At 39.3% G+C, this 72,089-nt stretch overlaps 3 protein-coding genes across 3 annotated transcripts in view; all 3 read left to right on the forward strand.

The window, feature by feature from the left end:
* LOC128474027 (aquaporin-2-like) overlaps window positions 1-130 on the forward strand; it is a 3,954-nt gene extending 3,824 nt beyond the window's left edge. Inside the window, exon 4 of the mRNA XM_053456269.1 lies at window positions 1-130. This exon is cut by the window's left edge and continues 152 nt beyond it. Coding sequence (XP_053312244.1) covers window positions 1-70 — 70 coding nt within the window. The 3' untranslated portion in view covers window positions 71-130.
* A 12,331-nt stretch (window positions 131-12,461) lies between these two features.
* Window positions 12,462-31,196, forward strand: LOC128474028 (aquaporin-2-like). Its single transcript, XM_053456270.1, has 4 exons — window positions 12,462-12,821; window positions 20,253-20,417; window positions 29,358-29,438; window positions 30,996-31,196. The coding sequence occupies exons 1-4, from the start codon at window positions 12,462-12,464 to the stop codon at window positions 31,194-31,196; spliced, it is 807 nt and encodes a 268-aa protein (XP_053312245.1).
* Window positions 31,197-50,887: 19,691 nt separating this feature from the next.
* AQP5 (aquaporin 5) lies at window positions 50,888-54,516 on the forward strand. The gene is made up of 4 exons (XM_053457747.1): window positions 50,888-51,322; window positions 53,218-53,382; window positions 53,600-53,680; window positions 54,072-54,516. The coding sequence occupies exons 1-4, from the start codon at window positions 50,960-50,962 to the stop codon at window positions 54,282-54,284; spliced, it is 822 nt and encodes a 273-aa protein (XP_053313722.1). The 5' UTR covers window positions 50,888-50,959; the 3' UTR covers window positions 54,285-54,516.
* Window positions 54,517-72,089: the final 17,573 nt, after the last annotated feature.

Below are 72,089 nucleotides of genomic sequence, written 5' to 3' on the forward strand. Positions count from 1 at the left end.
AAGGAGGCAGTCAGTAGAGTTGCATTCCTCTCAAACAATGCCCAGAAGTGGCATGACTGAAAAAGTCTGACTCAACCTATCAAATCAGCACATACAATTTTCAGCACATAATATATTTTGATCCAAAACCAGCAAGTATGTATTTCTTTTTGTCCCCACTAGATGGTAACTTAACATTGATGAAGGGGGGGGTGTTTCCAGCCTATCCATTTTCACCATATTGCCCCCTATTTTTTATTTGTTTTTTTTTTTTATTGACAAGGTATATTATTATTTTTTATTATTATTTGTATAAAATACTCTAAAGACTTGTCAAAGTCCTGCTCTCATGGAACTTAAATAGAACCCCAAACATAGCAGCACAACTTATGGGCTGATTATGGACAGCTTGAAACCCCTTCCCCAGTGGCTGTGACTCTTTTAATCTTGGTTCAAGATACTTAAAATCGTCAATTGTGCTCCGGAAACGTTACTCTGCAGTGTGTACCTCTGCATCAATTTATTATTTTCTATCATGAGGATTTTTAAGCATAAACTGCACATTCATACGTTGTTTTTTTGTTGGTAAATACACTTTTGTAGACATTTCTGAAACAAAAAAACACAATAATAACAATGTGCTGTCAAAATCTCATTTTGCATATTATCAAGCAGATCTTTATTAAACAATATGATTTAAATACATATAAAAAAATATATATAATAAAAAAGCATCTCGGCACCAAAACACATATAGGAAGGTACCTATGAACAAGGGCACAGGACTACAGGAACTAGGATGGAAATACGTATTTATATAAAGGCACAAATAGAAAACACAAGGATGACCACAGCAATAAAGTAAAAAGGAACAAATAAAATAACATACAGCAATGGAACATCAGTGCTCAAAAGTAAATAACCAAACCTAGAAACAAGGCTGAAAACAGCAAAAAAGCCTGGTGATAAATGGTGCCAAGTCCAAACGTACCAACCCCAACATACGTTTCGCTGCAATGAGCTTCGTCAGGGGGCGTGGCTAACAGTGTAACTGGTATACCTATTTATACATCTGAGCAGCCAATAAAAGTGACACATGTCAGGTCGACACATGCCTCATCAAATCACACGTACCTCAGCCATAGGGTTGGATATATACACACCTGATGAATGATGGCGGTGATAACAAACATCGCCTGATCACATGTTGTGGTCATATGACGCTAGTGTGAGATCATAGGCACCAATGGAGGAGGTAACATGAACCCCCAACCGATCACCTCTATCGGTGATAAACATATCACCTGATCTCACACTGAGGTCATATGACCACTTGTGTGAGAGTATAGCTGCGCATGCGCAGTTGAGAGAACATCCGGATTTAACCCCTTAGTTCCCCTATAGACGTACCTGGACGTCCAAAAAACGCCCACAAAGAAACCCCTATGGACGTCCCGGTACGTCCAGCCTTTCGTGCAGCGTCAGGGACACATCCCTGCCGCTGCACGGGAGACCAGGCTGTCGTTTGACAGCCTGGACTCCCCACTGACAGCAGAAGCCGGCTTTGCCGGCTTTCTGCAGCCCGATCTCCCGTAACAGCTTCCGGCATGAAAGCCGGTAAGCTGTTACGGTTTAAAGTGCCCGATCGCGCGATCGCACAGTTGCAAACGCGCGATCGGGCATTCCCTTCCAGGTTACGTCACTGCTGATGTAACCTGGAAGGTCATCGGAGGACAGGATATCCCCTGCGGGGATATCCTGCCCTCCGATGAGGCACAGAGACGCTGCGATCTCTATGCAGGTCTGTGAGGACCTGCATAGAGATCACAGTGTGATCGGTGCAGGGGGATCGCGGGGAGGGGAGTGAGAAATCATCTCTCTCACTCCCCCTCCCGTCCTGTAAGAGAAAAGCAGAAAAAAATAAACGGTTAGTCATTTAAAAATAATATTAAATAAATCATTAAAATATTAATATAAATAATACAAAAAAAATTATAATGTGGGCTGTGATGTCATTGTGACATCACTGGCATGTTCAGGAGGTCCCTAGGAGGACCTCTAACCATTACTGTGTAAAAATAATATATAAAAAATAAAAAAAATGTAAAAAAATTAAAATTAAAAAAAAAATAAAAAAAATATATAAAAAAGATAATAAAAAAATTCTTAAAAAACCTTACTTCCCATTGCCCTAGCATAACATCTAGCCAGTATAACCCTTCTGCCCCCGTTCACAACCCCCAAACCCGTTAAGCCATAGGCATAAAAATTATACAAAATTGTACACCTAATAGAACGCTCCCTGGTGCTGGGAAAGTCTGGAAAATCTATATAAATTAGGTATTTCTGAAATCAGGACACCTGAATTGATAAACTTGGAGGGGATTTTCCATCACTTTACCTAATTTTGTGAGGATTCAGAGGGAAAATGTAAAAAAAAAATAGTTTAATTTTCTAATCTTCGCTAGTTTTTACTAAATTTCTCATTCTAAATTTCCAGCTAATCATCCAACTATGGTATCAAACGAAAGCTCTATCTCTCCTTGAAAAAACGATATATAGTTTATATGGGTACACTATTCACAGGAAAAGAGAATCATCGCTAAACCGACATACCCCAAAAATGGCAAAATTGCTCTGGGCTTTGAGGTACCAAAAACCCCTGGGATTGAAGGGGTTAATACTGACAAAAACAAACAGTGCACATCACATGATCCACAAAGACACAAAACGGGATCACTGGACACTGTGAAGACATGAAAGAGCAAATGCACAGTGATGTAATGTGACAGTGCTGATACAAAAGTGAGAACAAATAGAGCATGTGCAAAACCCACATAAAGGAAATAGTAACAGAGTTGAAAAGGTGTAACTGATATATTAAGCACATTAATATATATATATATGCATACACACACACATATATAAAAAATAATCAATAATATATGGTGCATAATAACTAAATATAAATATATATAGTAGACCATCACAAGATGGGCAATGGGACTAGTGAGAATGCAGAATAATATTAAAAACACTTAAAGTGACATGTGCACTCATTGAGTAAAGTATGGGAGGCCAACATGGGCCAACACGTGAAGGATAAAGTGTAAAAAAAAAAAAAGCGGAAACAGCATGTTAAAGTGACATGTGCATAAGCGCCCCTCAGTGGGCCTTAAGTCCAGATGAGGGACAACGCAAACATAAAGATATAAATAATAATACCCAAATGACAAACATAGGTATGAGTGATTGCCAGGATAGAAAGTGTCGGCACATATGGTGCATGTGCAAAACACTCCAAAACTGGAGTGATAAGTTAAAGTGAGTGTATATAAAAAAAAAAGGGGGGGCGTGCCCAAAATATGGCACACCAAAATTAGAAATACATAAAAATGGATGCTTAACAGACATGATAAAAATGATAATACAAAATAGACTTGGCACCAGACACCAATAAGAGATAGCAGACAAACATATAATATATAAAAGCCGGAGGTTCTGCACAGTTAGTCGATGAGATGTATGAACAGCGATTCTGGAGGCAGCAAATACGTGAGGATGATGGTGGAAATGAGAATAGGCTGCAAAGAATGAATTAACAGAAATTAAAAAGACTAAAAAGACATAAAATAAAAACAAAACATAAATAAAGTAAATTAAAAAGTAAGAAACCAGACGGTTAGACACTCAGGATAGACCAGAAATAAAGGGCTAGAGTATGAAAAATATATGTACGCATATCAAAAACATACATATACATATTGTCAAACGAACAGTATACTGAAATGACAACAATTCAACCAACACAACGCCTCAAATAAAAGGAGCATAATTGAGGTGCTCGTTTAGGCCCAATGGGTGCATAGTCTTTAATTTGTAAATCCATTTGAATTCCTGTTGGGCCAACAACTTTTTCCAGTTACCACCTCTATGACTTGGGAAGATTCTATCGATGCCTCTCACCTTCAAACCTGTGGGATCGCATGCATGATGGCTCTTAAAGTGTCGTGGGATGGTTGTTAAGCGTGACAGGTCTTCTTCGTCACGGGCAGCTGTTATACCAAGAACATGTTCACGTATTCTCCTCTTGAGTTCCCGTGAAGTAAGGCCTATATAGATCAAACCATATTTGGTGAATATTATCAAGCAGATTGGAAAAGGTTAGACAGTTTCAAAACAATAAATCGCAGATTATGCAATTAATACATTTATTACGGTGTTGAACTTTCAAATACAAAATGTGAAGTTGATTTTACCCTACTGAATAGTGAAAATACTTGTATTTACTATATTGTACCATATTTTTAATCCACGGGTGTCAAGTTTGAAAATTTCTATATCTACTGTGTAATCATTTAAACAATGAAAACTTAGCTGTCACCTGCATAATGGAATTACCACCAAACCACAATTATTCTAGCAGCGCAAAAGATTTAGAGATATTTGTGACTATAAATGGCTATTTTATCTCAGTGAACATGAGATTGGTTGCATAATGTTGTAAACTCAGAACAACAAATAATTTCCATCCTAAATTGTTTTCCTTGACCTTACCCCTTCCATATGAAAGCTGGAAGAACCAACAACCAACATCAAAAGAATAATTATGCAATTCCTGACAACATTGTTAAGATCCAAGTGCTTTTGGTTTATAAAGGTGTGCATTGCTTCTTATTATACCATAGACAACAACCATGGAGGTTGAAGCAACTGGGGGTGCTTTCTTAGGTTGGGCCTAGGGCAGCCCCACAGGCAAATACATTATTGTTAATATAGACATATGGACTTTTTATTTTTATCATTATCACTTACTTTAGGTATGTTGAAATCTAAAATATAGCATTTGAGTCAGAGGCATAGCCACCATAATTATTGCGGCACTCAGCAGCAGAGTGTCATATTGTTCCAGCTACAATATGCAGTATCATAAAATTAGGAACGTCTCATAGAAACCAAGACATTTGGTGCTTCTGAACCATGGCAGTCGGTTCTCCACCAAACTTTACTTAGTCCCTTCTAAGCTTTCTGCTGCAATTCCACTCAAACTCAGCTAACATATTAAGGAATAGAGAGCACATTTCCAGTCATTCTCTAGTGTTCTCAGGTTTATGCACCTACCTGGCTCTCAAAGCATTAAACAACCAATCTATTTAAGGTTCCAAATGAGTTATGGTGGATGGAGGAACATACAGTATTTTGTTGTTTGTACTAATATTATCAGATGTTTTCATAAGCTTCCTATATTAATAATGTTTTCGTCTACTGTCTTAATTATTAAAATTGTTTTGGCTGGAAACAAACAGTTCAAATACAAAATACTGTGTAAGATTGGAAAATTACTCATTTAAGGAAACTCAGTCATTACTCTGTGGCATATATTCATCTTTTTAAAAATGCAACCTATCCAGATGTTCATTTTTATTTGTAAGTTTTATGTTTACTCAAATAAGAGTATATAAACCAGTATACATTGAAAACAATGTAAAACCATTTATAATAATATATCTGTAAAAATAATTGGATGAAAGTATATGCCGGACAATGGGGATTAACCATGTCACTATGTGGCAGTTAAAATGTTAGATACTGTCATCATCACAGCTTTTAACATTAGTAAACAATTTATTAAAACTACCTATAGTCTGCGCCTTTTGTTTGTTTATCTGTGTAACAGTTTGGAGTTTAACCTAATGGAAGATGTGGCGGGGTCAGCATTACCTAGTCAATTTAGAGCTAACTGAAGAGGAATAATTACCGTATTTGCTCGATTATAAGACGACCCTGATTATAAGACGACCCCCCATATCTGAATATTAATTTATGAAAAAAAGAAAAAGCCTGAATATAAGATGACCCTATAGGAAAAAAGTTTTACCAGTAAATGTTAATTCATGTGAACAATTGTTTGTTAATAAAAGCCAATAAAAGCCCCCCAGTTATGCACATCTGCCCCCAGGCTTGCCACACTGCCCCAGAAATGCCTTATACCCTCTAAATGTCACTGTGCCCCATGATATGCCTTTTAACCCTCTATATGCCACTGTGCCCCATGATATGCCTTTTGACCCCCCTATGTGCCACTCTGCCTCCAGAATTGCCTTATACCCCTGTATGCCACAATGGCATTTAGGGGGTTAAAAGGCATATTATGGGGCAGAGTGGCATATAGCGAGGTATAAGGCATTTCAGGAGGCAGAGTGGCGTATAGAGGGTTAAAGGCATTTCTGGAGGCAGAGTGGCATTAAGGGGGTTAAAAGGCATTTCACAGAGCACTCTGCCTCCAGAAATGCCTTATGCCCCCCCATTTAACACTCCCTCCCCCTCCCTCCTCCAAACTTACCGGAGCTTCTGAGTTGCCGGTGCTTAGTCCGGGCAGCATGTAGAGCTCTACTCGCTTGAGCGGAAGTTGTCTACGTGAATCACGTAGAGCTCTACACGCTGCCCGGACTAAGCATAACACAGGAGGATAGCACAGGAGGATCCACGTCCCCTGCATCGCTGCGGGGGATCTGGATCTTAGTCTCATAGTCAGACCTATTTGAGGTCTTTTACGTATAAGCTATACATTTCTATAGCTAAATTTCAGGTATAATATAGGAACATAGCATTTTAATGGAAGATAAGAACTATTAGGCCCATCTGGTCTGTCCATTTTTCCTGATGTAAGTAATTCAAACCTCCTATGAATCCTTGGTCTGGTCCCAGAGTGAGGATAGCCTTATGTCTATCCCATATCTGTTTAAATTCCCTCACTGTATTAGCCTCCACCACTTTTGCTGGGAAACTGTTCAATTTATATACTACCCTCTCAGTAAAGAGGGTTTTTTAAAAAAATAAATATTAATTGTAAATATAAATGTAAACAATTTTATTCATATTTAATAGAAACTATGATTGAGAAAAATGCATTTCTTGTTTTCATTTGCTTTTATTTGCTAACCTGCCCCCAGTAATGCATACCTGCCCCCCAGCTTGCCACTCTGCCCTCCAGATATGGCATTATACCTCCCTATATGCCATTCTGCCTTCCAGATATGCCTTATACCTTCATATGCAACTCTGCCTCCCGGATATGCCTTATACCACCCTATATGCCACTCTGCCCCCCCCGACTTACCAATTTATGCCCAGACTTGTCCCCCGTGCTCCAGACTCCCTGGTGTCTAGTGGAGGCAGCTGGTGGACGTCTGCCGCTGCTGGCTGGAACTTCCCTTGGGGCTTCTATGACTGAGTGCCTGAAGGTCATGTCACACCGTCATAGAAGCCCCAGCGGAAGTGCCGGCCAGCAGCGGCGGAGGTTGTCTGCGCACATCCCGCAGATGTTCACCGGCTACCAGAGAGGAGGATCCAAGTCCCCTGCAGCACTGAATCTTGGTCTTACAGTCAGACCGCTATTTAAGGTCAGAATTATAAGACAACCTTGAATGTAAAACGAGGAGTATTTGCTCTGAAAAAAACCTTGTCTTATATTTGAGCAAATATGTGTCAAAATAGAAATACAATTAATTTTGTTGTTACTAATGTGTATTCCACTATAATTAAGATTTTTTCGAACGCTATACAATTTTGCATACTGATAGACTGTAATTATTTATAGACTAGATTATAAGGAATACAATGTACACTATATGGACAAAGTATTGTGACACACCTCTTAATTATTGGATTCAGATGTTTCCTTCAAACCCATTGCCACAGGTGTGTGAAATCCAACACCCAGCTGTGCAGTCCGCATTAACAATCATTTGTGAAAAAATGGGTCACTCTGAAGAGCTAGTGAATTCAGGGGTGGTACTGTATATAAGCGGTATTATTGGAAAGTGAAAGTGTTTAGGAAAGGCAGCAACTCAGTCACGAAGCAGAAGACAGCGTAAAGTCAGAGAGCTGGGTCACGTAAAAAAGTCGCCAAATCTCTGCTGATTCCATAGCCTAAAAGTTCCAAACTTCTATTGGCATTAATATCAGAACAAGAACTGTGCAACGGGAATGGGTTTCCATGGCCAAGCAGCTGCATGCAGGCCTCACATCACCAAGTACAATGCCAAGCATCGGATCAAGTGGTGGAAAGCACATCATCATTGGACTTTGGAGCAGTGGAAAATCATGCTTCTCTGTTTGGTCTGATTGGCTAGTCTGGATTTGGCAGATGCCAGGAGAACGTTACCTGCCTGACTGCAATGTGACTGTAAAGTTAGGTGGAGGAGGATTAATGGTATTTGGCTGTTTTTTAGGGGCATACCAAGACATTTTGGAGAATGCTATGCTTCCAACTTTGTGGGGAACAGTTTGGGGAAGGCCCTTTTCTATTCCAGCATGACTCTGCCCCAGTACATAAAGCAAGGTCCATAAAGACTTGAATGGCCCTCGCAGAGCCCAGACCTCAACCACATCAAACACCTTTGGAATGAAGTGTAACCAAGATTGCGAGCCAGGCCTTCTCATCTAACATCAATGCCTGACCTCACAAGTGCTCTACTGGATGAATGGGCAAAGATTCCCACAGAAACTCTCTAAAATCTTGTGGAAAGTCTTCTCAGAAGAGTGTAAGCTGTTAGAGCTGCAAAGGGGGACCAATTACCTATTAATGTGTATTTATTAACCCCTTAAGGACAATGGGCGGTCCTTAAACCCATTGATAACAATGCATTTTGAGCCCGTACATGTCCTAATACTTTTGTCCATATAGTGTATGTGCTTATAGGCTATTTATTGATTACTAGTTAAGGGTGATTTCTTGTCTTATGAAATGACAGTAGTTCTATATTTGTTCTGGAGGCTCCAAGTTTGTCAACGTATTGCTGAGTCTACAAGTGGCAGTGCTTTACTTGACTAAGCCTCACATGTTTGTTTGGCACGTGGTGCTCCTTTTAAAGAAAAAGTTGAGACATCAGAGAATGGACACTGGCAAAGTTTCCAGATACGTGAACTTATTGAATAGAGACAGAAAAATGTCAAAACACTCGGAATCTCTTGAATTTAAATTTGTTTTGATATAGCTTCTAAAGGTTTAAGTAGGTGCATCCTGTTTTTGTTTAGGAGAAATGTTCTCCAGATACTATTATTGATGTCATTTTGGTATAGTTCAGTTTTATACTGATTATTAATGCTAATTACTATGCTAATAGGGAATACATAGAGTAGAGTCCCTGGTTCCACATTCCAGAGCTTTTGGATTAAGAAAGCAATAGAAATGATTGATCTAATTAGGTTTACTGAGAGATTGTACTTCTTAATGTGATGATAGGAATTACAATCCATAAAAAAAATTGTTTGGAATGTTCTTGGACAGTATCTAAAATCTTGAAAGGCTAAAGTAAAAAACAAAAGCTTTTGAATCCAATCACATTTCTGGTATTTTATAAGTAACTTTTATTTTACTTTTGTTGACATAGATCAAAAGCATCCATTAAATGCCTTTTCATTTATATTGCCCACCTCAAATAGTCTTATCTTTGCATGGATTACAAATACTTTGCAAAATAGAAGAAACAACTTCACTTCTCAGACTGTGGCTGTGATAAAGTTGATGCGGGTTGTATTTTTATATTATTTTTCTGCCATTGAAGAAAATCATATAAGAATTGAAATTACTTCTGTATAGTTTCCTGAAGAATAAAACATATGCCAGAATTATTCTTTTTAAAACATACTCGTTAATGAAACATTAACAAATAACCAAGAATGTAAATGGCTGAATGGTAAATGTTCCACATACATTTACATAAAATTAAACCACACAGTATATCTTTTGCATTGTTTGTAACATAAAGACACAAAAGGGAACTGATGAACTCAATTAGTAAGATGTCTTTTGTGTACTAATAAAATGGATTTAACAATACATCGAGATGAACTAACATCTGCATAACAACCAAAAACAAAGCATTAAGCTAAATGACTTTTGTAAACTAGCTGTACATATTTAAAAAAAAGACCCTTTAGGGATGGATAATTTCCAATTTGCTCCTATGGTGCGTTTTGATTATTAAACTCAGAAGTGTTAATTTTACTATCTCATCATAAGATTCATGGTACTTTTACTAATTTTGGAATGGCTAACTGAGAGTTTGATAGCGAGCTTTCGAGACCAAGTTGTGGTGTCCCTTCCTCAGGCATTAATGAAGCTAACACAGACTTATCTAAATACAAAAGCACAATTCACACGTTAACAAAGACTTTAGATAAACACAGAGGTATTGGGGAATTTGTTCAGCAGTAAATTAGCTGGACTAGCAGAGATCTAATAGACAGATAAGGTTCAATCAAAGCATCGTTGGTCAGTTCACTCCCTGGTTAGAGGAGCCATAAAACCATTAGACATATGCCAGATCCATGAAGGTGTCAAATGTTCCCAGGAATAAGTTGTTTGTAGTTAATTCGAATTGTGAAGGGATTAATGGTTAGTGATGTTATAATGGGAGATGAATTCTCTGTCTCTGTTGAGGCCAGTAAGTAGGGTATTAAAACGGTATATTAGTTTGATCTCCCATATCTTTCTCTCCCTCTGGGTGCGGAACGATCCCATCAGTACTGACAGCTTCACATCCTGAATGCTTATTAAAGGGATTGCCCAGTTACCTCCAAGACACCACCGATCTTCTCAACAAACTTACCAACATCGGCACAGTTCCTGAGGGCACCATTCTTGCTACCATGGATGTAGAATCCCTCTACACCAACATTCCCCACCGTGACGGTATAGCAGCTTGCCGCAAATACCTAGAACAGGAGAACCTAGGAATGGAACCCATAACACAACTAATACATTTTATCCTCAACCACAACTACTTCACAATTGGACAGGACTTTTATCTCCAAAAAATAGGGACTGCAATGGGCACACGAATGGCACCACAATATGCCAATTTATTCATGGCCAGACTAGAGGAGGACTACATCTCCACCTGCCACAACAAACCGCTGGTATATCTCCGCTACATCGATGATATACTAATCATCTGGACTGGTAGTGAAGAGGAACTCCTCAGATTTCATGAAGGCTATAATGCCTTTCATCCCACTATAAACCTGAAACTGAGCTACTCCCGCACTAACATCCAGTTCCTGGACACTACCATCTACATAAGGAACAAGTCAATTCAGACTTCACTCTACCGCAAACCAACAGATAGACCAACCTATCTGAAACACAACAGCTTCCATCCCAGACATACCAAAAACTCAATCACATACAGTCAAGCTATTCGATATAACCGCATCTGTTCGGATCCTATGGACAGAGATAAAAACCTCCAGAATCTCAGGGAGGAATTCATAAACCATGGGTACAGTATAAAAATCACAGACTCCCAAATACAGAAAGCCATCAATATCCCCAGAGAAAACCTTCTGAGATACCAGCAGCCACAAAAAAGAGATCGAGTACCATTAGTGGTCACCTATAATCCACAAATGGAAGCCCTGCGCAAGATCTCAAAGGAACTACAAGAAATCTTGCACACTGATGAAAGACTTTGGACGATATTCCCACATCCCCCACTGCTCTCATTCAAACAGCCTCCCAATCTCAAACAATGTATAGTGAGGAGCACCCTTCACAGGCGAACAGCAAATGGTACCTCTCCCTGCCAACAAAAGAGATAAAAGATGAGAGTTGGTACCGTGTTAGCCATATAATTACAGGAGACAAGTGGAGTTTGAATGATACCTTTATTGGCTAACTGAGTAAATATAGATTGCAAGCTTTCAAGACCTCTCAGGTCCCTTCATCAGGCATGTTATACAATAATGTGAAAAACCTCTCTTTGAGTTTGAAGGCAAACTTGAAGGTGTGTGCTGTGTGCTGCCATGTGGAAGACAGAGTAGCTAGGAAGGCACTTTGTGGGAATATATTGTAACACTAGATGTGGTTGAATGCAAAGCTCTGCAAAGTTTTAGATCAATGGTCTCAGGTGGTAAAATGTAATAGGCCATCTTGTGATAATTTTACATCAGACATTAGGACATAATTTTAAATTAATTTCATTGAGCATGAAAGATCACAAGTGTTAATTTTGGCTATTTTGAGCTATTTTAAGCAAGCACTAATTACTTCTGCTTCCAGTGTTGGCTGTAATTATTTGTTATCAAGCATGTGCAAGGCATTTACTATGATGAAAATGGCTTATTTCCATGCACATACGTGAGTACAGAACAAGATGTATACATAGTAAAATAGTCTATTCGTGTCACCTTTTCTTTAGTAAAATATCAGAAGGTTAATGAGGAGAAGTGGGTGATTTATGTCTAATGTATTAAGTTAGGCGGAGTCAGCAGCAGCCTGGAGCTGGAAAGTTTTTTGTCTGCTATGGATAGGAGCTATTATTTTCTGAGACGTAGTTGCCACCCCTATTAAAATTGGAATCTCGTATATAACATGTTGCAATACTCTGGCATAGTCATTAAGACAAGGAAGAGAGGAACATTACTCAATATAGGGCACTAGTTATTTTCTCTCATTTATACATTAACAGTTAACAATGAAGGAGATATGTACTGGGCCCTTTACTAGGGCATTTGCAGCAGAACTTCTGGGCACTTTGATATTCGTCTTTTTTGGCATTGGCTCTGCTTTGAGGTGGCCTTCAGCACTTCCAAGTGTCCTGCAGATCTCTGTCACATTCGGCCTGGGTATAGGTACTCTTGTCCAAGCAGTAGGGCACGTCAGCGGTGCCCATCTCAACCCAGCTGTGACGGTCGCGTTCCTGGTGGCATCTCAAATCTCCGTGTTCCGAGCAATCAGCTATATATGTGCCCAGCTCTTAGGGGCAGTGGCTGGAGCAGCCTTGCTGTATGAGTTTACTCCGGAAAGTGTTCATGGTAGCTTTGGTGTTAATTCGGTAAGTAGTCATGTGACATACTTTTTTTTTGTACCCAGAGATGATTATAAGACACACCAAACAGTTAAAAAATATAATTTTTATTTTTTTTTTTAAAAAAAGGAAATTGAAAAGAAGAAAAAGCAAACTATTTTGCAGCTTATAAATACGCCCCAATATAGGTGTGAAACGCATTAAATTTCTGTCAGCTTGATCTTTTCCTCCCCACTGATGTGCCTGTGTGCACACTTTATTTATGATAAATCTTTGGAGCAAGTAAGTGCAGAGTTTTTGGGGGGGTTTTTTCGCCTTTGGTTGATGCTATCTTGGAAGCACAATGTTTTCTCCCAGAATCTTGTTTTATCATTTGTCAACATTGACTGGTACTTCCAACCAGATTTGCACCCAGGTTATTCTGTTTTATGGGTTATAGTTTAGAATTTAAAGATCTGTATTGTTGAGTCTGTATTGTTGGTTAACTTTCATAGATCTATTACCTGTCATCATTTTACCACATTTGTACATCCATATTTGCATTAAGTGAAATTTGGGTATACATAAACATTGCTAGCAAATACATAGAAAATGATAATGAAAGGGTTAATTTTGTCATAAGTAGATCAATCTCCATTCCTAGTTTGAGCAAAAGGAGCAGTGTGCAATAAAATAGGAGAAATAAATACTTGCCAAGAGCAGAATCTGATGTTATCACTGAGTTTTGTAAGTTTATTATATTTAAATTCATAGTTGGCATGTCAGGCAGAATACTGTACTTGGGAATAAGATATTATCTTTGTTAAACTTTTCAAGAGAAGTTATCAACACGTTAATTAAGTAAAATAGCATTAAGGGACTTAAATTCTAGGTAACAAAACAGTTCAGTTGGATCCATTGAAATTAAACAAGCTTGTGCGGTTGTGTTTTTAACATGTTACTTTTTTAAAAGAAAATGCAACAAATAACAATAAAATGTCAACTCATCTTATTTGTGATGTTGATCTTTGTAATAGAGAATTCCCTATGAGTTTAAGTTTTAATTTTTTTTCCAGTTTTTAATGGTTTTTACCAATCTCAGTTGAACCCTTGAATTTCACATTGCTGTGAGTTATGGAATTTTAGATAAGCTTATTATTTCATCTAATACCGTATTGGCTCGAATATAGGCCGCACTTTTTCCCCCCACTTTAAGTCTTTAAAGTGGGGGTGCGGCCTATATTCGGGGTCTAGCGCCCGATGCCCGGGACATGGAGTCCCAGGCGTCGAGCAGGCAGTGGGGTTAGGATACAGATCCCCCGCAGCGGTGCAGGGGACCTGCATCCTACTGTCTGATACGCTCAGACAGCCTCCCCTGCCAGCACTTCCCACGGGGGGGGGGGTTGCCGGCACGGGAGGTTGTCTAAGCGCATTGTCCGGACGGTCACCTGCTGCGGCGATGCGGCGGTGACCGTCCGGGCGATGCGTTTTACCTCTGCCCCCAAGACTTACCGGAGCAGACTCCCGGGTGTCTTGCGGGGCCGGCAGGGGACATCTACGCAATACGCGTATACAACTTCCGGTTGTATACGTGTATTGCGTAGATGCCCCCCGCTGGCCCCGCAAGACACCCGGGAGTCTGCTCCGGTAAGTGGGGGTGGGCAGAGTGGCAGCATATCTCGGGGGGGGGGGAAGAGGAGGACAGTGGCAGCATATCTCGGGGGGGGGCAGTGGCAGCATATCTCGGGGGGGGCAGTGGCAGCATATCTCGGGGAATCCCGGGGGGGGACAGTGGGAGCATATCTCGGGGGGAGAGGACAGTGGCAGCATATCTCGGGGGGGGAGACAGAGTGGCAGCATGTTTTTTTTTTTTTTGTGCTTTTTTAAAGAAAAAAACTTTTTCTTTAAAAAAGCACCAAACTTTTAGGGTGCGGCCTATATACGGGGGCGGCCTATATCCGAGCCAATACGGTATATGTCATCATCAAAACTGTTCTAGCATATCCAAAGATCAAAACCCTGGACATGATTGTGTGATTTTAGATCATTTTTTAGGTCATCACGGACAGTCATTTCATAATTTATAATCATTATGCTATAGTAAGAAATTTACAGAAAGTGAGATGCTGAGAGACACTTGATATCCATGTCCCCTATATGTATCTATGTATGTGTACATGTATGGACCAGTTTTAGCTACTAGAATAATGGCTGACACAGCGTAGTGGGTGTCCAAAAGTAAGTCTAGTGTTCTTATCATCGACAAGAAGAAAAGAAAATGTACTGGAAGGAACATTTAATTGGTTGAAAATATAGTGAAAATAAACACTTTTCGAACATTGCAAAATAAATATTTTTTATACATTACCCCCATTATTCCTCAGGTTGTTGGACGCACTGATGAGTTGAGTCTTTAATGATTAATGTGCCACTAAACTTTAAAATTAACTTTCTCTCCTCTTTAACCCCTTAAGGACAATGGGCGGTTCCTAAACCCATTGAAAACAATGCATTTTGAGCCCGTACATGTACGGGCTTTGTCATTAAGGGGTTAAGAAGTTTCACTGCTTGCAGATGATTCTGTCCCCATCACTTACTCACTGCTCAGTACATCTTATTTTCTGACATTTCTTGTGGTAAATGAAAAATAATTCTGGCTTCTGACGGTAAAGTTAAATGGCTTTTTACTGTGAGCTTGTATATCTATTTACCTTGGTAAAAAGGTTAATAATTTAATGTACCTAGTTGGCTTTCCATTAAATTCTCGAATGTAACACTTCTAGGTAAATTGTATTTTTATATAATTTTGATATGACTTTATTTCTTCTTATTTTTGTGTTTATTGCTTCTTTAATAGGGAACTTGGAATGAAAGATTTGTGGTCTATAATTAATCCACAGTTGAAAAGTTTATCTCTCCTCTTGACCTCATTCCTAATAATAATAATAATGGAATGCAGTTCATAAATGTACTAATTAGGAAGTCAATTTAGTTGATTCATAGTTGTCAATTATAGTTTTGATTTACGTATGTACGTACAACTCCCACTTCAAAACAACACGCTTTTGAATATTTCCCCATAACCATGAAGAAATATGGCTTGGGATTGTTCTAAATTTGAACCTTGTGATTATATGGAGAAGTCGCATACACTGTCATTTAAATAGATGTTGTTCTAAATAATTTCTGAAGAGCTTTTCTTCATATTATTATGTTGTGACATTTTGTTTCAAGTATACCTTAGCATGCTGTACATATAAATCAAAATTACATAAGAGAACAAAATGTTACATTGGTGGTTCTATTGTTATGATCTATAACTACATATCCCCTCTCGCGCCTGAGGACTTTCAAGATGGGCTGATTTCTTTATTTCTATTGTGTTGATTTACAGAACAAATTCCAGCACTGAGTTTATTCTAATTTTAGAACCTGAAATGAACAAATGTATACAGATCCCCTCCCTTTATACATTATTATGTTGCTAAGTCATTTTAGCAGCTGGGGATATCTCCCCAAATCCTAGGCCTCCCTTATTGCTGCCATCCCTTTTCTCTGACAGTCAAGGTTCCAGAAGCCTTTATAATCTCATCCATATACCCAGCCACTCCTCTTGCCGTCCTTTGTTTTCTGAAATGCACATTCTGCGTGTAACAAACTAACAGCCATATGTGATCACTTCACCTCTAGTTTCCTGCCGCTTCTCGCTCTAACTGAAACCTGACTAACCCCTTGAAACACTGCCTCTACTGCTGCTTTATCCGATGATGGCTTCCACCTCACTCACCCTCCCGGACCTGATGACAGGAAGGGTGGTGGGGTAGGCTTCCTTCTCTCCCCAACATGTACCTTGCAACCTATTTCCTCTCTGCCATCACTCTCTTTCTCTTGATTTGAGGTCCATGCTGTCTTGCTATTTAATCCTTGCTGTTTTTCTTAACCACCTCTCTATGTCTTCCTCTGCTCCAATGTCCCTCCTGTCTTCCTTGGAGAATTCAACATCCTGGAAGACACCTTTTGAGTCCTGAGTTCTTTTCATTACCTCCTCCTTTGATCTCACATAGCATTACCTACTCATCACACCCAGGACCTTATTTTTTCCAGCATGTATTCTCTAACTGACTCTAATTCCCCTTCTCCCCTCTCCCCTCTCCCCTCTCTGACAACCACTTCCATTCATGTTTTCTCACTTTGCCTCCTGCTCCTTTTTCCTTTCTTCCAATGACCTCACCTAACCAGAGACCTTAGCTCTCAGTCTTCATAAATTCTTATCCGATTGAAGCCCTCACCTTTTTCCCATCTCACATCTCATGCACTAACTTTGCTACTTCTCTCTATAACTCCACCCTCACATCTCTTGAAGATGTAGCCCCAATTTCTACTTGTTCTTTAAGATGCTCACATTCCAGACCTTGGTACACTACAGTAACCCGACAATTTCCATGTTACTCCTGCACTGTTGAACGTAGCTGATGGAAGTCTCATTCTATGTCTGACTTTCTACACTACATGTTGATGCTACTTTCCTACTACTCTGCTCTTACCCTTGCTAGGGAAATCTACTTCACCTCCCTTATCTCCTCACTTTCTCACAACCCTAAATGCTTCTTCAGTATTTTCAATTCCCTTCTTTAGTACTTTCAGTTCCCTTCTTCATCCTATCATAACTACCCATTCCACTAACCTTACTGCTTCTGACTTTGCCACATACTTCAATAATAAAATTGAAGATTGAGATGTAGTACAGCTACACAGCCCCCCTCCTGCCCTTGCCCTTCCTTGACTCCGCACCCTCCCATACACTAAACTCCTCTGCCTCTTCAATATTAAACCAATTATCTCTGATCACTGAAGATGAGGTTCATGATCTCCTTCTATCCTTTTGTCCACCCACATGTGATCCTTTTTCATCTCACCCAGTCTCTCTCTAATGTACTCTTGTCTCTACAGTAGCGCATATATTTACATCTCCCTCTTCACTGGATCTGTCCCATCCTCCTTCCACTATGCTACCATAACATAAAAAACACTCCATGGACCCAACTGATCTGTCCAGACTTATTTTCCTTACTCATCGCTTTACTAACACCTCTTCCCTCGGTTAGTCTCTTCACTGGCTGCCTGTGCACTTCAGGTTTCATTAACTGACTCTTACTTTCAAAGCTCTTTATAGTGAACCCTCTACTTATATTCCTCACTCATAGTTTGTGTGGTTTACCTTGTTTAAAGTTGTTCACTTAAAAGTGTGTAAGTTCAGAGAGATCTATTATCAGCGATTAATGATGGTTATGTGTACTGACTATATGTGTGATGAGGAGGAATGAGAAAGAATGTTCTTGTGATTCCTATGGTGATTCTATCACATTTACACTCTGCAACAAAAAGGCTCTTTATTCATAAAAACATAGAAAGTGACAGCAGATAAGAACCATTCGGCCCATCCAGTCTGCCCAACAAACCCATAGACACCATGCAAAAATCTTGATATATAAATTGTAAAATAATATTATTATTATTGTAAAATAATAATTATACAATTACTAATCAAATTTTTGTTTCAAAAACTAAAATTGTTAGAAACACTAGCAATTGTGAACATTAAGTATGTTACAGAGTTGTTTGGATTAAAATAAGGAAGTTAATTTTTCTATTCATATGGTTGAGGACAATTTAACGTTTAAGTTTACTTTTCTGCTTTTAATTGCTTGAAAAAGCTACTAAAATAGTTAAAATTTGGATTTTTAAATGGATTTAAATGTCTTGGGTGTTGGAGAATTACAGCAGACTCCATACGCAATAACATCTCATTGTTAGAAAAACAAAACAGATTTCTGGGTTCTTTTTTCCTTTAACTGATAATTAAATATGTTTTTTTTAATTAGATGCAGTCTTCCTCTTTACAAAACCTCCAATAACAATAAAAAGGTGATAAAATAAATGTTTCAAATTGATGTTTTTACATAATTTATGATGGTGCATAATCAGGTTCACTTTAAACAGTCAGAAGTTAATGCCTTAGGCTTAAAACACATCACTGCTGCCAAACAAATTATTGAAATACTAATAAAGAATAAAGAGCACATAAAAGATGCAGTACCATGGATATAATAAATCCCTAACTGATCTCAGTTTTTCAGTTACTATTTCCAATTTCACTAAGTGACTTTTTAAATAATTTCTAAAATAAATGAGATGTGTAACATTAGCAAGTGTGGCAAATATAACATATTATACATTCTTAGCTTATATTAGGTTCCAAATAAATAGGTGGTAGCTGAATTTACTTATCATATAATATTCAGTCTGGGGAGATTTCCATTCAAATCAAAAAGAAGGATTTTTACTAGTTTTCCCTGCAAATAATTTTTTTTCTCAAAATAATTAGCTTTGGCTTCTGCAGAATGGACATTTTATTTGTTTAAGATGTAGGATGGGATAAAGGAAATATATATTGGACATTGACCGTAACCCGTTCTGTATGTAGCGTGTTTTGTGCCACAAAACCTGAAACTTTTTCAGCATGTTTCCTTGATTCTCCTTGTATCCACGCAAATTATATTTTGTCTATTCAAGGACAGATAGAGCTTTCTTTTTATGCTATTTTAGATGTATAGTCCATTTGAATAATGCATTAGAATAATTAAATAAATAAATAAATAAAATAATGAAACACCCCACATTCATTTTGGAAGTTACAGGGCACAAAATGGAACATCCCCATCCCCTTTCCAAACTTGAAATTTTAAAAATTTATTTTCTGTAGGCTATGTCTCATTTGGTACTGTTTACCAGCCAACCCACAATTTTTAAAATGTATTTTCTTACCTTGCTGATGCTCCCGATCAGTCTCATAATGGATGTCTTGCTTTATTGCGCAAGACTTCCAGCGTGAAAAGGTTGAATGGCAGTTCCTAAAGACTGCCCTTGGCGCAAGGCAGTCCCCTGCACCGAGAACCTCCAGGTAACCGGCCATGCTGTCACCAAAAGGTTTGGGGACACTTTTTAATAACAGCATGGAATGTCACAACAAGAAGACATAGTCTTAAGATATATGGGCAGATGTTTTAAAGTAATATCACAAAATATAACTTTACTGAATGTCACTTCTAGGTTTCCTACCAAATAGTATTACAAAGTACATATAATACCACAAGATAAATTGCACATTTTATATTAAATTCCTATGGTTTTAGTTCCTGAGAATGCATATGCTAGTAAAGAAGAGAATGGGGCTTTAGGATATGGAAAATTGGATGGGTTATGCTTTTTAATTCATTTAAGACAATTGCTTATAATGTGCATATTATGGATGATTTTATATGGAATGAAACCTGTTAACTGAAGAACAAAATTGTATTGCTCTAGTAATAACATTTAATGTTAACAAACCACCACACAGTGAATGAAAACAATGACATTTAAATCTCTTTGGGGATTTCCAATTGGATTGAAGATCGTATAAACATTTCTTTCTCCTAGCCTAGTAACAATGCCACTGAAGGACAAGCTGTCACTGTTGAAATCATCCTAACCCTCCAGCTTATCCTTTGCATTTTTGCCTCAACCGACAGACGAAGAAACGACAATGTTGGATCCCCAGCTATTTCCATTGGGCTTTCCGTTGTGCTGGGACATCTGGTTGGGGTATGTTCTACAATAATCAAAATGTGCTGCTTATTTACTGGTTGGAATTCTGTTTTTTATCATAACTGAGTAAACAGCCAGATTGTATAATAATTATGTTTGTTTGTTACCAAAGAGTTTATCTGAACAAGTGATAAGGATGCAGCAATTACGTTAGGAGAATGTTAGCAATTAGATTACATACGGTTCCCAATACTCTTTAGAGGTCATAGTACACATATTCATTTATCATTAACATTGCTCAAAAAGTATTTTTAATTTAAAAAAAGTTCTTTTGCTGTATTTCCAAAATAAAATGACTTCACTAAATTTGTGTGGGCAGAGATCTCTGTTGCCTTCCATGGAAAGGAATCAGTTAACCAATGTGACCACAAAATTGTTCCGGTGTCTACTGGTATATGGCCATAGTTATGTTCTGCTGGCTACACATAGATACCCGTACAATACGTGATAGACTATTTCTGTTTCATTCCAACACTGCCCTATAAAATGTCTTAACTGGTGGCCCCATGTGGCTCCATTTGAAAAATACATATATATATATATATATATATATATATATATATATATATACCCATGTCCTTGTGGGTATAAGGACTACGTACAGTTGTCCATGCAGCCATATATTCTGGCTTGGCCAACTAAACAGTGGGTCCAGGGGAACAGTAGCTCTTCTGTCATGGAAGAGGGGGTAGATTGCCCGAATGGGGATTATGGTCCCCAGCGCTCCACTGCTCCGGTGCTATTCTCCCATGTAGCCCAGTTACACTGTGTAGGTCTGAACCTACAGTACCTACACAGTACCTATAACGCCATATCCCGGCACACAGCATAGAAGAAGGTTACCATGGCCATCAGTGCTTGGGGCTGCTGGTACACTTCCCATTGGCTAGATTAATGCTCAGCCAAAATACACCCAGTGAATGCACAACACGAAATTGTGCCAATTTAGCCAGTGTTTCTCACCCACATTTTAGGTGACGATTATTTTAACAAACAATATCTTCACAAAATATAAAATTATTGTATTACTCCAGGGCAAAGTATTAAATCTCCAAATGTTATATGGGTTTTACCGTGCAAATAAACATATACACATTCTTATAGCCAACAGACTTCGAGGATGATATCTAGCAAGAGGATTTTTATGTTTGTTGATATTGAACTAATTACCAATATTAATCATTTTATTTGAACATCAATTAATGATTTTTAATGACTACCAGAAATCATTTATTTGACAACATAAGCCATCCTTACTTCAATCTGCTATGTTGTTTGATACCGAGGCATCTGGAACCCTTAAGGAAATAGAATAAATACAAGCCCATATGTCACTTCTTTTGTAAAACAGAAGTTAACTTCTACAGGCCATCACATTTTAATGGAAAAACCCTTCAGTCCTTGAGTTATCTTGCCAGTATAATAATTAATAATGTGAATGCATTTTTGTCTTGGTAAGTGTAAACAGTGGTAGATCATCCACTAATGCTAAACAGAAAAGCTTTTGATTATGTAAAAAGCCACTTTACAAATTAGAAACAGGGTTGGTCCTCTTATAATAAATTAATTGTCCTACACACTGGAACGTGTGCCTCATCTTTAAACTTCTGTTTGGGCAGCTGAAGTGGCAGATTGGGTGATTAATGTGGCACTTGTGTCCAGCGGCCCATTGGGCATTTGCCCTGTGTGCCACATAGCCAGTCTGGGTCTGGTCAAGACCTTAAAACAGACAGTTTATCAACAAAGCCAGATTATCTGTTAGCCACTCTAGGTTATCACCAAGGCTTTGAGTCCACAGACCCTTTTGAAATGTAGGTTTCAGGTTGATGATCTCAAAACACCTATCAAAAGTAGCCCACTACTGTGTGCACATGATAGAGCAAAGAGGACTGCGTTTTTGCTGGAACAGAGCACAGTTCACATGTATGGACAGATTATGTAAAGGACCAGTATAGGACATTATCTTGGATACCAACTGGCCCACAGTGCCACACATTCCAGCTCCAGAAGCAGATCTTGTGCTGCAGCGTGAGGCCATCGGCTGGATATGCCCGGAAACAGGCAACCCAATCATGTGGTCACCTCATCATGGTCTGACCCTGGCATAGGATGTCATGTACCAGCACCTGTTGAACTAGACACAGAGCCACACACCTCTTGCTTCTTCCATATAACATGATGTACAAAGACACCTTTGTGTCGCCAGAAAGAAGTTTTATAATGGGTATTGTGTGCCTTAGATTGAAAGAAAACAAATGTATCTCAATAGGATGAAAATGACTTAGAGTGAAAGAAAAAGGATACCATTTAATGGGATGAAAAGGACTTTCTCAGGACAGTTTGCAGTTGTTTCAAATCCTTTACTTTATTATTTATTATGAAAGGCCAACACTGGTAGGTTTCTCCTGCAATAAGGGCTTAGCTAACCCTGTATAATGCATACGTCAGTGAGTAAAGAGGCTTTAAAGAAAACTCACCAGGCCAGCCAAGCTCTTGTTCTGGCAGAAGTTGACTGACTGACACAACTCACCTGCCAACTCTACCTTTAGAAAATAGGGTATATAGGACTGGGTTGAATGTATTGAAAAAAATAAAAATAAAGAATGAGTACCGAGAAATTAAAACAATGTGGTGTGTAAGAGTAAAAGTGTGAAAAGGCAAAAAAAAAGAAGTGGGGTGCAGGGAGAGGAGACAAATCAGAGAGAGATTTGTAATTATACAGAAAAGAGTTTATGGTATGCCTGTTCTTCTGCAGATAAGTGCATTTGTATGATTACATTTGTGAAATGATAGGGGAGGTTATATTGGTACTATGCTCATTCACTGAAAAAGTACATTAATTTTAAGGCAAGACAGGAGGCTTCCTATTTTGCATTACTTCCTTTACTCTCACAGTAGCAGCAAAGAAAGAGTTAACATAACAAGTGGAAACAACCAATAGAAATACATAACATAAGAGGTATATAAACCCCTAAGCCCTCCTCCTCTTCCTCTTTCTTTGCTGCTCACCGTAGCTGCAGGTCAGTCCTCCTCCAATTTATACTACATTAAGTATTCTTTCACATACTTTTATGCATTTATTGCCTAATTATTATTATTTCAATTTTCCACTGTTGTATTATCTGTTTTAGTACTGGGGTTGTCTTAGTGTCCGGGTCCACGGACCTTTTTTGGTTTCTAATTTCAGGTTATCTTTTTCTCCCCCCTCTCCCTCGGTCTCCGGACCCTCGGTTCCCCGGAGTTTTCCGAACCCCGGGCCTACAGGCCTTTTCCCGGAGGTGTCGTCCCGTCCCTTTCCCCCCCCCCCATATCTTTCTTTCCTCCGTTTTTCGCATCTACCGGTCCTTTCCCCGTTTTCTCTCCGCTGTCTTTTCTCTCTTACCTTTCTTCGCTTTCCGCCTTCTCCGTCTTCCGTCCTAGTGCCTCCCTTCTGCACACCCGCGTTTCGCGGGCTTTTTCCTGCCTTCTTGCGCGATTTCGCCGCCATTGTGGCTTGGCGGCGAGGTCTCGCGTGACGAGATTTCCGCCGCCATCTTGGTTCTCCCTCTGTCTTATGGTCGTCGGCCATATTACTGCTCCCTAGCGTTTCTTATATTGCGGTCGGGTTTCACTGCCCTCTGGTGGGCTCCGGTCGCCATTTTTCTTTCGTTTCTTTCCGTTTTTTCTGTTTACAGGTTTTTTCTTTAACAGTTACCTGTTTAGCGGTATAGTTACACTATTTAGTGCTGTTTTGGGGATTTTGTCAATCGGCTATTTATCCCAGGCTGAGCACCTGTGGATGATTTATTCAGCTATATTTTATATATATATATGAGTGCCTTGGTTAACGTTATCTGCCCTTACACTGCCCTCTCTTTTTCCCCGCAGTCATGTCTCAGGACAACATGCCCTCACAAGACGCTTTTCTAGCCTGGCTGGAATCTAAATTCTCTACTTCGGTAGAGACATTCTTTAATAAAATGTCAGCTAGTTTACCTGCCCAAGGGCATCCCCCTGTCCCATCCGGCCCCCCTAATGCCCCTTCAGACTCTGAGTCTGATAAATCAGATGGGGAAGCGTCTGGTTCTAAACGACCCTGGAAGGGCAACAGTATATCTGCGGGCAAGGGCAAGGCTCCAGCCAAACGCCCTAAAACTTCTGGCACTCCTGATGACCCACTATCCATAGTGGATGAATGGCGGGCAGACTCCTCCATTGGGTCTGATATTTCTATTAATCTGGCCTCGTCCAGAGATGTTGACTCCGGGTTCGTCCGTGAGTATTTGGTGGATGAGCCCCACCGTGCCGATCCCCCTCAATCCCATTCCGCCTCCACGTCCACGGACCTCCCGGTCCTTGACCCTACTGGGTCTTCTATGTTCGACCCCACTACTATGCGCCACCCTAGGGCCACAGAATGGGCTCCTCCCGAGCATATCGCCCTTTACCTCCATAAATGGCTCCGGAAGCCTCTTCCTAAGGAGGTGCGTAATAAGCTTAGAGCGGAATGTCCCCGCCCATCCATCCCGGATAAAGTGGCCCTCACTCCAGAATTTGACCCCAATGTGGTCGCTCTCCTGTCGGCACAAAATAAAGACCCTAGACGGGGTTTAGAACAAGGCTTAAAGTCCGCTCAGGACAAAGTCCTGGATATGGTAGGACCTGTCACCCAAATCCTTTCACTAGCAGACAGGGCTTTTCTGCACAATACTCCCCTAGACCCCAAGGTCATACGCGATTGGGCCCTTCGCGTGGTCTGCCTCCTGGGGAACGCCAATGTTTCCATCGCCACAGAGCGTCGCAAGGCGGCCTTGCTACGCATGGATCCTCGCCTAGCGGAGTTGGGCACCAAGGATTTGGGAGCAGCTGCTAACGGCTTGCTTTTTGGCGACGCTTTCGTGAAGGAGCTTAATCGCCACGTGTCCCTTATGACATCATGGAACAAGGCGAAGCTGTCCATGAAGAAGGTGTTTCAGCCGAACCTTCGTTTTTCCGGGAGGGCTGGACGACCGAGGGGCCGGGTCGCCAGCCGTACTTCAGCACAAGGTCCCCGGAACTTCCCACAGCCACAGTCTTCGTTCCGACCGTCCTACAACCAGAGGCCCTTTTCCACCCGTGGAGGTTACAGAGGCAGAGGCGCTCAGGGATTTCCCAGAGGACGCTCCAGCTTTGGTAAGTCAAACTGTTTCTTGTCCTTCTTTTCCTCTGCGGGTTGGGGGTCGCATATCCCATTTTTTCCGCAACTGGGCGTGGATTTCTTCCGACCCCTGGATCCTCCAAACGGTCCAGGGCTTCCAGATAGACTTTGTCTCTCCCCCCTTTCAGGTTCGCAGACCTCGCCCTGCCTTCCGATCCGTGGCCGATCAGGCTCTCATAACGAAGGAGCTCCGGGCCCTGCGCGACAAAGGGGCCATTCAGCGAGCCCCCGGTCCCGTAGGTTTCCTCAGCACCATTTTCCTGGTGCGCAAACGCACGGGCGACTTTCGTCCCGTAATCAATCTGCGTTCCCTAAATGCTTTCGTAGTCTATCGCCACTTCAAGATGGAGGGCATTCATCTACTCCGAGACCTTATGTCGGAGGGCGATTGGTTCACCAGGCTGGACCTTACAGACGCTTACCTTTCGGTTCCTATACACCCGGATCACAGGCGGTTTCTCCAATTCCGCTGGGGCTCGCAGATTTGGCAGTTCAGGGCTCTTCCTTTCGGTCTCAGCTCAGCCCCATGGTGCTTTACCAAGCTCCTAAAGCCGGTCATGGCTTTCTTCAGATCCAGGGGCGTCAGGTGCATAATTTATCTGGACGACATCCTGTTATTTTCGAGCTGCCGAGAGACTCTACTCTCTCAGACGGGTTTTGTCGTTCGGACACTTCACGAGCTCGGATTCATTGTAAATACCCTAAAGTCAGAGCTGGTCCCGAGTCAACGGATTTTGTTTCTGGGTTTCGAGATAGACTCGCAAGCAGCTATGCTTCGTCTTCCTCGGTCCAAGGTGGTTTCCATTCGGAAGGAGATTCGGGCTCTTCTCCGCCGAGATTTTTGCTCCCTTCGTCTCCTGGCTCGGGTGGTGGGTCTCCTCTCGTCCTCCATTCAGGCAATATTTCCCGCCCCTCTCCACTATCGGGCGCTTCAACGCCTCAAGGCCCACCACTTACGAAAGTTGCCCTCTTACGACCAGGTGATTCGGCTTACACAGGAGGTTCGCATCGAGCTTCTCTGGTGGCTCCGTCACATGGAGGCGTGGAACGGTCGGGCGATCTTCGGTTCCCGACCGGACTTCGTTCTCGAATCCGACGCCAGTCTTCTAGGATGGGGTGCCGCCTCCGACTCAGAGGCGACCGGAGGTCGCTGGTCTCTGGAGGAGCGTTCGCTCCACATCAACTGTCTGGAGTTGATTGCGGGGTCCTTCGCGATCCGGAGCCTGGCCAGGGACCGCTCAGACTGCTGTCTTCTTCTACGGATGGACAACTTTTCAGCAGTCCGGTACATCAATCGCCTGGGGGGCACGCGCTCCAAGCGCCTCACGGATGTGACGAAGGATATCTTCGAGTTTTGTCTAGCTCGCAATATCACCCTCCAGGCGGAATATCTCCCGGGCACCGAGAATCTTCTGGCAGATTGGTTCTCTCGGCATTGGCGGGATGCGAGCGACTGGAGACTCCACCGGCAGGTCTTCCAGGACCTCCAGCGTCGGAGGGGACCGTTTCATCTAGACTTGTTCGCGTCCAGGACGAACCGTCAGACGAGGGATTTTTTCAGCTGGCTCCCGGACCCAGAAGCCCTGGCGACGGACGCCTTTATGCAGGTGTGGCCCCCTCGGGGTGCGTATGCATTCCCCCCATTCGCCCTCATTCCGAGAGTCGTCCATCACTTACGGCGCGGCGGCGGCTCGCTGGTCCTGGTGACCCCCCTCTGGCATGCGCAGCCGTGGTTCCCAGCTCTGTTGCAACTGTCGGTGCGGGATCCTCTGGCGCTTCCGTCTTTTCCTTCTCTCCTGTTGGGTTCGGAAGGTCAGTTGCATCCCCTCATCCAGGAGGGTCGTCTTCTCCTTGTGGCGTGGACGATCTCGGGGGAACTGGAACAGGCTCGGGCCTATCGGACGCAGCTCAGTCCTTGCTGCGAGAATCTTGGGCTCCAGGTACCCGAAAGTCGTACCGCGCAGCTTGGCGAAATTGGGCTGCTTGGTGTGTGGGACGGCAAGTGGATCCCCATTCAGCCTCTTTAGATTTTGTCCTTAATTTTCTGGCTGAGTTGTTTTCTTCGGGTAAATCCTATCGTACTATTAATGTCTTTCGGTCTGCCATTTCTGGCGGTCATGTCGGTGTGTCGGGGGAGCCGGTTGGTAAGGCTCCTTTGGTCTGCCGCTTACTCCGCGGCATTCGGTTATCTCGGCCCCCGGCACCTCGCTATACATCTCTGTGGGATGTGGCGGTGGTACTCGATTTCCTGCGGTCTTGGCCAGACAACGAGTCTCTCTCTCTGCGCCAATTGTCGGCAAAACTTACCCTCTTGTTATGTCTTCTTTCTTTTCGTAGGGTTTCAGACGTCAAGGCTCTTGATACCCACGCCATTTCTTTTTCCCCGGAGGGTCTGGTGTTCCAGATTCATAGGAGAACTAAGACCTTTTCTTCGTCAATTTCCTATCCCTATTTCAGGGATGACCCTAGGATCTGTGTGGCCCGATGTGTTCAGTCATACTTGTCGCGTTCTGCTATGGTACGTCCTCCTTCGGTGTCCCAGCTTCTCATTTCTTATGTGAAGCCGTTTAAAGCCGTCTCTTCCCCGACTTTAGCTCGTTGGGTCCGTTGGCTCCTTGTTCTGGCGGGCGTGGATGCTGGTTTTGGGGCTCATTCGGTTCGTGGTGCTGCTGCATCTTGCGCCCTTCGGTCTGGGGCTGCTCTGGATGATATCCTCAAGGCGGCGGATTGGTCCCGGGCTTCCACGTTTCGGGAATTTTATTTTCGCCCTGTATCTTCAGCAGCGGTGGCTCTCCTTACGGGCGTTAAAAATGCAAAATAGGAAGCCTCCTGTCTTGCCTTAAAATTGGAAATTATTCTAGCCTCGGTGCACGAATAATTATAATTTTAATAAAGACAGGAGGCGAGTATTTTCCCTCCCATCCCTTCCCTATCCGGTAAGTGGGTACGTTTTTATTGCTTTCATAGCTCGATGTACATGTTTTCCCTGTGTTTGGGTATGCTCATTTTCTGATGTTATAGATCTGTTGATTCGTCTTCATGTTGGTGCCTTTTCTCAGGTATATTTGGCATCTGGTCCTGTTACGTTTTCTCTCTTTATTTCAGCGTGAACTTACCGTCCGGTGTTGATGATTCAGCTCACCGTGTTTGAGCTCCGTTGGCTCCGTTGGAGGTGCTGTCGCTGATTCCTGGCGAGTGCTAGTTACTGTTCAGTCCGGTGGTGTTTTCATCGATCTGCGTTGGTCGTCCGATTTTGATGGACATTTCTTCAGTCCGGTTCACAGCGACGAAAGAGGAAGAGGAGGAGGGCTTAGGGGTTTATATACCTCTTATGTTATGTATTTCTATTGGTTGTTTCCACTTGTTATGTTAACTCTTTCTTTGCTGCTACTGTGAGAGTAAAGGAAGTAATGCAAAATACTCGCCTCCTGTCTTTATTAAAATTATAATTATTCGTGCACCGAGGCTAGAATAATTTCCAATTCTTCAGCTGTGCTGCTACAGAGAAAACTTTCTGACCATGCAGTTGTCAACCAGGTTAATTTCTTCAATCAGTTCTGGGTTCAAATCAATAGACTTAACATAGAACAACAAAAGAAGAAACAGAACTGGTTGCTAATAGCGAACAGCATGCTCTGTACTCCAACTCCCAAGGTTTCCTTGTTGGAATATATTTTTTCTAATCTTATAAACATTGCCAATTACAAAGATCTAACTTGTCTAAGACACGCCAAGCATTTTATTTTTTCTTTGTACTTTAGATTTACTTTACTGGCTGTTCCATGAATCCAGCTCGCTCTTTTGGGCCTGCAATGATTGTCGGAAACTTTGCAGAACATTGGGTAAGATAGATATCAGTAGCCTTTGTTAAAAAAATACATTATTCAAGTAAAGGAAGTATAAAACATTTCCAATTAAAGACTGATAAGCACGAACACTTCAACACCTTATCGATGGAGATATTTGGACTGGTTGAGAAACAGTATACCTCAAGATTCCCAACATTAAGTCGGTTTATGACACCACCTGTCAAACATGGGTTACTTATGACATCATTATTTTGTTAATGATCTGTCCTTATGACAGCTATAATTGCTCTTCTTAAGGACAGAAAACACCACAGAAATATGATTTTAAACATATTGAAATAATGAATAATTTATTTGGCAATAGTTTGACTTTTTTTATTGTTCCTGTGTTCTAAACCTGCTCTCCAGACTGCTCTCCACATGGGGCCTATGCTATACCATAGCATTTATTATAACTTTTTAAATAATAATTATTGTGTGCACATACCTAATAAAACCTCAAGAACGGTCATGAAAAATAGCATCACTACATCACAGTGTAGCCCTTCCAAGGAATTTATATATGTATTTTCAATTCTGGTGCTAATATGCTTACTAGCTATGCCTACAAAGCTTTGAAACCCAGAAGCATAGCATATTTATGCTTTAAATTGAATTAAGGTTATTTGTTTCCCATCCTTTGACTAGATATGCTGATGTCCTACTAACATGCTTTTGCAGAAAATCTGCCATAGCAGCTAAAATACAAAATGTCTGGGCAATAATCCCTTAAAATTACTATTTCCTGGCTTTGATTATGCTTTTTATAGTATTCCTAAATAAGTTTTATACTCATTAAAGGGACAGTTCCTGACAACCCCATTAACATAGTGCTTAAGTTACAGTACTCTGTGAGTAATATGCAGCATATAAAGAAGAAATAAGCCACTTAGCCGACCTATTCCTTTTGCTGAAGCTGCCCTCCTCTGTGGTCTAACATTTGTTGCCCCTGATTGGCTGCTTGAAGCAGCCAATAAGTGGCAGAAAAGGTCTACTAATTAATTCAATGAGGACACTTACCGTGCATGCACACAAGGGTCTGAATAGGCCACCAGCCGCAGTTCGGCCAAACATATGCATATGGGGGAATCCATGGAAAGTTAAAGGGACCATTCAGCTATCATATGCATTAAAGTGCATATCATTCCTGAAATGTCCCTATATATATATATATATATATATATATATATATATATATATATATACTTATATATTAGGACTAATATTAAAATATGATTTTTGGGGCAATAAGTCACAACAATGTTTACAAGTAGAGCAGTTGTGGCTATAGCTTAGAGAAGGGTCTTTATAGCCAGGGTGGAATATACTGTGGAAACTGACTTCAGAATATATAAATGTTCTTAATAAGGGATTGGATTTCTTTTTTGGCAAAGCATATTATAATTGACTAAAGAAAAGAACAAATAGAGAATACTGGGATCTGTAGAGATGCTGAGAGTTAAGTGGGATTTTTAGCTGCCCCAGCAAATATACTTGAAAGAACGAATTGCAGCTTGTATCTGTAATGCATTTTCTCTTTCTATTCTGCAGATTTTCTGGATTGGACCTCTTGTAGGTGGTATCATAGCATCGCTGATCTATAATTACATCCTTTGCCCCCAACAACAGAGTTTTGCAGAGAAATTAGCAATTCTCTTGGGGAGAATGCCTACAGAGGAAGAAGAAGAAGAAGAATGGGAAGAAAGACAAGAACAGCCTAGGAGGAAATCCATGGAACTCCAAACTTTATAACCTCAAATATCATAGAAAAAAACTGTGACCGTAATCATAAACGTTATTTCAAAAAATGACAATATATTTAAGAAAATCTGGAGCTATCCCACTGTGTACTCCCAGCTGTTGTTGAACTAGGACTTTTTTTTGTTCCTTAGTTTGCTGCTAAGACCTCCAAAAAGAATGTGACTTGTAGACCAACAGCAGCTGATGGTTGCAGTTGAGTAGTCTCCATTTATGTGAAGGATATATATACATACAACAATGCATGTGCATAACTGAAAAAAACTCTAGACAGCATAATCTGTCGTCCTTTCTTTTTTCATTTTTATCAATATAAGAAATAAGATATTTAAGTCACATGTTGCGATTAGCTGCACAACTCAACGTATTATTATTGTGTCTTTTTGTTAATGGAATTGTATTGTATTGCATATTACATTTAAAACAAACACAAAGAAGCCTCTGTATATTTATATTTAAAGACCCTAGTTAAAAAAAATCTATACTTGCTTATTTATGTTATTTCCATGTTACTTAGGTATAATGTAAATTAGATTAGTGGAAGAATATAAAGTGATCAGAGGGCAAAATAAGTTTTGAGTTGAAACTGCTTCCAAACAAATTCCTCTTCCCTTATAGTTCATAAAACTGCTCCCTTCTTATATTATAATAGTAAGGAGACCAAGAAATCCTTGGCAGATAAGAACCATTTGTCTTATCTAGTGCATCTTCTTTTGGATCTTCAAATTCCCTGAATCTGACATTCAATATAGAGTAGCTGAAAGATTAAACATGAAGTTTTCTTTCTTAATTAACAATTGTAAAATATATTTTTATTGAGGGAGGCGTGTTTAGAGTATGGGGGGGCACCTATGACAATTCATGATTCTTGAATGGTAACAAAGTTCAAGCTGTTTTAGCAGCATGCCAGCCAGCCGACTTGGCATTTTAAGAAGCTGTTGATTGGTTTATAATTGACCTGCATCATTCCCTTTAGTTTAACATTAAACATGCAGCTTTCCTCTGTTACAAAATCTCGGCCATTCTGTTGAATTTGTGCAACTTCTTATGGATGTGATAACATGGCTGCCAGATGGCTCCTGTGGCCCACATTGCCAACCACAGATCCCATATGCTGTCGGCACTGAAAGGGACTTTTATGAAAATAGATAAAAGCATATTTTCTACTTAACATATGTGTCTTCGGCATAATTACCTGTAAGAGCATGCCCTGTGTACTGTGATCTTCATGGGCTGCGGAATCTATGTGTATGTACAACATTTATTCGATACATTTTCAAAGGGGAGTCAAAGCTTTTAAGAAATTGCTTTGTTTCTATTACTTTTATTATTTGGTTTAGAATGAACTATTAACTAGTATATCACACGATCAGATGCATGGATTGTCTTAAACTAGGTATCAAATAATAGCTTTACTTTGTTGTGAATAAAAAAGTTAACTATAGCAAAACACCAAAAATTAACCCACCAAAAAGGGGAAAATATACATAAAAGGGAAAAAAAGATATATCTAGTATAAATCCATATGATCACAACAACAAAAGAAAATACATAATAAACAACTGTAGAAGGATCATCAAAAATGTCAATTTTTTTCTTGGCTCTGGAAAATATTAATAACAAGACACAGATGGCACATTATAGCTATTATAGGTATTAATTGAAAACACCAAAATCGTCCTGGTGCCGCAACCCCTGGCAATCGCAGCGTTCAAAGTCGAATTTGATTATATAAAAAATGGGTGCTGAAAAAATGTAAATTCTTTTAGTTTCAGATGATATTATGCTGTTACATTATTTCAGAATACTCATTTCAAGTTACTCTTGGTGGACAATAAATAAATAAAAAAAGAGACTTGGAATCTCTTTAAATTAAAAGACAATAAAAAATGGCTTTGTAAATAAAACTCTTTAAAATGTGTTTTCAAAATTTAAATGCCTAGCTATATAACTACCCATCAGACTTTGTCAGTGACCCTAGCAGATACAATCCATGCATGACTGATTTATGACAGATGGAAGGAAAAGGTTATGCCGTTAAGTGGCACATAAATCGGTACATGCTGTATTTCCGCTCTTGTGCATATTTACACTTTTACGCCACTGTCAAATGCTGAAGAAAGGTTAACCATATCCCTTAAAAGTTAAAGGTGAATGCATTCTGATCTGTCTATGTCTTCTCAAACAATATCATACCTCCCAACATTTCAAAATATGAAAGAGGGACATTTTAAAAAAAAATCTTATGGAACTCACCAATACAAGCAATTGCACTTTAGAATGTCGCGCTTGCATCGCCACTTAAAATACGCCTCTTTTTGTCAGCACAGACTTGCATATTAAAAATAACCAACACATTGAGTTGAATTCCCATGAGGATCAGCCACACATACTACTTCCATGATGCTGGCTGAGCATCATGGGAAGTGCAGCAACAGTAAAGCTGCAGATCCTAGCTGTGAACTAAAATTCCTATGATTCTCAGCCAGCCAGGTGTCCACCATAATGCTCGCTGAGCATCATTGGAAGAGTAGTCCGCAGCAGAGATTTTTAAATTAAAAAAGGCTAATGTTAGCCTCTCTCCCAGGACCCGTACACACTGCCTTTAGACACACCTGCCCATAAACACACGTATACACATACACTGCCCTTACACACACACATATACACGTACACTGCCTTTACACACACACGTACACTGCCCTTACACACACATACATACACATAAACTGCCCTTACACCCCTTTCTCCCCGTCTTACTTCTTTCACCATTCTTCATTCTTCTTCCTTCTGCCTCCATCCTGTATCCTGCATCCTGTGGTGGTTTGCTACTCCCCCATCACTACGCGCCAGCAATTGCTGCAGAGTGCAGGGATGACGTCATATCCCTGCGCTCAGCATTATTTGCTGGCGGGTAGTGATTAGGGAGCAGTAAAGCGAGGTCTGAAGTGACAGACCTTGCACTCCCTAATGTTGAGCCGACTGAAGGGAGATTGCGATCTCCTAGCTAGTCTGCAGGCTGCAGCTGCTGATCGGGCAGCTGTGCGCCCTCCCGCAGCTGCACCTGAGGTGAGTAGGCACCCCGCCTTAGGCAGGACAGCGGGACAGAGACCCAAAGTGGTTGTCTCTGTGGCGGAATTGGTTAGCGCGTTCTGCTGTTAACAAAATCTGGACTGTCTCGCCTAAATCGGGACAGTTGGAGGGCATGCAATATGAATAAAAGGCTAAGAATATCATTAGGGACCATACAGACCTTAAAGTTTTGTTGTACTACTATGCACATCATCCGCAATCAGATGCTGATTAAGTATGATGGAGATGAAGTGCCAGAACAGCAGTAAGGTTGTAAAGTCCTGCTTGATATTTCATGTACTGTACTGAACATGGCAGTGGATTGCAGACTCATGTAAGCATTAAAGTCACTAGTTTTCATATCTTTCTACTGTTCTGTATTGCGTCTCTTTAATAAAGTGATTTTGTCAACCTGTATGTTTTCTTTATTTCTTTAATAAATAAAAGATAATCATACAAATATAATGGATGCCTCATTTTATGAATCCTTTGCAAGCTGTTTGCTCTGTTTTTTTTTTTGCTTTTTTTGCTGGGAGATAATTATAAATTATTAATTAGTATAGTATACTTAATAAAACAATATATTTAAAAATATATACACACCGATCAGCCACTATGACCACTGACAGGCGAAGTGAATAGCACTGATAATCTTGGTATCATGACACCTGTCAGTGGGTGGGATATTACTGTACCCCAGATTTTTATTTGCATGTGTTAAAAGTTAAGCTTTTCATTTCCCCTTTTTCTTTCAATGTTGTTTGTAACAGATTTAATTCCTCCCCTATGACAGTAAGGGAGATAAGCTTCACCTGTTTCTACTCTCAGTGCATGATTTCCTTACTGCCACAACAGGGAGATTGAAAAAAATGGACCATTAGTGTGCCTTGAGGATTGGATATGGAACCACTGGCTTCAGTTACTCAGTGATGCACATCATACTTCTTTTTAGTACAATACTGCCCCATATGGAAGTGAGAGAACACTACATGCCTTATCAGAATAATTTTAATTAGGTCACCTGAAACAATAAATGTATGCATGGTACGCTTGAAATTCTAACTCATCCCTGGATAGACTAATTAATCAAACAAAACCAAAAGCTTAATGTCAAAGCATAATGCTATTAATGAAAGTAAATAAATATACAAAGCCTCTCCCATCATGGCTATTCTAAGTGGGAAGGGTATTCTAAAAAAAAACTAAAACAAAACAAGTCACGTGGAAACAGGTTGTTGAATCTCAAGACGATAAGAAATTCATATTCAACCCACAGGCAAATGCATCTGGACTGCTATTATTAATCATTTGTATTCTTATTTTAACCTCCCTGAAAATCTTAACAAATACACATAAAACACTTTCAGTATATGTCATAACAGGTTTCTTTTGTGTCTATTTTTCGTTTCTATAATTATTTACAAATAATATTCATACAGAGGATGACAGAAACATAGAAACATTTAAATTGATCAGTCCACTCTATAAGCTTCTACCACTCAGTGGCGGATCCAGAGCCTGATCTTGCAAAGGGGCACTAACACACATTAATACACCCAGACACCCACACTAACATAACCAGACACGTTAACTCACATGCAGACACTGACACCAACACAATGCTAACACACATGCACACAGGCACATTAACATATCCAGAGATACTGACATCAACACTAGTACACAAACCTGTACACGTACACAGAAACCTGCTCATCCAGGGACTCACTAACTCACAACCCAGACTCACACTAACACAACCAGACACTCAATACTAACACACACTAACACACAAAGTCAGACACACTAGCATACCCACACACACAGTTACAGGGCAACAAGAATCCAGGTCCCCTGCAGAGCTGCAGTCAGCACGGATATCCTCCAACTAGTGGCAGGTCAACACGCTGTGTTATGGCTGCAGCGGATATGATGTCATTTCCTATCCGGCGCGATGTCCAAGCCCTCGTGCAGCCCTGTTTGTTTCTGGCTACGTGCACCAGAGCTTGGAGTAAGAATTAGTCCGCTTAGCAGATAACTCATGAGGTGATTTTTTATCAGGACAGATTGTCATGAGGGACAAGTAGAGTGGGCTATCATTTTAGTCCCTTTTGGACAAGTAGATTTTTTTAAAATTTCCACACCCCTGGACCAGCTGTCACTTAAAACATAAATGTGCAAGGTACAATGGCAACCACCTGCTTTCCCAAATGTTACAAACAGGGTAAAGCATCAGTTAAAAGCAAAAAAGGGTGACTCAGTACAGTTAAGGAGGATGCAAGAATGGCTGTTGGTGGTAGGAGTAGTTATCCAGACTGGTAGCAAATTTGCTGGCAAAGTTTTTAGCCTGGGTTACCTAATTGTTCTAGCAATTTGAAAACCATATCTTAATCCGAGGTGGTTACTGCCAAGATGCATAAGGTGGTAGAACTGGGGCGGTAAGCTGGCTGCTTTAAATCCTCTAATGTCACAGATCTTTGTATTTCCATGTTGGGAGAACACATTCTGAAATGTACACCTTATATTATGTTCCCTATAAGTGCTGGGAAAGTATGGAAATTCTAGATAAATTAGTTATTTCTGAAACCAGTACACCTGAATTGACAAACTTGGAGGGGGTTTTCCATCACTTTACCTAATTTTGAGGGATTCAGAAGGGAACATATATAAAAAAAAAATTTTTTCTAATTTTCGCTAGTTTTTACTAAATTTTTCATCCTAAATTTTCAGCTAATTATCTAACTCTCTCTCCTTGAAAAAACAATATTTAGTTTACATGGGTACACCATTCGCAGGGAAGGAGAATAATCACTGAACCGACATACCGCAAAAAAAGGCAAAATTGCTCCGGGACTTGAGGTACCAAAAACCCCTGGGACTGAAGGGGTTAAGGAAGAAGGAAAAAAACAAACAAGCAAGATGCAGCCATTTCTGATGAATAAATTGGTTTCTATCATTGCAAATGAAATGGGTGTGACATTGACATCCTCATGACTGGCAAGTGTTTACCATATCAATGGATAATCATATTCACTCCAGGGCTAATTTTAATCATTCAGCACAACTTGTCCTTATGTGTAAGATGTACTCACGCAGATCAGTGTCTTATACAACTTATGTACGTTCATACTTTTTTTTCATACTTTTCTAGTATTCTTGTGTAAAGATTACAAATGGGTTTGGAATGTTCTCTGATGTCAAAGACTGCCAGGCTGCAGAACACACAGTTATAGAAGATCAGATCAATAAGGTTCAAACTCCTTGTCTTTCAATTCCAATCTTGGGGTCGTATAATATATATAATGTGTTGGCTATGTTATAGAGGCCTCTCAGCTGATGAAATAGGCAAATGTGTTGAACAAAGGTGACACAGGTACAAAGGTTTACACTTTACTCCAGAAAAAAACCTGAATCATTGGAATTTACTTTAATAATTATTAATATCTATTTAATAAATATAGTTAGTGCCTTATTTTAATTTAAATACAGTCTTAAACTATAAATCCTTGGTGGTTGATGTTTTGTCATAAATTGGTTTTAGATCCTTTTATGTCTTATACACTGTTTCTCAAATCCATTGAATCATAATAGATTACATTTTGAACACAATCAAAACGATTTGCTTCACTGACTTTTGATTTGCTGTTTGATTTTGATTAGTGTTTTCTGAATAAAAACAGGACATTAGCTTTGCCAAGTCATCTCATGAAAACCATTGCCGAACTGAGGAATATGATTTATAAATATGAAGAATTATGGTATAATAGATGGATATAATCATTACAATTTAATTGGGTAAAACATTGCACATGATTATTATAATGGTTATCACTAGTATTATGCCCTTTGAGGAGGTAAAAAAAGGTTTAATTGTGGAATGTACATTAATTTCTGCAAAATATATACGATATAATCCCCTTTTTCAGTCCACCATTTGATCATGTCACAGGCAAATGGGAGGTTCCAAGAATGATCCACTGATGCACAAGGGATCAGATACATACAAACACTAGCACACATCATCACACAATTGCTGTATGAAGTGCCTAACAGAGAAGTATATGCCAAAACATGATATCACAGTATATCACAGGAATTGGGTGACCACATTTCATATTTGGGATTCTAGGGGTTAGCATTCTTCAGTGTAGGATTGACAGTCAGGTGTGAATTTACACATTTAAGCACCTACACACTAAAAGGCACTTTCACTTTTGAAGACAGTAATCCCAAAGTTGGTACCACATAAACATACTCTCTCTCTGCCGCACACATACACACACACACACACCACTGTTAGCAGAGACGAAGCAGCTTGGGTCTAGCTAGGTGTGTTACACATTACAGCCATTTAGCCCTCTTATATATACTCACCCACATTTAAATAAATGCATACCCGTCTACACAAACAAAGAGGTTTCCATATATGCACAAACACTCTCATGCATATAACACACTAACATACACTTTCCTGGTCTCCGAATAACAAGTGATTACCCCTTGGGTAAATATTCCCCATCTGTCCTTCAGTCCCTTGTTTCCTAAATTCATAGCTTGAAACATTTATTAATCTCCGCCAAAGACTGGGGAACTAGAAAGTCTATTCTATAATACTCCCTTGGCAATCAGGTATCTAGTCTGGTTTTGTGACTAGTCATCAAATGATCATTTACAAGGCTGCTTAGCTGGATTTTTTACCTGGAATTGACATTTAACCCAGTTCCGGAAACAGATGACTCCTTTTGGCAAGTTCCATGTTTTCTTACAGCCAATACTAATTCCACGAGAAAAAAAAATATATCAAGAACATATAGTACATTATTAAGGACAGATAAACACAATCTAATCTCCACATAAAGAGACAATTCACAAATTTTGCAAACATGAATAACACACAGGAAATATTGTAACAAATTTTAATTTTTTTGATGGGGTTAAAATTAAATTTTAGACTTTAATGTTGTTCTTTAGCCATTTTATTTAACATAATATTTTTATAACATAAAAAGTACATCCTTTCAAATTTAGATATTGGCAACACACAATAATTCCAAGACAAATCTTTTGAGCCTTCCTGCCAAGCAAAGATTTTGCTATTATGTTTCTGCTATTGTATACATTAACAAGTGGAAAAATGGGTAGCCTTTTTGGCCCATATTAGCAGAGTAGAGTTAATTTTGAATATCCATATACTGGTAATAACATATAGTTTGGCTCTGCAAATCTGAAGAACTCAAAGGAAGGAAATTGGGTAGACAGGATGACAGTCATGAGCAAAACATAGGGTTTTTCTACTCAATGACCCAATGTTGATAACGGTTTGCCTGTAAATTGAAATATGCAGTCACAAAAACCACCTACTAAGAGAACAATGAGGTGTAACGAGTATTGGCACATCTTCAATGGATATTTTTTGAATGTACTTTCCAAACCCCAAACAAATTTATACAGAAATGGAGAAACATGTCTAATGAGAATTAATGCAGACTAGAAAGTGGAAAAAATTACCCCAAACATGTGGAGAGAGGCACAAGGGCAGTTTAATAGTGATAATTTAAATATTTTAATAAACCACATCTAAGTTCTGTAACACTATTCCTGCCTAAGCATTAGCAATGCTTATAACTTTACTCAACTTTACAATTTAACATCCTTGCAAATTTACTGTTTGAAAAAGTAATTAACTCTACACATTTTGGTTTTAACAAACTTCCATCTCTACAACTAAATGTACACATATAGGGCGTATCAATACATTACTGGACATCTTAAGATGAATGGATAACTAATTAGCAAGACTTAACTCAATCAAAATGGTACGTTTGTGGCCTTTGGTGGCTGAAGTTGAGCAATTGTTCCTTTACAGCAATGTAATGTCTAGAAATCTAGCAGTGATTTTGTTGCATTGCTACCCTCGGGTCATAATGTAGCATCCAGGACATGGTGTAACTGATGCTTAGTTAGATAATATTAGCAATATTAGATATTCCGCAAGAGTTGCTATCAAGTCTCTTAAAAAAGTGACAGAAACAAGTTTTTTTTTTCTTTTTTTGTTACAGCTATTAAGGTGTGGGCCTTTCAATTACCCCTCAGGTGAGGTTTTGTTTTCACTTCAGCTGAATCAGGAAAATAGAGGAGGGTGGGTCTCTGCCCTTCCAGCTGACAGAGTATGAATAATATCTGGAACACATGAAGTACACACAGCTGTTTACAAAATTACAACACTCAGAAATTCTTTGCAATTAAAGTGTGTGAGCAAAATACGTCAATCAAATTTTTAAACTTGCTTGGATAGTAGCAAAATGTACAAATGTACAAATGTAAGTCTCTTTTCAAATTGAATGGCATCACAGCAGTACACTAATGGCTAACCAATCATGGATTTATACCCTCAGAACCTGCATATTATTGCCATGGGCCTCGTGGGTGGGAAAGAGGGGGCCCTTGCCCCCCTGGAAATTCATAGAGGCCCACTGGAGCAACAGCAGGGGTAGGCTATTTAACGTAGGTTTAGCAAATGCTCTGTAAAATACCCCTTGTCTTATAATCGGGGTCGTCTTATAATCAGACCTCAAATAGAGGTCGAGATTCGCGTAGGCAACTTCCACTGCAGTCGGAAGGAGGTGCGATTAGCATCGGGGGTTGTCTGCGTCCATCGCGCAGACCTTCCCCGACTGTCAGAGAGGAGAGTTTCGGTGCGGTGAATTCTCTCTGACAGTCGGGGAAGGTCTGCGCGATGGATGCAGACAACCCCCGCTGCTAACCGCACCTCCTTCCGGCTGCAGCAGAAGTTGCCTACGTGAATCGCGTAGACGTCTACCCGCTGCCCCGACTACACAGCAGGGAGTCGGAAGCATCGGTAAGTGTGTGTGGGGGGGTTGTTAAATGGGGAGGATAAGGCATTTCTGTAGGCAGAGTGCTCTATGAAATGCCTTTCAACCCCCCTAATGCCACTCTGCCTCCAGAAATGCCTTTTAACCCTCTATACGCCTCCTGAAATGCCTTATACCTCCCTATGTGCCACTCTGCCTCCAGAAATGCCTTATACCCCTAAATGTCACTCTGGCATTTAGGGGGTTAAAAGACATATTATGGGGCAGAGTGGCATATAGAGGGTTAAAAGGCATATCATGGGGCACAGTGGCATTTAGAGGGTTAAAAGGCATATCATGGGCCACATTGCCATATAGGAGTGGCAAGCCTGGGGGGCTAAAAATAGTTTACAGGAATTAACATTTACTGGTAAAACTTTTTTCCTATAGGGTCGTCTTACATACAGGCTTTTTCTTTTTTTTCCTAAATTAATATTCAGAATTTGGGGGTCCTCTTATAATCAGGGTCGTCTTATAATCGAGCAAATACGGTAAATAACTTTACAATAAATTCTCCATCACAACAATAAATTGTGTCTCCCAGTAGCAATATTGAAAATCATTCACATTACTGACAATGGGTCACATCAAGGACAATACATTGTTACAACCAAAGTTGGCACTGAGCACACTGATTGTCATAAACATAATGTCTTTGATTCATAAGAACCAACAATCAATGGCTCCACTACATGAACCCCTTCATGACAAAGCCCGTACATGTATGGGCTCACAATGCATTGTTTTTAATGGGTTTAATGAGTTTAAGCCATTGTATTTAGGAACAGTATATGCTACATAAATAAAAAAAATATTAAAGATGACCATTGTATACATAAAATTATAAACATTTTTCATGTTTAGTATATTCACACATACTTTTTACTAAGTATATGTTTAGGACTTCTTCCACAAGTTAAGGCCTGCTGCTGAAAAAAATCCTCAATTTATTTTCAGCAATTTGCCAAGTACAGTAATGCCCACATACCTATGTTTTTATGCTCTGGAGGGCCAAAGACCTTCCTTATATATTACATTAAAAAAATGGCTTAGGGTAGGAAAATGCTTTCTTTTTTTAGTTTATATTTTTAGAGGAAATAGTATTGGATATTTTAACACTTGTTTTTATATTTTCCCATTTTACTTTCTGGTGAGCATAAATAAGATACATGTTCTAAAACAATATCATGCAGTTCATATAGAAAAATAACTACTTGCCGCATTCATGTTTTGTTAGGGATCCTGGGTTTAATCCGGACTGTACCTTATACAACCTAGTTTTGTTTAGTTTTTTCTTACGGACGAATTATGTACAATTTGGCTGTGTAAATACTTTATGCAAAATGTAACATAACTTACACGTGGACTATATGATCCCAGTGTATAATGGCTCTCCATAATTTTCAGCCATTTGGAAATAAAAGTCTGACAACCAGTTAGGCCTGAAATTTGAATGTCACAATCACTATAGACGTCAACACAAAATTGGTTTACCAATAAATTATATATGTGGCATGCCTCGTTGTACATAATAGCTTCCCAAAAATATATAAATAACATAAAAGCAATTGGAATTATTACACAATAAGCATGCATTTCAGCAGCTTTTACAGTGACCGTTTCTTTAAAAGATATTAAAATCAAAACAGATTAATGTCTGATTCTTCAGCCCTAGTCCACTTTTTACTTATTGTGAGTTGGTAACCATCCTTAGGGCTAGATACCAAAGTAACTGATCATATCACTGTTTTGAACAAATGCTTGATTTCTTATGTCAGACTTGTGGGGCCTTCTCTCCCCATCAACTTACTCTGGGAACAGGGTGGCCAAATAGTCATATATTCATGCTCATTGTGTAATAGTTACAATAGTTGTATTTATGTTTGGTATATCTTATTTGGAAAGCTATTATGTACAGCACAGTATGCCACATATATAATTTATTGGTAAACCCATTTTGCGTTGACATCTATAGTGATTGTGACATTTAACATTTAAATTTCAGGCCAAACTGGTTGTCGGGCTTTTATCTTCAAATGTCTGAACGCAATGGATAGCCATTATCATACCAGGATGCGGCCAGGACTGCACACTGACGTCAGCGGGCGGTCCCATTGACGGCAGCGGGAAACACCCCCATTTAAAGAAAAAATGGCCGGGGAGCGGGTCGTGTCAAGACGCTCTCTTAAACTCCCATGTTCTCTCACTCACCCTCTCTCATACTCTCTCACACCTACACACAATCCCTCATGCTCTTGCTCACTTTCTCACACTCAAACTCTCTCACAGTCTCTGCCGACTTCTTCCATGTCTCCAGGGCTCATTGAAGAAAGGCAAGAGATCCATAAGCCGGGACACATGCTACGGCAACATTTTGCCTGGACAGTGCCTTAAATATCCGGACTGTCCTGGGAAAATTGGGACAGTTAAAAAGTATGGGTTTAATCCTTTCAGTGGCTGGCATGTAAATAGGCTTTGCACATTACCCCTAAAGTTCTAAGACCATTGCGTATAGGAGCCTAGGGAGTTAATTACTGCTCTCACAAAACAGGGAATAAGGTGGAGGTATATTTGGGCCTTACGGCACCTCAAGTTCATTACTTTCTCTCCCACTGCAAAAAGTATAGATGAAAGGACGGACAATCCCCCTCCCATTTTGGTTACTTATAGGTAGGACCCCCTGAGTATTTTTTTTCACAAAAATAATCACATGCATTTGCAATGAACTTGAATGGAAATTTGTATTCTCTATATAATCTTCTGCCATGGGAGTTGGTAAGAAGCCAAAAAGGCAGTTCTATAAAATTTGAGATGCTTTACTGTTAAGAAAAATGCAGTTTGTTTACTTTTGGGATGGCATTAATAGGCCTGGTAAACAGATTAAAAACCTGTTTAGCTTACCTCTTGGCACTTACTAAAAATAATGTCTTTTCTACTAATTGTATGTATTAAGTCTTTGAGTGTCAGTTAACAGGACACATTTTCCTCCCAATTTTCATTGTTTTACCTACAAAATGTGTATAATGTTTGATCTTTGCATATAAACTAGCCTCCCCAAATAAGTAAAAAGGTGAATTGTAAGGCTAGGTTATTTTCTTTTCTCTGCTTACATCTAGGGAGTGTCTAAGCATTTTATTATCATCCACAAATACATTACAACAGATTAACATATTAACTAGTTGAGCTCATTCAACTTGATTTGTAAATAAGCACAAAGGATGAGTAATACTAGCAAAGAACTTGGCTATTAAAGATGCCCTGGAGGGGTCACGTCTCCATGTGATTTATGTATAATATATATATATATATATATATATATATATATATATATATATATATATATTGTTTATGATCTAGGGTATCTTGGGCCCACAGTCCTCCATAGTCTCTACACCTTCACCTGTTACCAATTGGCAACTACCTGCAAATCCGGAGGTGTAAATATTGTGGGCTAGAATAGAGTTTAAACTTCTTGGAGCAGTAAAGTGCAGTGCGGTTGAGAGCAGAGGGGAGTACAACTTAGAATAGCTTGTGCTATACATATCACTTTAAATTAACCAGGATGTATCCAACATTATACCAACAATACTGATCACTATAGTAAGTGTATGATGTTAGTCTGTGTATGCATTCTTATATGTGTAAGTGTATGGTGTTTGAGTGTCTGTGTGTATATGTACTGTATGCGTGAGGTGTTAGAGTGAGTTATCCCTCCCCATGATCATACCCACCCACATCATAATTCATTCCAATCCCCTCCTCCACAATCATCACCATTTTCCTTTCCACCATAATTTCCACCAATTTCAATTATCACCTCATATGGCACCATAACCACCCCCCTCCCTCTTTATACACCTAACATGATCTCATGATCTCCATACCCACCCGGCATTATCTCCTATCATCTTTAAATCCTTCCCTTAGCATGCCCCCTTCGATATTAATTCATAGATACATTATTTCACTTTTGTACAATTCAGACAACATCAAACATCAGTAGGACTTCCATATTTTTAATAATCTATGGCCAAAGTCCAGGGTTGAACTGGAGGGATAAAAGCTGCACTTTAAATATATTTGAACACCTAAATGATATTTGGTGGGAGTAGTTTGAAATGGTCCGCATTCCTCATTTTAAAAAAACGCACACACATGAAAAATATAGCAGTCACAGTCATACCAGCATTACCCAGATTCCATAGGAATTTGTATAGAATGAGGTCAAGGTATATATTAACCATAATACATTTGTTAACATGTAGCCACAGGCTTATACTGCATCAACAAGGTCTTCCCCAAGCGGGAATGTCAATGCAGACAAGACACACAAAGACACAGGCAATGTTGAGGACCGTAGACACAGTGGTTGGCCAAGGAAACAGTACATGGTTACCTCCCTTCACAATCAGAAGATGTCCAGCAGCACCATCAGCTCTGCATTGGCAGAAAACAGTGGGACCCTGGTACACCCGTCTACTGTATAAAGAAGTCTCATACAAAGGCAAAGCGACTCAATTATTGGGTGTTTGCAAGCAACAGTGAAGCATAGAGGTTCCTTTGTAAGAAATGAAGGGTGCTTTAAAATGTGATATTACATTTAATGCATAAACATATGCTTTGGGGAAGATTTGGGTGTAAGGTGAGCTATCTGGCTTTATAATGTAAGGTCATTTGCATAGTATTGTGTAAGAGGGTCATAATCATCGGTTATATTAGTTGTTTAATTCTATGTTTCTGATAAATTCCAGTAGGACTTTGCATTTACCAAAAAAGTATATTATATATGGGCCAAATAAGACAGGGACACGGAAGCAGTCGGCTGAGTAGGTAGGAAGACATTCAGAGAGAGCATAATAGAGACTGAATAAGAGTGTGAGAGAACATGAATGAGAGTGTGAGTGAGTGTTAGGGAGTATGAGAAAGTGAATAAGGGTGAGTGAAAAAAACAACGAAATTCAAACGAAAAGTTGGAGCACTTCCCTTTGTTTTCATTTGTTTTGTTGGCGTTTCCTTTTCTTTTGGGGAGATTTGTACAAATCCGAATGCACAAGCACTATTTAGATATATAAGAGGTTAGTAATGCAGAGTACAGAAGACTCAGAGCTAAGTAACATCCTAAAGAGAAGACTGTCATTAAACAGGCTCCTTATACTTAATAATATACACTCAGGGGGCAAGAAACATTTCCCCCTCAACAAACAGATAATCCCTAGATAGGTTAAACAGCACCAAATCATGACAATCCTAAATATCAAATCACCCTTAACACCATAGTGCACCCAGAAATTGAGGTTGTCAGATTAAATAAATCGTATTAAATAAAGGCTAGAATAAACTTCCTTTGTTTCTGTTGTTCACTGAGATGTGACCAATTGGATTAATTAAGGAGTGCCTATTTTGGAGTTGTCAATGCACAAAAACTTTGAGAATGCTGGTATTGCTCTACTGTGAAATATTAAAAAATAATTTATCACATGCCAATGTTATTATGGGGCTATACAGTTTAGTTTTGACAGGTGAAGATGTTATGATGAATCAGACTTTATCATGAATAAAAGGCTTTCCTATTCTCCAAATATTCTAGTTTCTATCTCCTCAAAGTCTTCCTGCCAACTCAATAGCATGTCTGAAATTTAACATATGCCCTTTCTTAGACACTGTAATACTGTTCATTCCATGAAAACTATAGGTTCTTTGATGAGCATGTGAGCATGTAACCCTTTTCATTATACCAGAATGCTCCTCAGATAATCTACTGGCATGTGTGGGTCAAACCAGGTGGCACTTATGGTTTCCGATGTTCAGTCAACATCAAGAAGTTGAAATGCTTAAAAAATATGTTTGTTTATGCATTACTTGTACACCTGGATAATTGTTGAGAAACAATCCTCAATTGGATAAGGAAAATCAAAAGACTAAGTGATTTTCTCTAATCCCTACAAGTGCTTAAATTAATAAATGAACTATTTTAGATTGTATGGTCATACAAAAGTATCCTCATACATATTTCACAACCCTAATAGTTTTAATTTGGCTTTCTGTAGCATGAGGATGATCTTTAGGGCTACCATATTTTTGGCAAAAAACAGGGAATAATTTAATTTGGGTATAAAAAAGAAGTTATGCACGTATTTTGTGCATAGATATATTTGTCTTAGTACAATCATAATGTCTATGTTCAGCAAACATAATATGGACAAAAGTATTGGAACACCTGACCATTACACCAACAGGGATTTTCATGACATCTCATTCTAAATAGATAGACATTAATATGTAGTTGGTCTCCCCTTTGCAGCTAGAACAGTCTCCATTCTTCTGCGAAGGCTTTCCACAAGATTTCAGAGAGTTTCTGTGGGAATTTATGCCCATTTATCCAGTAGAGAATTTGTGCGATCAGGCACTGATGTTGGAGGAGAAGGCCTGGCTCACAATCTCCATTCTAGTTCATCCCAAAGGTGTTCGATGGGGCTGCGGTCAGGGCTTTGTGCGGGCCAGTCAAGTTCTTCCAACCATGCCTTCATGGACCTTGCTTTGTGCACTGGGGGACAGTCATGCTGGAAGAGAAATGGGCCTTCCCCAAACTGTTGCCAAAAAGTTGGAAGCATAACACTGAAGAAAAACCCCATAACATTATCCCTCCTCCACCAAAGTTTACAGTTGGCACAATGCAGTCAGGCAGGTAACGTTCTCCTGGCATTCGACAAACCTAGACTCCCCCATCAAACAGAGAAGTTTGATTCGTCACTCCACAGAACATGTTTCCACTGCTCCAGAGTCCAGTGGTGGTATGCTTTACCACTCAATACGATGCTTGGTATTGTATTTGGTTATGTGAGGCTGGCATGCAGCTGCTCGGCCTGAAATTCCATTCCATGAAGCTTCCACCGCACAGTTTGTGGCCGCCAGTGAAGGTTCAGAACACTTTAGCTATGGAATCAGCAGACAGTTGGCAACTTTTACGCACCATGCTCCAAAGCACTTGGCAGTGGCAACTCTAGGAACAATATATAGGGGGCGGGGGGCACATAAGATACCACAGTCAAAACTGGGGGGGGGGGTCACTCATAAGTTCCACCACTAATTAATGCCACTAAAAAAAACTAATTATATATAAATAAAAAATAGCAGAGTATTGCAGTATGCAGTGATACGTGATACCTTTTTTATTAGATGAACGTAACACTTGAAAGACAAGCTTTCAAAATTTTTCCTCTCTTCCTCAGGTATTGCTTCAGACCTTAGAAAGAGAGGAAAGCCGTCAAAAAGCTTTTCTTAATAGTTAACAAATATGTGCAGAGTGGCAGGCTCTCACACTGCCTGGTTGTTGTGAGCAGAGCCGTAGATAGCTCCTTTTGCCCCCGAGGTAAGAATGGAATATTGTGCCCCCTCAGCTATTTTCTTACAGAGGTTATTTTATTGACACTGCCCTTACACATACCTGCCCATTAACACACATACACTGCCCTTACACATGACTGCCCTTACATGCTGCCTTTACAAATATCTGCCCATAAACACACATATACACATAGACTGCCCTTACATGCTGCCTTTACAAACACCTGCCCATAAACAAAAAACTTCCTCTTTCCAATAATACCACTATAGTTGTTCAGGCATTAGGGGGTGTCCCTTTTTGGAATAATTTGTAGGACATCTGCCTGAAAGGGAGAATGAGACAAATGCAGCACAAATACAAAGACTGCATAGTTCATCTGAACTAACCTGCCCAAAACAATAGCCATTGCTAGCAGAAATTAAATAATTGTCTGTAGTATGACAAATAGAACTTTGCACTGGGCGAGTAATAAGCAACGCAAAGTGAATGTGGCTTGTAAAAATTTTGATTACTACCTTATTATTAATTACAGAACTGATTTTCAGTAATGTACGTACCATACGCATGTTCCCAGAAACAGTTTGTAAATTTACACATAGAGTTCAAGTACTTAATATTAGGTTATAAATAGTGCATGAGAACAATAGATCATAAACATATATAGAACATGCAAGCTATCAGAATTGTTCTAGTAATGTACCGTATTTGCTCGATTATAAGACGAGGTTTTTTTCAGAGCAAATGCTCTGAAAAATACCCCTCGTCTTCTAATCGGGGTCGTCTTCTAATCAGACCTCAAATAGAGGTCTGATTAGGAGACTAAGATCCAGATCCCCCGCACCGCTGCAGGGGACCTGGATCCTCCTGTCTCACCCGACCCCCCCCCATACACACACTTACCGGTGCTTCCTGCTTTGTTGCCGGGGCAGCGGGTTGACGTCTACGCGATGCGCGTAGACAACGTCCGCTGCAGCCGGAAGGAGGTGTGGCTAGCAGCGGGGGTTGTCTGCGTCCGTCGCATAGACCTTCCCCGACTGTCAGAGTCGGGGAAAGTATACGCGACGGACGCATACAAACCCCCGCTGCTAGCCACACCTCCTTCCGGCTGCAGCAGAAGGCGACGTCAACCCGCTGTCCCGGCTGGAAGCACCGGTAAGAGAGGGGGGAGAGCGGGGGAAGGGGGGTGAGAGAGAGAGGGGGGGAGAGAGAGAGGGGGTGAGAGAGAGAGAGAGAGAGAGAGAGAGAGGAGAGAGAGAGAGAGTGTGTTAGTTAAATGGGGTTATAGGGTGTGTGTGTGTTAAATGGGGGCATAGGGCATTTCTGGAGTGGCGTTAAGGGGGCATTTAATAGAGCACTCTGCCTCCTGAAATGCCTTATACCTCCCTATATGCCACTCTGCCCCATAATATGCCTTTTAACCCCCTAAATGGCAGAGTGGCATATAGGGGTATAAGGCATTTCTGGAGGCAGAGTGCTCTATACAATGCCTTTTAACTCCCTTAATGCCACTCTGCCTCCTGAAATGCCTTATACCTCCCTATGTGCCACTCTGCCCCATAATATGCATTTTAACCCCCTAAATGCCAGAATGGGATATAGGGGTATAAGGCATTTCTGGAGGCAGAGTGGCACATAGGGGGTCAAAAGGCATACCATGGGGCACAGTGGCATATAGAGGGTTAAGAGGCATATCATGGGCCACAGTGCCATATTGGAGTGGCAAGCCTGGGGGCAGATGTGCGTAACTGGGGGACAGTTTGGAAAATACAAGAAATAAAAACAAAAGAAATCTTTTTCTCAATCATAGCTTTTATTAAAAAAAAGAGTTTACATGAATTAACATTTACTGGTAAAACTTTTTTCCTTTGGGGTCGTCTTATATTCAGGCTTTTTCTTTTTTTCCTAAGTTAATATTCAGATTTTGGGGGGTCGTCTTATAATCAGGGTCGTCTTATAATCGAGCAAATACGGTATATAGAACACATAGACTTTCAGTTACATCTGGCATCAGGATTACAGACTTTTTGCCAAAAGTAGACTTAGTGTAAAGGAACAAACATCCTGGCGGTTTTCCATAGAAGACTTTTTTTAATACCTGGCAGAAATACTGCCAAGAACAAGAAAGACGATGATTGGGAAATCCTTAAGAACTGTGGAACACTGGCAGAATACAGGCAATACAATGGAAGCTTATGAAATAGATAAGACTGTGTCATATCTCAGATGTTATATAAATCAAATTAATATGCGTCATGCATGAAAAAAATGTGAGTGATTTCAAGGTGATGCAGAGGGAAGGTAGAAGAACTTTTTTACGCATGTAGTTCTAGGGGCGGGACTGACTGCCTTCTCAACTCCACCTATTAATTCTCACCTCCACACCTGCCATATATACCGGTAACACTCTACATGAAATCTGAAACAGCTGCAAAGAAAGGGAAAAAAGACTATAGTCACTGGGTTCCAAAATGAGGAAAGAAATATGTTCATGTGCCTTTTGGAGGGCAGTGTTTGCTGAATTTCTGGCTACCTTAATCTTTGTGTTTTTTGGATTAGGCTCAGCTCTGAGATGGCCATCTGCCCTCCCGACAGTCCTTCAGATCGCTTTGGCTTTTGGTTTGGTAATAGGCACCCTTGTCCAGACCATAGGTCATATTAGTGGAGGTCACATAAATCCTGCAGTCACTATAGCATTTCTAGTGGGATCTCACATTTCCATTTTAAGAGCTTTTTTTTATATTGTCGCCCAGCTTTTGGGAGGACTAGCTGGTGCAGGCATACTTTTTGGTGTGGTTCCACCAAGTATCAGAGGAAACCTTGCCATCAACACGGTAAGAACTGTTTTACTCATTTTTAAAATATACCTTGAGATTCAGACAACTCACAGATATTGTGCTTAAAAAACTTGAATGTGTCATGTGTAATCTGTCAGTGGGCACATTTCACTATTATGTATGTTAGCAATCAGAGGATAAGAATACGCAGTATAGCAGCTTAAATTAATTTCTTCTCAAGCCTAATGCAGAGGTTTAAAACGGTTCCCCATAATAACTGTTTAGTGAGTATGATTAGTGTGGCTTAGTATACAGATAAAGTATATTCCTTTTGGCTATAAAGGGCTTATCCACTGCAAAACGTTACATCCTAACATGTGAGCAAAGTGCTTCAGTGTTGGCTTGATTACTATTGCCTATTTTCTGGTAAACATTCTCCATCAGCAATAGTGATCAATGAATTACAAAATGGACTGTGACTTTAACAGTATCCAAGATCTGTAACACAATTACAAATACATTATTTTTTTATATTTTGTCCATATTTTTTATCCATATAATTAGCGTCTCCCTTCCCTTTTCCTTCCTTGGAGGGGAGATAAACACATTTACATTTTTTCCAGCAATTATCTTGTGCATTCACTAAACACAGCTTGATAGCACCTCTAAAAGTTAACTAGGCTAGATTCTAGAACATGAGTGTTTAAACTCAGCATTACTGGGTGCCTCTGAAGTTCAGCGTCATAGTTCCACCAAAAAATAGGCAGAACTGAAACTGATGAGAAAATATCCCAAGTCACACAGGGATTCTAGTGGCATTGCAAATAAAGCTTGCAAATGTGATGAAGATATTGTGGAATATTTTCCAACAATCTCATGTCTCATTATCTCATGTCTCATTGTACACTGTTTGTGGTAAGACTTGTTGGCTATTTTTACACAATAGATATCATTTTGGTTTATGTGCGAATCATAAATTGCAGGTGAGTTAAACTTAGATGCATTGTGCAAGTTCAACCCTGGGATGTTTCCCTTTTTGAGTCTTGGTGGTCCATAATTGGACCACTCAAAAAACATTACAATGTTTCTACCTTGTAGCTAGAAAGATATGGGCCTATTTTTTTTTTAAAACCGCGTGATGATCTGAAGACTGCTTTAAAACATCTCCAGCCAGCTGAAGCATATTCAGTTTCATACCCGTTGTAAATATTTACATTCTACATTTATGTATGTGACTGCTATTTGCTACCACGTCACTATAAAGGTACTAGATAAGCCAAACAGTAAGATTAGTAAATGTAAACATGCATAGAATAGATATGTCTATCCTGAAAATAATACAAGATTAATGACCAAATAAAATTTTAGATTTTTACAGCAGAAAAAATGATTTCTTTTTTTTATATAGCAGCACTGTAAAAGGGCAGACTAGATGGGCCGTATGATTCTTGTCAACTTCTATGTCTCTAGCATACAAAATAGTCCTGAATTTTAGTTAGTCAGGTGACTCATCCTTGCTCTCTTTGGAGACTGATATTATTTTAGATGCTCAGCTCTGCCTCATACATATTAAAGTGTTATTTGTGCACCAAAGCAAATTATTTTCGCCTTTTGTGTGACAGTTTGTGGCCCCTGATCGATAACATTGTGGATACTGATGCTCGCTGACGTTGCATTACAACTACATGTACAGCTCTAACCATCTGAATGACGGAAAAAAATAGTAGTAGTAGTAGTGGAGAACAATTGCAAGAACACTTATTTATTTAAGTTTAATATGTTTATAATTTTGATAGATTTAACAATATTTAAAAAACTAATTATAAAAAAAAGTATAAAAATACAATTTCTTGTAAAAACAAGAAAATATACTGTATATGTTCACATAAACATATTTAGGGTGTATATATATATATATTGTGTATAACCACTATTTTATTTTTTTTTTGCAGCTCAGTAACAACACCAGTGCAGGAATAGGCGTCGCTGTGGAGTTGATTCTTACCTTTCAACTGGTTTTGTGTATTTTCGCTTCAACAGACAGTCGCCGGACTGATAATGTTGGCTCCCCAGCATTGTCAATTGGACTCTCTGTAACTCTAGGCCATCTTGTGGGGGTAAGTGACACAATAGATGACCAGATACATTTATATGCCAACATTCTTCCAGAAACCTTCATGTTATTGAACTAGGTAATCAGAACACTGTTCCGTTTTTTGTAATCCAATCCAATTCATTTTTCTTTTGTAAACTGTGACCAACAGTTCTTAATACATAAAGCGTACCCTCCAATGCTGTCATAACTAGTACTAACATACAACTTTTTTAATCTAGATCTATTTCACTGGTTGTTCTATGAATCCTGCACGGTCTTTTGCTCCAGCTGTTATAGTGGGAGTCTTTCGAAACCACTGGGTAAGAATTTATTTGCTTTTTTCTTTTGTTTTCAAATCTGCCTTCTTAACATTTAAACAACAACATCTGAATAGCACAGGACATTGTCACAGGACAGAACAAAGAAGCATAATGCAATCTGAATAATGAACAAAATGTCTCATATTAATGGATTAGGGAACAAGAATTAGAGAACAAGTTAATATTTGATGGATTTTCCCCAAAAAATTATTTAAAATATTGCTGCCATGGACTTTTGATATTTTGGCAGTATAAAGAAGCAAAAACATTTCAAGAGTTAATTAGATCAACTATTGGTACACAGGCTATTCCAAAAAATAGATTACAGGTTTCTCTTGTAAAAACAACCCCCTTACTGTTTCACTAACTTGCTTCTGTTTTTGTCCTGCAGGTCTTCTGGGTTGGACCAATTCTAGGGGCTTGTCTTGCATCCCTGGTTTATAATTACATTCTGTATCCATATATGAGAAACAGAGAAGAGAAGATGGCCATATTTTTAGGGATCTATGACGCTGAAGAAGAAGACTGGCATGAGAAACATGAACAGCACAAAAGGCGATCAATAGAGAGCTCTGATCGTATAAATAAGCCTTTCTCCATGTAACATGTATACTCTCATAGAACTGCAAATAGCGACAAACACTCTGAAAGACACTTGTTTGAAAACAGAAAAGCAGCAGTGACTGCGCTGGAGTCAAGTTAATTCTTATCATGTCAAAATCTTATAATCCCGGAAAGACATCTGCACAACCCAATTGTTTTGTGTGGTTTTCCATTATTACATATCATAGAATCATAGAATTTGACGGCAGATAAGAACCATTCAGCTCATCTGGTTTGCCAATATCAAAGTGCATAATAGATCATTTAATAGAAGAGAAGTACAAGCAATATGATTGTTTATTAACCCATTCAGTCCCACAAAGATGTTGCATTCCTCTGTGGAGTTTGGTGGATTAAGTCTTGCACTTGCTTCATCATCAGACACTATTGTTAGTTAAACATTGTGGTAGGTTGTGTTAAAAGCTTTTCACAAACAACCATCAGGGTGATCGATAACTTATGGGGAGTTGCACATTTAGTTCCCCTGTTTAAGTAATCCTTACAAAGGGTTGGCCTTGGGGAGTCTCTACAGGAAGAGAGGCTGACTTGTTACTCCATAATGTATAGTTAATGTGCCATGATTAAATTGTTTGTAATTTAACAATGGAACAACCACCAGTCTTGAGAGCCCACTGAATCAACCCAATTTAACCAATTTTTTATTTTATTTTTTGATGGCAGTTTGTTATTTAGCCTTATTAAGCATTAACCAGTATTTATGTTGCACATTGAATATATGTATCTTTTGAGAGAAATATAGTTAAAAAATATAGTTAGACTGAATGTCAAAGATACTGTACAAAGGGGACTCAGAAAAAGTCACCACATTACCATTTAATTGGGCCCCCGTCTCTTGATGTAAAGAAGAGACATAGATTTGTCATGTAACATGTAGAACGAACACAGGGAACACATGTATTGCACAACTCTAAAGGCAACTGATGTAAAAATTGCCAATTATAATGACACCATACCAGCTACAAATGTATTACATCTATAAAAATAGATTTAGTTGTGAGTTGATTACCTCTAAATAAATTAAATGGTTAGAGTTGGGGGTCTCTGACCAGCTATTAAGAAAACCTATTCAAACAGTAGCATTTTATGTTCTCAGTATATACTATATTTTAAACATTTTATTGATGCATTGTTTTATCTTTGGATGTTTCGATTTTTTATGTATTTCTTTAGGGGGGTTAGTTGTGCTATAGTAGATACATACACCACCCCTGCCCCCAGACATGGAATGTATCGGTAGCTCACAAGCTTCCTGATGGAGACAGAGTTAGAGGGATTGTATACTGATTGACCTCCTGCATGGATTATTCTATGGTCATTGGTCTACCATTAGCCAGACTGGAGCTCTGCTGTTGATACTGAACTCGTTAAGCACCAAGGGGTTAAGTTATCCATGCAATATTTGTAGGTGGAATCTAATCTGCTTTCAACAGCAAATGTTGAACGAACATACACTTTTATACACTTAACGGCCTAACAACTGCACATGCAACTGGTGCAGTTTGCATCATAAAACTTCCTCTTTAGACTCCGGAACCAAAGAAGATTTAGGATACATCAGCTGCAAGATGGACAGTTAGAAAAATCAATATTCATATTTTTTAATTTAATTTAACTTATTCATACAAATAAGTAATCTAATAAGATTGCCTAATAATACCATGCATATTTCTGTCTGTCCTAATACACAACAAGGACCTATTAAGTAAATTACACAACTGTGGACATTCACTTTCCTGCTAATGAAGGTTTCCCAACAAACAACTTTTTATTAATGGTGTGTGAGGAAAACATTTTATGTTTAATATTTGGAATTTCTTTCTTTTCCCAGTATTTAAGTACTGCATTTATATTATGCATGTAATATATGTACTCTAAACTATTAAACATGTATCATACACAAAACCCACACGACCCCTGAAAGCTGGACCTAGATGAAACTTTCACTTTGCTTTTGCTGAGGGAACAGATGGATATCTGAATTACACACACAATAATAACTGATGTTAGTTAAGCTAAGGCAGCTTTAGTTCCAGAAGTTAAAAGCTGTAGTTCAACAATAATCAACTCATATGTTTACTATTAAGTCAGATATTTGTGTGCTCATATTGGCAGGACCTTCAATTTATTTTTACTTTTGTCTATGTGTACACAATTTTGTTAATAAATCTCTATACCATCTACAATATGTTGATAATTTTTAAATAAAAGATAATAAAAACAGTTTAAAGTGCTTTCTTGTATATTATAAGAATGATAAATAAAATAACAATATTGCCTAGAAACGACCATTGACAAGTTTAGGTGATATAATGCTTTTAAACGCTTGGTCAGATGTGTTGCAGTGAGGCAAATATTTTTTAAGACTGTTTATGTCTTTGGGATCTATTGATAGCTAATTTGTACTGACTAAGGGATATAGATCATTTAATTATAAAGATCCATTTCTGCTCTTCACATAAACATTATTGAGACCTTTATAACCATGAAAACTACATTCTGGGCTCCTAGAAAGGATTGTAGGGTGAGGAAAAAAGGATTTTGATCTGGTTGTATGATGAATCTGTAAAGTTAGAGTGACAATAAATGTAATAAAAACTGTTTCATATTGTATTTGCTCAGTCTTGATTTTATTTTACTATATGTTCTTCAAGATGTGCTGTACGGGTGCCGTATATCTCTTTTTGAAGATGAAATAGGGCAAAGTGTTTTATCTGGAAGGCGTAAAATTAAATTGTTACACTGCCTAAGAAGATCAACTTCCATGATCTTACAGCAAACACGTGAATAGAACATACAAAAACTAGCATGAGCAGCTTTTGCCACATAGGTATTCTTACAAAGTTATGTTTAGTTTTGTCAAAAAAGTTTTCCTAAGCGCCAAACAGAGGTGAGCAATGTTACAGACACAATATGGTCTTCTTTTGAAGTTTGAGGCCAAAGCACAAATACACATCAACCCTGCCACTGATACAATGTGTGAGCTGCAACTTTTTTAACTAAAGTAATATGAGATTCGTATCATGACCCATTGCCAAATGGTACCCAATTTTAAACCCTGTAAGAAGGATAATGTTTGGGGTGCCTGACAGATGGGAACCATATCATTTGTGTTTTTGTAATAACCCATTATTTTTACACTATTATAAAAAAGAGTACAGGGAAAGAAGGGGAGCTGCATAACACGAATTATGACGATGTACTATCTTATTTAATAAGTGTACCTTTCTGGGTGGCAAAATTACTTTAATGAAAGCCTGTGTTTAAAAATTAAAAAGGGTGGATGAAGGAAAGCATTCTTGCAGTGAACAACCATGCCATTACGTGTTATAAGAATCACACCCTGTTCTCCCATTATAAATAATGAATAGATATGTGCAGAACATTACCATCATATACCCTTGTTAATTTTATTCACATTGTCAAATTATGGTCATTGTTGTCCTAATACTTTTTTACTTTTTTACAATACAAAGTCCTTTTTGTAGCCATCTGTGAGTCAGATTGGTTTTGTAGTAAAAAAACAAAAACTTTCTGAGCTTCTCACACTAATAAAGTTGGCAACAAATATATAACCATAATATAAATGAGAGGTTTTGGTTATATGAATTGGATAAAACATAATTAAGCTCACCCGCCACGTCAAGGCACACTCTCAATAGGGTGAGAATCTACTCTCACCTCCTACATAGTGGGCACACAAAGCAGTTTATACTGCTACCAAAACCTTGTTAATGTGTTGGGGGAGGTGTAATTAAACCTCGTCCCCATTAACCCCTGGACAGAAAGCTGCAACCAAACTGATGAGGAGCCAACAACCTCAAATATGTGCAAACAGGGAAAAGAAAAAATGTCGGTGCGCTAAGCTAGTCACAGGCTCAAATAATACAAATGTGTAATACAAATGGATACATTGTACAGCCAATACGCTGTATTTGCAGCGTGCTCACACTGTTTGGTAGGCCTCATATTATACATTTGTATTATTTGAGCCTGAGACTAGCTTAGCGCACCGACAATTTTTTTTCTTTTCCCTGGTTTTGTAGTAAAGGCTATCCCTGTAGGCATCAAGCGTATTATAATTAATAATATTTCATTGTTTGAAGGGAAAAATCAAACCTGTGTGAAATACCGTAAAGATACTTACCCAAACCAATGATTTCTTTATATACTGATTTACTTGCTAAGAGGTACTTGTCGGAGCTCCATTATTTACATGCAGTGATTAGATGTGGGAAAAAATGTGGCATCTGTTTAAAATGTGTTTTTCACCTTAATGGTTAATCAGCTAGTTGAATTAGGGATAAATTGAAATTGACATGTGAAAAGGTAAGCAATATTACAGATATCACATCTTTGACTAATTTGAAAATGATGGGAATTAGACTAGAGAACATATGCATAGCACTGCTCCTAACACAAGGTCCAGTTGTCCAGGTAAAATATATAAGCTTAGTGAAACCTATATAAAGATTGTTTTTGCAAATTTTAAAGAACACTAATGGGATAATCTATTAAAGGTGATGCTATCGAAAGGTTTGCCAATATGTAAAATTACAAAAGTACAAAAACATTTTCAAAAACATTTCTTAATGCCAATAAATACCTGCATTTTGATGCTATTACGTGTTTACAAATATGTTTATAAATAGATTACAAGCATTGTTTGCACATTTTGTACACATTTTCACAGTTTGATGTACTTGGAGCTAAACGATAGAAAAATAATTAGAACTAGTTCTCCCGTAGTGCTGCCTTTTATAGGATCAAATAATAGATACTAAGGCCAGGAGGGATTTCTTTATGATTTACATTCTACAACCTCAGACATGAAGTTATCTTTCAGCATGCCAAAAGCCATTCCCCTTAGCCGTGAAACAAGTTCAGTTTCTCCTTTCTGGAGAATTAAAATGTTACTAAAGTATAATTGCTACTTTGCTAAACAACCAATTCTATTAGCAGACGTGCCCTTACATCCAGGAGCCCAAACAGGATTAGCAGGATTATCCCCAAGAAAAAGGGTATTTCAGGGACTTCTAAAACTAGAATCCTTCATTTCCTCATGAATGCCTACATTGCTGGCATGCCGGAACGTCTTGATTTCTTAAAAAAAAAAAAAAAACAAAGATAGATATAAAGTCAATCGTCAATCTTCTTGAGGGTATTTGGAACATTAAGCCCTTGGGCATACCTAGACATGTGATACAGTAACATTTGTATGCATGGTATTTCCAGAATCTGTAGATGTAGATAATTACATTTTGAGTATTTATCTGTGGGTTTTTTCCATAAAAAAAAACCTAATGCACAGTATTTCAGAAATCTGTAACTGTGGCTAAATACATTTTAGGTGTTTGTGTTTTTTTCCATTAGAAACCAAAGCACAGAAATATTTTTAGCTCTTGGTGTAAATACCTTTGAATACCTCGATGCAAACGTGAAAAATTATATAAAATAAATAAGGGTGAATATATATTATCATACATTTTTTTAAAGAGAAAAACAGGTTTTGTAATATAGTTTTTTTAGTATGAGAAATGGAAAAAGACAAAATAAAGTACTTATATAGTGTAGTTATTTTAATACTATGACAATCCCACAATAGTTATATAAAGCTGCCCTTAACTCCTTCAATCCCAGGGGTTTTTGGTACCTCAAGTCCCGGAGCAATTTTGCCATTTTTGCGCTGTGTTGGTTCAGCGATTATTCTCTGTTCCTGTGAATAGTGTACCCATGCAACCTATATATTGTTTTTTCAAGGAGAGATAGAGTTTTCTTTTGATACCATAGTTAGATGATTAGCTGAATTTAGAATGAGAAATTCAGTAAAAAATAGTGAAAATTAGAAAAAAAAACACCTACATTTTTATAAAATTTCCCTCTGAATCCTCACAAAATTGGGTAAAGTGATGGAAAATCCCCTCCAAGTTTATCAATTCAGGTGTCCTGATTTCAGAAATACCTAATGTATATAGATTTTCCATACTTTCCCAGCACTTATGGGGAACATACTATAAGGTGTACATTATTCGTAGAATTGTTATGCTCATGGCTTAACATGTTTGGGGGTAATAAACGGAGGCAAGAGGCTTATACTGGGTAGATGTTGTGTTAGGGCAATGGGATATAAGGTTTTTTTCTTTTTTATTATTATTATTATCTTTTTTATATATATTCTTTAATTTTTTTATTTTATTTTTTGTATTTTATATATATATATATATATATATATATATATATATATATATATATATATTTGAAATGGTTAGAGGTTTATTGTATTATTTTAGTGATTTTATTTTTATTTTTAAATCACTAACCTTTTGTCTCCGTTTTGTTTTTCAGCATGGGAGGAGGGTGAAAAACATGGTTTCTCACTCTCCTCCCTGCGACCCCCCTGCACCGATCACACTGTGATCTCTATGCAAGTCCGCACAGACTTGCATAGAGATCGCAGTGTATGTGCCTCATCGGAGCGGATATCCCTGCAGGGGATATCCTGTCGTCCGATGACCTTTCCTGCCAGAAGCTGATCTCCCGTGCAGCGGCAGGGATGTGTCCCTGCCACTGCAAGAAGGGCAGGACGTACCGGTACGTCCATAGGAGATTTTCAAGATGTGTTTTTTGGAACGTACCGGTACGTCCATAGGGGACTGAACAGGTTAAGATGATCTACTTAGGATGATCCACTTAGAGACTCTTAGGATCAGGCTCCGGGACATGAAATGTATCAGGAACATTTAGTATTAAACAGGTTGTTTCTCTCTTTAAAATATTATATTATTTTTAGACCTGTCCACTTGGATTTGTACGAATGGCAAATTTACCAAAAACGAGGCCAGATCCAAGTTCAAATTAGGACAATCCCGATTGGAGGATCACGGAGAGGACGTCAATGTATGCGCCGGCATTTTGGTGGAAGTTCCCGCCAGGAGATGTGGATGAAGATAGAAAAGATGATAAAAGATAGAAGCAAAAGCGGAAGTTGTCCACAGAAGTGGAATTGGTCAGCAGAGAAGGTAGGGAAACGCTTAGAGACCATTAGAGAACGTGAATGAGAGTATGAGAGAGTGAGTAAATATGGGCACCGGGCAACAAATTTTGTTCCTGAATTAAAATGCCAAAATTTTTTCCACAGAACTGTTTGGGCAGGGAACAAAAACCATTGCCTTAAAACGACTGGGACAAATTGTATGTTTATTATACGAAGTATATTTTATGTATTTCACACTCAAGGAGAAGAAACATTTACAGGGAACTATGTTGACCATGCAGTGTAACACTCTTGGTTTCTTGAGAAATATTACACATGGTCTCTGGGATTGTACACAACATTCCAGGTGAGGTCTGACTCCAGATCTGTAAAGTGGTGTATTTCATACATTTAACATTGCATTTTATCTCATTAACACAACTTTGCATCACTACTATATTATTCATTCTTAGTTTGCCTATAATTCCTCAATGTCACCTTCTTCTTCTTTATTGTATTTGACACTTTGATGTGCCACAATAGTTTTCCATTTCCTTTAGCCTTACTGACAAGTTTAAGTGTTATGTTAATAAAAAACATGTTTCTCAAAGACTACATTTAAAGTACTGACCTAAATATGGTTTAAAAAATGCAATCATTCTAAACTGTAAAAACATAGTTTTAATGTGATGTAACTCAGTTTGTATAAAAACCACACTTTACAAGCCTGCTCTCCTACAGTAACATATGAAATAATATTTCCGTTCATATACATCTAGCAAAGAATCCTGAGCCTTGGGGAAACAGTCTTTTGGGTTTGGATGTCAAAATAGTTGTATAGATAAGGCAATGGTTGAGGACAGGAGGCAGAAGGTTGTAATTGATGGTGTATATTCATAGGACGGACTTGTTACAAGTGGGGTACCTAAGTATTGAGACCATACTTTTTAATGTTTTTATTAGTCATAAAACAGTGGGTTTTAATGGTCTCTTTGCAGATGATACAAAAGTCTGCAACAGGGCAGACTTGCTGGATGGAACAAGTGATTCTGCCATTTTACAGATCTCTGATCAGGCCTCACCTAGAGTATTGTGTACTGTACTGGAGACCCCACCTCCAGAAGGATGTTGACACATTGGAAAGAGTTCAGATAAGGGCTACAACAATGGCAAGTGGTTCGCAGGATAGAAATTATCAGGAAAGATTAAAGAAATTTAATGTGTATAATTTGAAGGAAAGACGAGAGATGGAGAGAATAGAAACAGTTAAATACTTGAAGGGACTTAACAACGTTCAAGATGAAAGCTTATTTGAAAAGAGGTGCCATGTTAGAACATGAGGTCAAAGTCTAAAACTAGAGAAGTTGGAGTTAATTTAAGGAAGTTCTACTTATTGAAAGGGTGGTAGCTAAATGGAAGTCTCGTGGTGGTGATCACTCCTATATGAGTGACCCTGAAATTTTCAAATTCTAAAGTTATCCTAACTATATCTATGTTCTCGTACATAGCTTGTACCAGGTATAACTTTAAGCTATTTTTAAATAAACGGCAACCCATGCTATTTTTGTACATTCTCTATGTTTTCTGTATAAAGAGCACATTCTTACTTGTCATACTCGCTAAAATGTGAGTGATTGTACACATGGCTATACCTAGTCCTTGTTTAAAATACCAATATAGCATAAGGCCACATGGAAAATTTTAATACCAGGTCCCTTGTCTTGCTTTCTTAAAACTAAAGCCCCTCCACCTTTGCTACTGGAACTGATGAGACATATGACAAGTGGCTCCCCCTTTCACCAAGTGATATTTATAACTGGCTCAGTTATGTATTACTCTAGTGGGAGCACTAAGCATACTAAACATAGTCAGTGACTGTTGGGAGACACCTAGTGTTCATTTTAAGAGATAACCGTGTATTTATTGAACACCTCACGTTTTAGTCAGGACAAGAAATAAAATGAAAGCACGCATGTCAATAAGCAACTCCCAACATAAACAACTAAGATATACTGAGAGATGTTTAAATAGCACTTTTAAAGCAATATTCTGAAAAGTAATATTCTGGATGGTTGGACAACTCTTTTGGTTGCTAGGGTCATAAGGCCAATTTCCAAATATGTACATAAATCACTTTTTATGCAGAACCTCATTTGAACCTTTAGCCCCTGAATTTTGGGGCTAGGGTAGATTTTTCCATCAAGCGAGTTCCTTTCTTGCCTTTCCTGACAATACTTCCCCTTCAGATTGATCTCTCTAGTTTGGACCCAGGCTTATGGTTTTTGGGGTTTGGTTTTCCCCTGGTAAAACAGAATATTTTGTTTTGACACTGGCCCTATCTTTAACAGCTTTTTGTACAGTCAAATGGCTCCATTTCTACCTGAATCTATCTTTGGGTATCCTGGCCAGCTCAAAGTTCCTCTCCAGCACCTTGTACTTCTCCACTGGTAGCATGCAAATTTGGCATCCCTGTCCTAACACCAAGCTACCCATAGCCTGATTGGTGTTCTCCTCCTAGAGAGCTGTATAGGGGCACATTTTCTGTACTGCTCCACCCTCCACCCTGGACAAAGTAGGTTGGTAACATTACAGAGTCCATTGCAGCCCTCACTAAGCAGCTCATCACTTTAACCCAGATTGTGGAAAACCTTTAAGTTTGACAACTAGATTTTAGCCTGGACCTTTATCCAAATCTTATATGTCTCATACTTCTGTCCCACAAGAAGACATGGCAGCTGCTGTTCCTCAACCACAAGTCCTTCTTTCTGAAATACTTACAGATCATCAGGATCAGTATCAGCTTTTATTTCGGCCAAGTACAGTTTTCACTTTCACCACACACCTTGTAAGGAACTGGGTCCATACAGACGACTGTGTAAGAATATTCTTTGTCTTGAATATCTAAACTTCTCCAGTGATCAAACAGCAATCAAGACCACAGCTTCTATGTCTTATTAATTAGGTTTATTCAATAACAAATTATCAATTCATACAGTACCGATGCTGGAACAAATGGTGATAAAAGGTACTGTAGGTTCAATATTCTTGGTGAGATGAAGGTGAGAGCGTGTAAAGAGCGTAGAAAGAGACTGTGTCCTTGTAATCATGCCAATTTATACCCCTTTACATTTGGTTAGGGTATACGTAAAGGAATCCTATTGGAACAGCAATATGATACACCGGCATTCCACAGAAGACCCTCTAAACTACGTCACTTAATTGATACCATATGTTCCTAGCACTCAAGTTGCATTCAGGCCTAAAATGTGCAGAACAAAATAAAAGTATAAAAAATGATTTCTTACAGACTGTAATGACCCAGAGCGCCCAAAGATGGAGTTCAGGAGTTATTGCACAATAGTGAAGTTGGGCAGGGCCTGGTGCAGGGCGACTGCGCTCACCCAGGTGTTGAGCACCTAGGGTTGTGCAGCCACATACCAGCACCCTGACATAGCAGCGGATGTTGTCCAGAACAAAACAAAGTGATATCCTGCAGGCACCCTGGAACAGGCATGAGACATAGCTCTCCAGACAAATGTACAGGATTCTGCAGGCTGGGAGTAGCAAAGCTAAGCAGAGTAACAGCAGAAACATAGCAAGCAAGGGGGACAGAGCGAGCAAGGGACAGGGTGACCAAGCAAGAAACATAGTCAGACAAGACATTACATATACAGGACACAACAATTGACGGGAACAAGGAACACAGGGCAAGGAGTGAGGAGCCGAGATCCTCAGACGCTTCTCTTTTAAGCAAGGATAGGATATCTTAGCTGGGACATGGGAAGAGGAGAGAGGAACCGAAATCAGATGATTCAGGAAAAAGAGGGAAAAGGTACATAAGAGACAGACACACATGAATACAGGAACTAGCCTAGGACTATAAGATAACAATTGGAGATTCATATGGCCACATCATATGGCCATAGTATGCTTAGCCCACCACGACACCAAAGTACTCCAATGTCTGACTGAGACAAACATAACAAACGGGTGGGGCACAGAGCTGAAGAGCAGAACTGGAATCAGGGAAACAGAAGCACAGAACAGAGCATATGGAAATCCAGGAATGGATTACAGCAAAGGGGTAAACTCTAGCGAGACGGGGGGAACTCTAGTGAGATGGGGGGAACTCTAGCGATATGGAGGAACTAGAGAGAAGCAGCTCCGCAGCTTGAATGGAGCCTGACACACCTCCACTATTGACTTCCTTAGTCCATACGGTGATGTCTTTATTGTATGAGAACCTCAAGCTTGAGTCCATGATTTGTTGCAGATCAATAGTCACATATTTGATCATTGGGATACTTTTATTCAGGAAATAGACAAACTTTATGCTGGCACCACAAGACCTTCTTTGCTCAAGCACTTATTATGGTCCTTGAACAAGCTGGCTCTTCAGTTGATTAATACATGACTTTTCACATTTGGCTATAAAACTGGTTGGAACAAACTGACTTTTTTCGATCAGTTCCATTTTGGCCTCTCTAAAAACCTCAAGGATTACATGGCCAGAACTGGTATTACTAACATATTAGAAAGAAGTATTCAACAATCCTTGCAGATCAACAGGTGGCTCTGCCATATATATCTGCCTCCTATGTAGATTTGGCCAGCTCTTTGTCCACTAACTCCCCAGAATATGCATTGCTACAGCTCTCAAAATCACACACCTGACCAGCATGACAAGTTGTAATCTTCACTTTTTTCTAGCGTTGTCATGGTGGTATGCAACCATATTAGGTTATCTGTGCCATGGACTGATTGCTGTATAAAAGCACCGATTTGGTCTAATATTTTTTCTTTATTGTTTTGTTTATATTATCTGTGGCCTTCAAATGTAACTGTAAATGTGAAGCGTTCCTCTTTAATGTAAGTCTCGTGTGTACATTTAAACTGCTAAGAGGGGGGAAGATGGCTGTCAGTTGGGTCATAAGCCGCCATTGCACTACAGAAAAATTATTTCACGCAAAAAGAAATGTCCAGCTATAATACAGCCTTCTAATTTTACTTGTTCATGCTTAGCTGTTGCTATGGCAATGTACATCTGGCCCATTGAGAACCACTATTACTTCTAACCAGCTAAGCTACCAGCTACTGTGTAATACTAAGAATACTACTATTTATGGCAGTTTTTTGAGTGAAAACATACTTCTAAAATTACTGTAAATATAAACACCTAAATAATATATCATATACATTGGGAAACAGCCCAGAAATATAGTAATCTGTAAATAATATGCAATTGTTTTACAATCAATAAATATGTCAGTATACAAGGGCCTTTATTATGGCTAATATATGGCTAATAACAGATTAGCTAATACCGGAACACTTGCAGGCCAGAATCGAGATGCTGGATCATTACATGAACTAATTTGCTCAGACATCGCTGACCTTATTAAGCTACACTGATCAAGGGGGTTAATGCCGAGCCGGCTAATCCACCACTCCGTCATTCTTTGGACCAAAGAATGGCTGCTCTGCTACACCTTTCTCTGCCACCTCATTAGTGGAGACCCTTCTTCGCGCAGAGGACATCAGTATTTCCAGAAAATTGGAAGTTGACAATTGTAGCAAAACTTCCCAAAGATAGTAGCACGAAAACCAGTCAGTAGTCAGTAGTTGTGAAATAAATGGAAATCAATCTAAAGGAAATAATTGTTAAATATGTGGATGTAAACGATTTGCAAGATCAGAAACAACATGGGTTTACTGGAGATCTTGTCAAACCATACTATATGCACAAAAGTATTGGAAGACCTGGCCATTCCCCCCCAGGGACTTTTATGACATCTCAGTCTAAATACATAGACATTATTATGTAGTGGTTCAATATTCAAAAGTTGCAAATCATTTACCACTGGAGGGAGCTCTTCAATAGGTCATGTGTTAATGTTTAGTCTTTCCAAGTATTCTGTGAAGCAGATTTACCAAAGAGGGTCCACAATCGTGGTGGCGGTTGTTTGCTGCAAATTGGAAAGCTGTTAACATTTTGCATCAATAAACACCATGCTAAGCATTATAATGAAAACCTGGACCGTAAATGATTGGCTTTAGACACCCCTGCTTTAGTGGAACTACTTAAAATCCTTGCAACTGCTTAAAATTCTTGGTTAGCCTCAGCTGTATCAGATTTAACATGTTAAAAAGGGCAAGACTCTCAGTCAGTAGCGTACCTAGCGGGGGGCGGGGGGGGTGCGGTCCGCACCAGGTGCCGCTCATCAGGGGGGTGCCAACTTGCCGGCACCCCTCCAGAGACGGACAGTAATGTCCGTCGCTGGGGGAGCAGGCTCGCAAGGGAGCGGTATCGGAGGTCTTTAACAGACCTCCGGCTCCCTTGAGTGATTTTAAGCCGGTTCAAGGGTATCCCTTGAACCCTGCTTAAAATCACTCAAGGGAGCCGGAGGTCTGTTAAAGACCTCCGATACCGCTCCCTTGCGATCCGCGCGGCAACAGCTGTTGTGCGCCGGGGTTTGTTGTCAGATCCCGGCGCACAACACTGAAGCCGCGCCCACCGCTGTCCGTGACCTCTGAAACCCGTGCCCTCGGAAGAACTGAAGAAGAAGAGGAGCGAAGAGCAGGAAAAGGAGCTGTAAGGAGAAAAGAGGAAAGGTAGGAAAGCATTCAGTGAGAGTGGATTGGTATGTGTGTATGGATTGGTATGTGTGTGGATTGGTATGTGTGTGGATTGGTATGTGTGTGGATTGGTATATGTGTGTGGATTAGTATATGTGTGTGGATTAGTATATGTGTGGATTGGTATGTGTGTGTGGATTGGTATGTGTGTGTGGATTGGTATGTGTGTGTGGATTGGTATGTGTGTGGATTAGTGTATATGTGTGGATTGGTATGTGTGTGGATTGGTATATGTGTGGATTGGTATGTGTGTGGATTAGTGTATATGTGTGGATTGGTATGTGTGTGGATTGGTATATGTGTGGATTGGTGTGTGTGTGTGGATTGGTATGCGTGTGGATTAGTATGTGTGTGGATTGGTAAGTGTGTGAGAGTGATGGGTGTTATGCTGTACCATTTTCAATGTATTTTTCATTATATAATTATGCTCTAAAGTACATCATAACTCCCATCACTCTATACTGTTCCATACAGTGGCAGAGCTGGGAGACAGAGGCCTTGCACCCCCACCACAGGACTCCTGAAAGGTAAGTGAACTTCAAAGAGGGAGAGGGTAGATAGTTAGGAGGGGTAGATAGGGAGAAGGGAGTGAGAAGGGGTAGGATATCCCTTGAACCCTGCTTAAAATCACTCAAGGGAGCCGGAGGTCTGTTAAAGACCTCCGATACCGCTCCCTTGCGATCCGCGCGGCAACAGCTGTTGTGCGCCGCGGTTTGTTGTCAGATCCCGGCGCACAACACTGAAGCCGCGCCCACCGCTGTCCGTGACCTCTGAACCCCGTGCCCTCGGAAGAAGACAGAAGAACTGAAGAAGAAGAGGAGCGAAGAGCAGGAAAAGGAGCTGTAAGGAGAAAAGAGGAAAGGTAGGAAAGCATTCAGTGAGAGGGGATTGGTATGTGTGTATGGATTGGTATGTGTGTGGATTGGTATGTGTGTGGATTGGTATGTGTGTGGATTGGTATATGTGTGTGGATTAGTATATGTGTGTGGATTAGTATATGTGTGGATTGGTATGTGTGTGTGGATTGGTATGTGTGTGGATTGGTATGTGTGTGGATTAGTGTAAATGTGTGGATTGGTATGTGTGTGGATTGGTATATGTGTGGATTGGTATGTGTGTGGATTAGTGTATATGTGTGGATTGGTATGTGTGTGGATTGGTGTGTGTGTGTGGATTGGTATGTGTGTGGATTGGTGTGTGTGTGTGGATTGGTATGCGTGTGGATTAGTATGCGTGTGGATTGGTATGCGTGTGGATTGGTAAGTGTGTGAGAGTGATGGGTGTTATGCTGTACCATTTTCAATGTATTTTTCATTATATAATTATGCTCTAAAGTACATCATAACTCCCATCACTCTATACTGTTCCATACAGTGGCAGAGCTGGGAGACAGAGGCCTTGCGCCCCCACCGCAGGACTCCTGAAAGGTAAGTGAACTTCAAAGAGGGAGAGGGTAGATAGTTAGGAGGGCTAGATAGGGAGAAGGGAGTGAGAAGGGGTAGATAGGGCAGAAGGGAGCGAGAAGGGGTAGATAGGGCAATCATACGCCTATCATGCCAAGTCTGCGAGTGCCTCCTGGAATCTGGGTATGCCTGGGCATGATAGGAATGTGATTGCTGTTAACAATTATATATATATACATATATATATATATATATATATATTGTTATTTCATTGTTTTGTCCTATTTTGGTGTGTTACTTACTTTAAATAAAAGTGTTAGATTTTTTTATGGTGTGTGGGGGGGGTCATATTCAGTTTCGGCCAGGTAGTTTTAAAGTGTGTGTGTGTGTGGGGGGGTGCCACATACAGGATCCGCCAGGGGTGCCAAATACAATAGGTATTCGTAGGAAACATGCCTCATACTCAGTTGTAACTACATTTAATAAAAACTGCCACTAGGGGACAGCCATTATCTTTGCTATTGTAATAATGTCATTTAATTTATTACTTCAAAAGCAAATCCTTGAACATTTTCCAGAGGCCAATACTGTAGTACTCTAAAGATGCTGAACAATTGCTCTTAAAACCCTTGATATTTTTTGAAAGTTAATGTTCTGTTTTTTACTATTTGCCCTTTTTATGATACGAAAATAAAAGGGTATAAATTATCCATCTTAAACCCCACACATATATGTGGTCTTCATACATACAGTATGTTTGTGTAAAGGTGCCGGGTCAGCAGGTGGCAGCATAACAGAAAGTCTCTACATATTATGTTATCTTGTAATGTTTGTTCTACCTTGTGTATCTCTGGTTCTTTGAAAAAATTATTGTGCAGTCATTCTCTTATACTAAATGTTCCAATAGATTAAACAGTATTTGCCTTTGCCATTTTCAATGTTTCAATATACTAAACAGTATTTGCCATCTTTAAGTATTAATCCAACAGCTAGTCAATTTTTTGATTATTAACATGAAATAAATAGTTTGTTAGGAGAGTATATCCCTTACAAAAAAATTACTGCAGTTTTACTGCACATTTACTGCACTTTTTTTTTTATATTGCAAACCTACAGTTGTACTTTAATGTACTACAGCTTTATTGCATTTGTACTTCCTTACAAAAATAACTGCAGTAAAACTGCAGTACAGTGAAGTACAAATGCAGTAAAACTGCAGTAAATGTGAAGTAATACTGCAGTAAAAGTGCAGTATTGCAGTTTTTTCATGTCCAAAAAACTGCAGTATTACTTCAGAAAAAGTGCAGTAATTATTTTGTAAGGTATCACTAGGTAACAGCATTCTAGAAGAAAAAAAATTATATATATATATATATATATATATATATATATATATATATACATATATACTGTTTAAGTAATCTTTAACATGGGAAAAGCTGCTCTGGGCTCAGGCTTACCTTAGGAGCCAACAGCAGCTGTTCCTTGGTCTCCCATTGCACAATGCCAGCATGCAGAATTAAAGACAGAGAATTACCATGGGTCGCAGCATCAGAGTGGGAAGGGGGTTGCAGTACAACCGGACGTAGGGGGATTATTGGGGTAGTCAGGGTTCTAAATTGACTAGGGCAAGGATGGCAGCTGCCCTAGGCATCTCTAGAAAAGTGGCAAACCTGAACAACCCAACAGAAATGCCTCTGCTCTCTGGGCCTCTCCAGCTCTGATGCCAGAGGTGCTTTTCATGTTGTCTGCCCCAGGCACCAAGATTCCTAGTTATGCTTCTGACAAAAGGTTTGCCTATGGTCCTACTATAATTGAATATGGCAGTGAATAGATAGATATAATGATAGATGGACAGACAGACAGATAAGCTTTGTGTTTAAGGACATATCTCAAGGTGATGTCTCACAGTAGCCTATGATACTTGTACCAGACAACAAGCAGTCATGAACCAAGAACATCTGAATTTATGGAATTTATGGAACAGAACAATGGCCAATTCCATACCATGGCAGGAACACAAATCACCTTAACTAAACTTATAATAAGATGTTGGTTCACTAAAGCTGGAACAATTCATAGAAATGTTTTGAAGAACATATTTATCTGTATCTTCTCTACCTTTTTAATACAACCACGAAGGTTTATCAGAACTTCCATTGAAACACTACAATGACAGATGGTAGTATGACAGTTCATGGAGGGTCTGTGAGCCAAGGAGTAGCATAAACAAGTTAGAAGCTTAAGAGAAACCCTAATAAAAAGAGAAAAAAAAAGAAAGTAACAGTTTTGTCATCAGTCACGTTTTAACAAAAAAAAACTAGTATTTATTTATAACTTCCTTGTGTATTGACTTTTTTCTCTGCATAATGTATTAATTTTAATATTTTGTATACCACCTGATGCAAAACCGTTTTTTTTTATTAAAGAATAATAATAAAAAGTTATGTTAATTTCCATGGAGAAAGGCCTTTTGTCAAGAATATTCCCACACCTATTTTATCTATATGATATGTAAATGCTGTAGTTTGACAAGCCCATTATATAGTTATTAAAAAAGCAGTTTGTGGATTACAAGAGTAAATGTACAGCAAGTGATGTTATTAAAAGAGTTAATATGATAAATTGCATTATTCATTTTTAAAGCATAATTGCTTTGCATTCTTTTAGCAGTCATCTTCATACTCTTTCCAATGATTGCTGTTTTTCATGTTCATTATCTGTTGCGATACACCATTATAGTATAAAGTCACTAGAGACTCATAGCCTCTAATGG

This window comes from Spea bombifrons, chromosome 2 (genome assembly GCF_027358695.1).
Source record: "Spea bombifrons isolate aSpeBom1 chromosome 2, aSpeBom1.2.pri, whole genome shotgun sequence".
NCBI lineage: Eukaryota > Metazoa > Chordata > Amphibia > Anura > Pelobatidae > Spea > Spea bombifrons.

Bases quoted from the DNA above. Each gene is read 5' to 3' on its own strand.
- LOC128474028 (XM_053456270.1), top strand. From the start codon at position 12,462: ATGAAGGAGATATGTACTGGGCCCTTTACTAGGGCATTTGCAGCAGAA. The intron at 20,418-29,357 runs GTATGTTCTACA...TTTGTACTTTAG, and splicing joins TGCTGGGACATCTGGTTGGG to ATTTACTTTACTGGCTGTTC. The intron at 29,439-30,995 runs GTAAGATAGATA...TCTATTCTGCAG, and splicing joins GAAACTTTGCAGAACATTGG to ATTTTCTGGATTGGACCTCT.
- AQP5 (XM_053457747.1), top strand. From the start codon at position 50,960: ATGAGGAAAGAAATATGTTCATGTGCCTTTTGGAGGGCAGTGTTTGCT. The intron at 51,323-53,217 runs GTAAGAACTGTT...TTTTTTTTGCAG, and splicing joins GAAACCTTGCCATCAACACG to CTCAGTAACAACACCAGTGC. The intron at 53,681-54,071 runs GTAAGAATTTAT...TTTGTCCTGCAG, and splicing joins GAGTCTTTCGAAACCACTGG to GTCTTCTGGGTTGGACCAAT.